Source organism: Chelonia mydas, chromosome 7 (assembly GCF_015237465.2).
Source record: "Chelonia mydas isolate rCheMyd1 chromosome 7, rCheMyd1.pri.v2, whole genome shotgun sequence".
Classification (NCBI taxonomy): Eukaryota; Metazoa; Chordata; order Testudines; family Cheloniidae; genus Chelonia; species Chelonia mydas.
The window spans coordinates 76,499,380-76,571,468 of record NC_057853.1 but is presented as its reverse complement, the minus strand read 5'-3'; the positions used below and the strand labels follow the sequence as shown (position 1 = coordinate 76,571,468).

Sequence of the window (72,089 nt, the reverse complement as noted above, 5' to 3'; positions counted from 1 at the left end):
ACTCCCGTCCCTGTTTTTCATTAGTTGTCCCCCATAATTATTTGGCTTGCCAGGTCCTGTGGATCTCCCCCTTAGGCTGGGGGGGGGGGGATCCTTTCGCAGTGGACGAGCTTTGCCCGCCCACTTCCTGGATCCCAATAAGACTAGACTCCTGTACCCCACTAGTCTGGAGGGAGGTGGGAGACTGCTGCTGTTGGGCCCTGGGCTCTCACTGCTGATACTCCAGCTTCTCCCCTGGCTAGGCCAGACACCACCTCCTCCTTCTCTGCTACCTGGTTGCTGGCTAGCTGCTGGACCACCCCCACCCCCTTGGTTGCTGCTGCTCCAGCTACAACCCCTTGGGGGGAGCCTGCTGGCCCACTCCCCAGAGGAGGGGAGTGAGGGGCCCTGGCCGTTGCTGCTGTGGATACCACCATCACCTGAGAGGGGTCCTTTCTGCCTGCCTGGACCACCAGACTGCCTGCTGGAGCTGCTGAGGAGCTGCTGGTCCTCTTTTTCTCCTTCTTGGGGTTCCATCTGCTGCTGGGGGAGTGCACAAAGTCTCTATAGGTCACTGTGGAGTGGGGCCCTCAAAGACTGAGTAACTTTTGAACTGTGCTCTTGTAGTGGGGGTTTTGACTGTGTTTGTGGGGACACTGGGTGTGGTGTGGAGCCTGCCCCCTGGTCCATCTGTATGCCCCCCCCCCACTGCCACCATCGCTGCCCCCGCCACCACCCCCAGTGGACACTTACCATCTGCCTCAAGCTCCTGCCTCCGGGACTGAGCTGCTCACCTGGCTTGCCACGCCCTTTCACCACCTTTTGGGCCTGAAGCAGCAGCCAGCCCAAACTGACTTTTGCAAGCGCACATTTCTCCCCTGCCCCTCCTTTGGACTAACTCCCCCCAGCTTTGCTCCTTGCTACCTGCCCCATTTGCCCCTTACAGCCTTTTGCCCTCCCCTTTGCTCCAGCCCCCCTCACTAGCTTCAGTTTGTTTGTCTGCCCCGCCCATTTCCCTCTGCTGTTCTGTTTTCCGCGCCCCAGCCTCTGAAGCTAGCCCCTGAGTCTCCTTGTACTACTTCCAACCTGGTTGTTCCCCTCCCTCTGTGGTCCCTCGCCCTGATTAGCCCCTCACTCTGTGTGCCCATACCCCCTCCCTTGCGCTTGTGCCCCTCCCCTGTTTGAATTTGCCCCTGTTCACCGCACCCCTCCCCCCATGCTGTTATATCCCCCACTCCCCTAGTGAAGCTAGAGGAGCGGGAATCCTATCCTGAGTTGGTGACAGACCCGCCCCCCCCCATGTCCTTGATAGCCCCCCTCCTCCCTATCCAACCCTCCCCTTCTGGTACCCTCCTCCCCTGCCTGCAGTCTAGCTGGGAGGAATGGTCCACCTGTTCCCCTTCTCTCCCCTTCCTCTGGTGTTTGTCCCCCCCACCCTTATTATGGCAGGGGAGGAGGTGGGTAGGACTCCTCGGGCAGCCCCCGCCACCCCTCCTCCACCTGCCCCCCTGTCACTCCCCCTAGCCTCTACCTCAACCCCTGCTGTTGAACCACCTGCTACCGCCCCTGCTGGGGCACTGGCAACGGGGTGACCTCCGCTTCTGCCACGTCCCTCACCCCCTCTGATTCTGGGGGAGCCCCCCCAGCCAGCGGGAAGGCCCAGGGCAAGAAGAAGGGAAAGGGCCCCGCCAAAAAAGACCAGGCCCTGCATGGTAGGGGCTGCCCCCACTGCCGCGGCCCCACCACCGGCCACGGCATCCCTCCCCACTGCTCCCTCCACCAGCTCTGTGGGTGACCCACCCCCAGGGCATATGCCCAGGTGGCAACAGCCCCCCCAGCTGCCGCTACATCACCTCCTCCGACTACCGCCTCTGCTACCATCTATAGTGGCCGGGGCCCCTTCCCCACCTGGACCAGGAAGCGCAGCATCTGTTGCGTCCTGGTGCCCGCCTCGCCCCACGTGGAGACCTACGTGTGGGCATTGGTGAGGGTGGTGGGCCCACGGCCATCGTGGTGGCCCCCAAAATGTATGGAAAGGTCGTGTTCTTCTAGCATTGGAGGCCACCACCCAGGAGACGGTGGAGAAGGGCCTGGTGGTGGGGGGGGGCGTGTTCATCCCCCTGGAGCCACTAGAGGACCTGGGCGTCTGCGTGGTTCTGACCTCTGTTCCTCCCTTCCTTTCCAATGCTGCCCTGTTACCCACCCTCTCTACCCTGTGGAAACCCATTTCTGTTGTCAGCCCTCTTCCATTGGGCTGCAAAGACCCCGCCCTCTGTCACGTCCTCTCGTTCCGCCGGCAGGTGCAGCTTCAACTGCCACCGGTAGCACATGACTGAGAGGCGCTCAAGGGGTCCTTCCTGGTCCCCTACCAGGGGGCCCACTACCGGGTGCATTATTCCACGGGGGAGGCCCGGTGCTACCTCTGCCGGGCGATGGGGCACGTCCAGAGGGGCTGCCCTTTGGCCCGGCAAGGAGGAGCGTCTGGGACCCCCAAGCCCGGGCAGGGCTCCGGCCCCGTCATCGCTGGTTCCCCTGGCTGCCTGGCGCCCACAGCCGTCCCTCCTCCTTCCCAGCCCACCACTGCTCCCGCTTGGGCCCGAGGGACACCTCCCCCAGTACGCCCAGATGAGCGGGAGAGCCCCACTTCTGCTGCCTGCAATCTGGCGGGGACTGTGGAGGAGGGTGCGGCAGGGATACTGCCGGGCATGGGAGAGGGTCTGCCCCGGGGGAATCTTCCCTCCCTCTTGCTGCCCCACCGTTACCTCCCTGAGCCATCGCCCCTGCCCCCCTGACCCAACCCCTGCTAGCCAGCCCCCAGATGATGCCATGGAGGGTTGGGCCCTAGTACAGGGGAAGCGGGGCAAGTGGAAGGCTCGAGCTCTGCTCCTTCCCACCGATGCAGAGGCCCCCCTGGAAGACCAGGAAGGGGGGCACTGATGCCGAGCCTTCCGCTTTGCCCATGGGTGTATTCCATCCACCGGTGCCGGCTGGGGAAGACGTGGCAGCACCGTAGAGAAGCACCCCCCTCCACTGGAGTCCCTTCCCATGGAGGGCACCGATGGAGCCCCTCCCACCCCGTTAACATCTGAAGCCCCTGTGAGCCCCGAGGCGAGCGTTGCTTCGGGCACTGGCAGAGAGAACCCAGGGGTGGTGGAAGGTGATCTCCCCTCCACTTATGAGGATATCGAGGCTCTGGATCTGAACCCGGTCACACAGGGGGAGGACGACCAGCGGGCCTCAATCTGGGCGACCTCACCCTGACCCCCTTTTCCCCATGCTCCCTCCCCCTAACCGCTGCTTCTGCTCCCACCTCTGAGGGTCCCCTGGATTCTTCCATCTGCCCGGCCACAGGTGGCACCCCGCTGACAGCCGCCGAGCCTACTGAGGCGATGGCCAGTGCCTTGCGGCCAGGATCCGGGTCACCAGGAGTAGCCCTCGTTGGTGCAGCGCAACCGGCCTCCTTCCCAGGTGGGGATCCCACCAAAGATCGTACACCTCCTGATGCCGTGGTTGTCACACCCACCATAGAGCCTGAGCTCGGCATCACAAAGGGCCCCCTTCTCACCCCCCAGACCCCTGAGCCCAACCGAGAGGGGCCACCTTTCAGTGGCCCAGCTACTGGGGCCCAGGATCCAGCCTCTCACCGACCCTGTTCTTGACCCCTGCCCTGCCCCTGATGCCAACCCTGTCCTTATCCCCTCCACCTCCCATGATGCCATTGCCGCCCCCGGGGCCATCACCTCCTCTTTCCCAGAGGATAGCCCCCAAGGAGTGGCCTTCGTATTTCCCTGTCCCGACCCACTAGGAGCTGCTATCTTCCCTCCACCGCCCCCTACTGAGCTGGGGGTTGTGGTGGGCTGCGTGGTGTCGGCCCATCAGGTGCCATGCCGGGGGTCTGCCCCTTGTCTGCCTGTCTTGGTGGGCCATGGGGCTGTGTCAGAGGCCCCTCTGGAGGATAGCCATGTGACCCCGGCCCCCCATACGCTACGAGAAGAGCTGCGGGAGTTCCTTGAAGATGTCCGCGGCTCCCGTAATAAGGTGCAGCTCGCTCTCCAGTGATGGGGGGGGGGCGGATTTTCATTAAATCCTCCAGGCCACGAGGGCCCTCATGGGGGAGGGTAAAAGGACTGGGAAGCAGGCCACCGTGGCCTACCAGTGGGTCCGCCTCTTCTGTGACTCCTTACTCACCTACAGGGTAGGTCACAGTTTGTTGCGCGGCCCGACAGGGGCCATGAGCGACCCTGCTGGCGAGGATCCCCCCCAGCCCTCCTCATGGCACCTATCATATTCACAACGTTGAACACCCGGAGCTGTAGGATGGGTCTCCACAGGAGCCAGGTGCTCTCCTTCCTCCGAGGGGGGGGTACTCTGTGGTTTTCCTGCAGGAGACCCATACTGATCTGGCTGCCAAAGACAGCTGGTGGCTGGAATGGGGGAAGAGGGTCTACTTTAGCCATCTCACAGTTCGTATGGCTGGAGTGACAACCCTGTTCTCCCCTGACCTATGGCCTGATGTGCTGGGGGTTGCCAAGGCTGTGCTGGGTCGCCTGCTGCACCTCCGGGTCTGCATGGAGGGGCTCATGGTCAATCTCGTCAACGTCTATGCCCTGAAATCAGGCCTGGAGCAGCTGCGTTTCTATCAGCCTTCCTCGGCACCTTGGATCCTCGCGAGTGCCTGGTCCTGGGCGGGGACTTTAACAACACCCTCGAGAAGCAGGACTGCTTGGGGACCGAGCTGCCATGGACGTCCTCCGGCAGAAAGTCGAACATCACTCCCTGGTGGACGTCTGGCGCGACCACCACCTGGACGACATCTCAACGTTCACCTTTGCCTGGGTGGAGGCACATCGGTCGCGCCACTCCCAGTTGGACCGCATCTATTTATCACATTGCCACCTTTCACACGCCCACTCCTCCAGCATCCGGCTGCCCCCGTTCTCTGATCATCATTTAGTCACTTTGACAGCCTCTCTCTGAGTGGAGAGGCCGGGGCTGGCCTATTGGCATTTCAACAACAGCTTGTTGGAGGATGTGGGCTTCGTGGTGTCCTTCTGGGAGTTCTGGCTGGCCTGACAAGGGCAGTGGCATGCCTTTCCCTCGGCGCGGCGGTGGTGGGACCTGGGGAGGGTGCGTGCCTGGCTCTTCTGCAGTGACTACACCCGGGGCACCAGCCGATGGAGGAATGCGGCGATAGAGCAGTTGGAACGGGAGGTCTTAGAGCTGGAGAGGCATCTGGCCGTCAGCCCCGAGGATCCATCCCTCTGCGGAGCATGCCGGGAGAAGCAGGAGTAGCTCTGGATACTCGAAGACCATCAGGTCCGGGGCGCCTTTGTTCAATCCCACATCCGTCTCCTTCGGGAGATGGATTGCGGCTCCCGCTTCTTCTACACCCTGGAGAAAAGGAGCGGGGCTAAGAAACACATCACCTGCCTTCTGGCAGAGGACAGCACCCCCCTCACGGATCCGGTGGAGATGTGCGGGAGGGCCAGGGCCTTCTACGCAGGCCTTTTCTCCCTGGATCCGACCGATCCTAATGCTTGCAGAGTGCTCTGGGACGAACTCTCTATGGTCTGCACAGGTGACCGAGACCGGCTTGAGCTGCCTCTCACTCTGGCCAAGTTCTTGGAAGCCCTTCGCCACATGCCCACCAATAAATCTCCGGGCATGGACAGGCTGAACATGGAGCTCTACCGCGTGTTCTGGGACGTCCTCGTCCCAGACCTAGTCACCGTCTGGGCTAAGTCCTTGCAGAGCGGGGTCCTCCTTTCTCATGCAGGTGAGCCGTTCTCGCCTTATTGCCGAAGAAGGGGGACCTCCACAATTTACAAAATTGGCGTCCCGTCTCGCTCCTCAGCATGGACTACAAAGTTGTAGTGAAAGCCATCTCGCTGCGGCTAGGGTCCATGTTGGCAGACGTGGTCCACCTAGACCAGACCTACATCGTCCCAGGCCACACCATCTTTGACAACCTGTATCTGGTCTGGGACCTCTTGGAGCTCAGGTGTAGGGAGGGTCTGTCGTTCACCTCCTGTCCCTGGATCAGGAGAAGGCGTTTGACAGGGTGGACCATGAGTATCTCCTGAGCACTCTGCGAGCGTTTGGCTTCGGACCCCAGTTTGTGGGTTTTCTCCAGGAGCTCTTAGCCTCCGCAGAGTGTCTGGTCAAGCTCAACAGGACCCTGACCGAGCCAGTCAGCTTCGGGCAAGGAATATGGCAGGGGTGCCCCCTCTCGGGCCAGCTGTATGGTCTGGCAATCAAGCCCTTCCTCTGTCTCCTCTGTAGGAAGTTGATGGGGTTGGTGCTGCAATAGCCGGAGCTGCGGCTGGTCCTGTCAGCGTACGCCGACAATGTGCTCTTCATGGTCCAGGACCCGGGTGACTTGGTGCAGGTGGAGGCTTGCCACGCCATCTGTTTGGCAGCCTCCTCCGCCCGGGTCAACTGGGTCAAGAGTTCTGTCCTGGTGGTCGGGGACGGGTGGCAGGTGAGCTTCAGGCCATCCGGTGGAGCACGGGTCCGCTGCTCTATCTCAGCGTTTACCTTTCTGCCACGCATCCGTCTCTGCCAGAGAACTGGCACGGTTTAGAGGGCAGGGTGACAGAGCAGCTCCGGAAATGGACAGGATTACTCCGGTGCCTCTCCCTTCGAGGGAGAGCACTGATGCTTAATCAACTAGTTCTGTCCATGCTCTGGTACTGGCTCAACACCTTGGTCCTGGCCCTGGGTTTCCTGGCCCACCTCCGGACATCGATTCTGGAGTTCTGCTGGTCAGGACTGCACTGGGTCTCTGTAGGAGTTCTCCATCTACCCCTGGAGGAGGGAGGGCAGGGCCTGAAGTGTCTACACACTCAGGTCCACGTCTTCCACCTCCAAGCCTTGCAGAGGCTCCTTTATGGTGCAGGTAGTCCGGCATGGAGCATACTGGCACACGCCTTCCTGCGCCGCTTCCGAGGGCTCCAATATGACTGGCAATTCCTTTATCTCCATCCAAGAGGTCTTCCACGAGACCTCTCCAGGCTGCCGGTCTTCTACCAGGACCTCCTCCGGACCTGGAAACTGTTCTCAGCGACCAGGTCTGTCGCAGCGACCGTGGGGGCAGATCTCCTCGCGGAACCCCTGCTACACAACCCCCAGCTCCGTGTGCAGGTGGCAGAGTCCCACTCGGTGTGCCAGAGGTTGGTCCTGGCAGAAGTCACAAGAGTCGGAGACCTCCTGGACTACAACCTGGGAGACTGGCTGGATCCCCTGACACTTGCTCAGCGCATGTGGCTCTCCAGGCCTCATACTCCCCCGCGCATACTTCAGGAGGTGAGGGCCGCTTTGCTGCCCGCTGCTCGGGTTTACCTCGACCAGATCCTGTGAGAGGGCACACCCCGCCCACCCTCCACCTGAGGCCCTCAGGACCTTTTCATTGGGCCTGTCAAAGTTCCTTCCCCACTCTGAACTCTAGGGTACAGATGTGGATACCTGCATGCAAGACCCCCCTAAGCTTATTCTTACCAGCTTAGGTTAAAAACTTCCCCAAGGTACAAACTTTGCCTTGTCCTTGAACCCTATGCTGCGACCACCAAGCGTGTTAAACAAAGAACAGGGAAAGAGCCAACTTGGAGACGTCTTCCCCCAGAATATCCCCCGAAGCCCTACACCCTCTTTCCTGGGAAGGCTTGATAAAAATCCTCACCAATTTGTACAGGTGAACACAGACCCAAACCTTTGGAACTTAAGAACAATGAAAAATCAATCCGGTTCTTAAAGAAGAATTTTCATTAAAGAAAAGGTAAAAGAATCACCTCTGTAAAATCAGGATGGTAAATACCTTACAGGGTAATCAGATTCAAAACATAGAGAATCCCTCTAGGCAAACCTTAAGTTACAAAAAGACACAAAACCAGGAATATACATTCCATCCAGCACAGCTTATTTTACCAGCCATTAAACAAAAGGAAATCTAACGCATTTCTAGCTAGATTACTTACTAACAGAAGTTCTGAGACTGCATTACTGATCTGTTCCCAGCAAAAACATCACACAGACAGACGTGCCCTTTGTTTCCCCCCCCGCTCCAGCTTTGAAAGTATCTTGTCTCCTCATTGGTCATTTTGGCCAGGTGCCAGTGAGGTTATCTTAGCTTCTTAACCCTTTACAGGTGAAAGGGTTTTGCCTCTGGTCAGGAGGGATTTTATAGCACTGTATACAGAAACGTGGTTACCCTTCCCTTTATTTTTACGACAAGGCCCCTGCCCCATGGACCCGACTGACACTCCTCTGCCCCCCGCCCCTTCACCATAAGCTGGCTGCACAATCTGCAGCTGGTCCGCTTCCACACTGTGCCAAGGAAACATTTATACACGCTCATGCTCTACACCCTTCACGTCCTCACCCTCGCGTCCCACCCTGACACAAAGTGGCGGGACCTCCTGCCACCTCTAGAGGGTTAGGAACCCCGGTGGCCCAGCCTATACTCCACCCTGGTCCTGAGGCCCACTGGGGATATAAGTTGGTGGCTCCTTCACGGGGCTGTGAGCACGGGTGTGTACTTGGCACGGTTTAGCCCTATCCCGGACACCTGCCCCTTTTGTGGCATGAGGGAAACCCTGGCGCACATTTACTTAGAGTGCGCCAGGCTGCAGCCCCTATTCTGGCTCCTATTAGACATTTTGTTAAGATTTTGGTTGCACTTTTCCCCTCACCTTTTTATTTATGCACTCCCTATCCGTGGCCCCACAAAGTCACAGGACCTCCTGGTCAACCTCCTCCTGGCCTGGCTAAAATGGCCATCTATAAATCCAGCTTGAGGAGGTTGGCCGATTGGAGTCTTCTGTGACTGTGGGGCCTATTTCCGATCCTCCGTCCATTCACGTATCCGAGCAGAGTTCCTCTGAGCCGCGTCCACTGACTCCCTTGACGCCTTTGAGGAGCAGTGGGCACTGTCTGAGGTTCTCTGCTTGGTGTCCCCATCTGGTTCCCTTCGTCTGACCCTTTGACTGCACTCCTGTCCCTGTTATTTCATTAGTTGTCCCCCGTAATCATTTGGTTTCCAGGTCCTGTGGATTCCCCTCTTAGGCAAAGCCCACCTGCCCACATCCTGGATCCCAATAGGACCAGACTCCTGCAGCCCACTGGTCTGGGTCTGTCACAGCATATATACACTGTGTTTGTGTGTGTGTGTGTGTGTGTGTAAAAACTCTATTGCCTCAGTGCACTGGCTGGATAATGGTTGAACCATCAATCATCAGAAATTATATACCATAGACTTCTGTCCTTTAAAAACCAGCAAAACCTAAAAGCCTTTTTTCCTATTACAGCATAAGAGGTTTTAGAGGATCTCTTGTTAGGGCATATTATTTTACAGATTGCAAACCACCCTTTGGATAACTATTAAAGAAATCTGAATGTGTCTTAATTACAATTATGCACAGCAGCTAAGATCGCAGAAATGTAATGTGACATTTCTAGTGAAAATCTTTACTGTCATTTAAAAGTTTTCACTAGTTCCGGAATACACACATCCCCGTAAAGATGCGCAAGTTAAACTATAGGGGCCCAATTCTCCTTCAACATACCTTCCTTTACACTGTTGTAACTTTAATGACCTCAGTGGCATTACTTCTGATTTATACCAGTGTCATTGAGAAGAGAATCAGGCACCATATCTCCATGTTTTAGCCTCTTTAGCAAAAGCAACAATCTACTTCAGTGGTGAATTACTGGAATTAATATGTTTTTAAAGTTGTAAATATTCACAAAGGTCAGTAAATGAATCTCATAGATGTCTATAGAGTTAGTGAGTGGCTTGCATTTAAAACAGAAGGCAGTTGTAAAGATGTCCCCCACACACCCAGGGTGGTTTATAATGGTTGGAGCAGGCAGTTAAGAATGAGTGCTATATTCTCTTTCCCCTTCTGCCACTGATTCATTATGTAATTTTGAATGAACTCTTCTGTGGATCAATGTATCCATCTGTAAGTTGGACATAATACTTACCTACAGTACTTTGCAGAAGTGGAGTGAGGCTTAACTAATTAATGTTTGTAAAGTGCTTTAACATCTTTAACTGATAAGTATTACATATGAATGAATCTTTGGCAATTATTATAGAATAACTTTCATACAGTATAAGGCTACAATCTGGCAAAAGGTTATGCTTCTGCATGACACAGTTGCTCAATTGCCATCCTCTCTCTCTCTCTCTCTCTCTCTCTCCTTATAAATCTAAATTTTCTCTCCTTTTAAACAAAATGCGAACATCTTTCTCTTCCACACAAATAAAACCTAGTACACACGCAGGTTAGCTTAAGCACCTCTAACAAAACATCTGTGTTTTTTTCTGAAGCTGCATACAAGGGGATGTAAAATGATTAATGCTTTGCATGAACACCTATTCAAAAATTTGGAAGCCAACCTAATCTTTGGAAAACTATAGATAATTCTTTCTTTGCCATAAAGCTGTGGTAGCTCACGCTGTTTTTCGTATTTCAGCTGCTGAGACTCCTACTAATAATGGCATTTATTTAAAAATACGTAGCTGGGCAAGCACCCCATAGCCATTGTTCATCCTGAGAAACAATTAACACCAGAATTATGATGTTAATACTCACAGTAATACTGAATATTATAACTCTATCTTACACTATAGTTCTTCTTTTGTTGTTACCTTGGAACTGTCCACTTAGATTCCTTCCCTTAAAATCATTACAAACTAGAGATTATACACTCACAAACACAGACATACCATTTTGCTAGCACAAAAGACGATTTTAGCTCTTGGTCCTCCTTTTGTATATCATTACAAATTCTTCTACCTACAGTATATATTTTACAGATGATCAAAGCCTCATATTAGCGTTTGGATTAATTCTTCATTGTGAGTGGGCTAAAAGAACGTTTTATGCCAGTTTGTAATCCCCACCCCCTACCCCAGACATATGGCTGAAGCTGGATTTTTTGCAAGGCATGGAGTTAGGGTGGGTGCTGGCTTGTCCACTCAGACAATTGCTTGTTGGTGCAACGCAAGTTTGCAGGCCCAATTTAGAGTTGAGATTGGAGTTGAGTTTGGGACCAGTTAATTGGTTCAGTGTAGGAGTAAGTGTAGCTCAACGTAGGGTTGGGACCAGTTTGTGGGCCCAAACTGTGAACGTAAGAATGACCATACTGGGTCATATCAAAGGTCCATCTAGCCCGGTATGCTGTCTTCCAACAGTGGCCAATGCCAGGTGCTTCAAAGGGAATGAACAGAACAGGTAATCATCAAGTGATTCATTCCCTGTTGCCCATTCCCAGCTTCTAGCAAACAGAGGCTAGGGACACCATACCTGCCCATCCTGGCTAATAGCCATTGAATTTAATAGCTATGAATTTATCTAGTTCTTTTTGAAACCTGTTACAATCTTGGCCTTTACAACATCCTCTGCCAAAGAATTCCATAGGTTGACTGTGGTTTGTGTGAAGAAATACTTCCTGTTGTTTAAACCTGGTTTAAATGTGGTTAGTTTTGCAGCTGGCTTGTGATTTCAGGGTAGGAGCAGATTTGGTGTCATTTCATGGATTGTGGTAGGAGAAGTTTAGGGCAAGTTTGAGGGCTTGGCCTTGGTATAGGTCTGGGACAGGTTTGTGAAATGGGCCCTAGCTAAGGTTGAGGTTGGAGTAAATTCATAGATAGAGTTAGTGTTAGGGATGATTTGAAAGTGCAAAGGTTTTGTTGGGTCCAGTTCATAGAACCAAGCTAGAATTAGGTTGGCACCAATTTATAGGCTCTGCTAAGAGTTGGTTGCACTTACACCCTAGGCTTGCGAACCTGGGCTACGTTTGGTATCAGTATCAATTTGTAGGCTTGGCTAGTGTTTGGGTTGGCATCTGTTTGTAGGCCCAGACTAGGCTTAATGTTGGGGCTGACTAGTGCTTTCATGCTTAGGTTAGAGTCAGTGCCAATTCACAGGATAGGGTTAGGGTTTGGACCAAGTCAAAGTCTTTGTCTGTCTGTAGTTGAAGGGTGGCGGAGTTTGGATTCTGGGCAAGGGTGAGGTTTGGGGTTGGGTCTTCTTTGCTGAGTTGGGTTAGAGTTGGCTTGGGACTAGTTCACATGCTTGTTTGAGTTGTGGCCATCTTGTGATGTGCATCTGGATTCTTCTTCCATTGGATTTGCAAGGTCCCGAGAATATAATGTGTAATTTTTCCATGAACAATCACATCTTCTGAAACACTGGGACAACCTACCTGTGCTTAACAGACATTCACAACATGGCATAGTTATGTGAGTCAGTTCTCAAAATAGAATTTGGCCCCTAGTTTCAGTGATTTAGTAGACTCCGGGCTAATCAAGATGTAATTCATATGTGGGATTCTTTGTTCTTTAGTCTTTGAAATGCTCACCTTTCTAGCATAAACTGTTTTTCTGTTTAATTCTGCACCATGCTGTCCATACGTAAGCAGTGCTGTTGTCATGGGGAACAAGGCCTTCAAGTAGCTCTTTGTGAAGCACTGAGTTGCTACTCTTTGCTATTTAAAGGTTTCCCAGCAAAGTGAGAAGTACTCTCCACACTCATAGTGCTGTGCTCAAAGGACAGGCTCAAGTTGTGAATGTCAACATACCTTACTTCAATGGGAAACCAAAGTACAAACAATCTACACAGGGTGTCTAAGAAAGATTTTAGTAATTTTTATTCTACCAGTTTAAGAATAAAAAACTAATTTATTTTTATTTTTTTTAGTTAAGTTTGAAAGAAGCTGTCAAGGTTCCTTCCCCACTCTGAACGCTAGAGTACAGATGTGGGGACCTGCATGAAAACCTCCTAAGCTTATCTTTACCAGCTTAGGTCAAAACTTCCCCAAGGTACAAAATATTCCACCCTTTGTCCTTGGATTGGCCGCTACCACCACCAGACAAATACTGGTTACTGGGGAAGAGCTGTTTGGAAACGTCTTTCCCCCCAAATACTTCCCAAAACCTTGCACCCCACTTCCTGGACAAGGTTTGGTAAAAAGCCTCACCAATTTGCATAGGTGACCACAGACCCAAACCCTTGGATCTGAGAACAATGAAAAAGCATTCAGTTTTCTTACAAGAAGACTTTTAATAGAAATAGGAGTAAATAGAAGTAAAGAAATCCCCTCTGTAAAATCAGGATGATAGATACCTTACAGGGTAATTAGATTCAAAACACAGAGAATCCCTCTAGGCAAAACCTTAAGTTATGAAAAAGATACACAGACAGAAATAGTTATTCTATTCAGCACAATTCTTTTCTCAGCCATTTAAAGAAATCATAATCTAACGCATACCTAGCTAGATTACTTACTAAAAGTTCTAAGACTCCATTCCTGTTCTATCCCTGACAAAAGCAGCATATAGACAGACAGAGACCCTTTGTTTCTCTCCCTCCTCCCAGCTTTTGAAAGTATCTTGTCTCCTCATTGGTCATTTTGGTCAGGTGCCAGCGAGGTTACCTTTAGCTTCTTAACCCTTTACAGGTGAGAGGAGTTTTCCTCTGGCCAGGAGGGATTTTAAAGGGGTTTACCCTTCCCTTTATATTTATGACAGAAGCCTTAAATATAAGGTCCATTTTGACATGACTTTCTCTTCTTTTCGCCCAAGCTTGACCAAACTGAGACCAATCTGCCTGAGATTTTATAGGTGAGATTTTATGCCAGGTTTATAACTGAACCAGCAATTCACAGCAAGAAATTTATTTGATTACTTTGATTTATACTAATTTGCTCTTTACTTCGTTAGTTAACTAATGTTTCATGCAAAAAAAGTCAACCTATGGATTGCACTCGGTGCATCAAACACTGCAGATGTATTTGCTGTTCATTATTATTTATTACCCTAAGTGATTGGTTATCTTAGTCAGACAGTGCTGCTCCCAGACTAGATGAATGTACCCTTAAAAATGAGAACAAGCATGGGTTTTGGTTTCCTATGGGAAAGAGCAGAAGCAACTCAAACCTAGGCCAACAGGAATTTTTAGGACATTTTAAACATTTTGTTTTCTAGGCCATTCCATGCTTTCTTTTTATTTCTCCCCTTCCCTGAAAACTGCAACATTCTAATAAGGGCAGCAACTGATATATATTTGCAACCTTATATCTTAGCAACATGTTTTACCTGGGGGTAAGCAGCTCTTTTTCAGGCTTGGTAGGTATTAAATGGATACAGTACATAGACATCAGTCACAAGCAGTCTTGTAACTAATACGCACATGGTTCTTCCTCCAATCTCTAATATTTATAACTTACCCAGATGGGCGTAATCATAACACTAGCCATTCTGCATTTTCTACAAAGGGAATTGGAGAGTTGCAAACTGGGGAATGGGGGATTACAGCTGGAGGAACACGGTTAGGGTGAGGGGAGTTGGGAGTAGCATAATCAAAGAGAACACAGTAGTATGAGGGGAGCAAACCAACAACATTTCCCCAGAGGGACAAGTCCCTGGGCTCTCAGCAAAGCTCATTTACTTCACTCATATTTGCGAGAAGTGTCTCCAGAAGCGCTTGCCCAAATTTGACAGCGATGATTAGGGCTGGATAGATATTTGGCTTCTAATACGGGTATTCAGTCAAATTGTGGTCAAAATTCTGATATTCCGTAGCTGCCAAATAACTAGGTGAAACTGAAGAGTTATGAGGTACTGCTCCCTTCCCACACACCGTGCAGAGCCATCTCTGATGATGACTCAGCATAGACGGTGGAGAGAAGGGAGGGGAGATTATACCCCCACTGCCTTCTGACCCTGCTTCAGGGCACTGAGTGGTGCTTCTTCCTTTCTCATAATTGCTGGTGCAAATCAGAGCCTACTATTGCTGTTTCTCTTCCATCCCCCTCCTCCATATACCCCAGCCTCCTCCCACCACCTCTCACTGTCATTCCAATCTCTCTCTGGTATCAGCCCCCTCCCACTTATGGGGAACCCTTGCAGGACTGCAGGCTTAAGGAGTCCCTGTAGGGAAGGCACTTCTCTTTTGCAATCTGTATTTTAAAATTATCTTTACAAACCATCCACAATCATTCTTTAAAAGAGGCAGATGTGACTATCATGATGGAGAGTTAAGATGTCGCTAGGTAAACAAGAAAAGCAAAATGCCATTTGCAGTTAGGTCTTTAAGCCTTCCACAGGGAATTAGACCTTTTTCATTTTTTTAAAAAATGAATAATTTTGTAAGAGAAAATTGCCATTCTTTTCCAGATAGATATAATTGCTATAATGTTAACAACAGCCTTTTATTAGGATTAGGGCGGACCCAAATCCCCATCAATTTATTTAATCAGAAGAGCAGTAGCTGTTGGGCCCCCAGGAGAGTGAGTGGAGGGTAGAGCTTTCCGGGGACTGGTTGGGCTGATCTGTGCTCTTCCTGGCACTGGCATGAGTTAGAGTAGCCGAGGTGCTGTTCTCATTTATGCCAGCTGAGTATGGGGATTGTGCACCAGTTGAGAAAGCACAAAGGAAATTGTCTGAGTGGAGGGAAGGAGGATCTGGCCCATTCCATCTGCAGTGCTTTTACCATGGGGTGTTATGGTGATAACAGCAAGTTACTAATGATGTATAGACCTCATCTTGCAACATCTCTTTGTTACTTATAGACTATGCCCATTAGTGTTTGCAAGATCCGGCACTATATCAAGAAAAGAAATATTGAACATTTCCATTCCATTTGTGAGTCTGAGGTTGACTAAACTACTGCTATTGGATTTTATTACTAACATCCTGCTGCCATGAATGATCAACAGTAATACTGCCATTATTACTCTCTCTCCTCTATTTAGCTTCTAATTCTCCTTCTGGTTGAATGCCATTTCTAGTTATTCAAGTAATCAGAGAAATCCTGGAATTAATTTTGATAACTTCAAATGTTTTTCAGCTGAAACAGAAGTTAGATGTTATGTAGGGCAGCTGACGACAATGGAACATATTTTTTACTCCCTTTTAAACAAAATAAAATAAAAGGCATAAAAAATACCAGAATAGAGCAAAAATTCAAAAGTACTCTTAAATGAAGATTGATAGAATGATTGTCTAAATTCTGTATCAGTTCATTATCAGCTATCACCACCTAGTGGCAAAAGGAGTCAAGCTACATAAATTTGCCAACCTCTATTTTTATATATAGATTTTTAATAACACAAATGTTCAGATCAGGTCAATAGTAGATAAAATCTTTTGGTTACCATTTCTCAGGCCTGATTCTGAACTCACACTGGCTTTTACAATAATGTAGCTTTATTTGTTTCAGTGGAGCAACTTCTATTTTACACTAGTTTAAATGAGATCAGAATCAGGCCTGTTATCTATTAGATATGAAGCATATGCATTGATTAAACTTAAGTTTACCAGGGCTGGTTTTATTCTTGTGCATATGCTGCATGTGATAAACAGATTGAGAGAAAGATGGTCTTGAATCAAAACCCAACTTCAGATGTAATCCACTCCTCTAGCCCATTACAGAAACACATCGAAATTTCTAACAAAAATTTAAATGTTATGGCTTGGGCTTTTCTCTGCTTATATAAAAAGGTCACAAGCCTGATCCTAAAACAAGTGGGGATCTAGTAAACCATTTTTTTATATGGCTTTTATGGGCTATAGCTCAAACACACTTTGAGGAATAACTCCCCTCTCTCCCTCGTCAGCAAAGCATGTGACAAATTAATTTCCATAGATACATCTCATTTTAGTCAGGCTGAGCGGTAACTCTTACTTAACTCCTAGGAAAGTAAATAGTTGGATAATATACACACATGTATAGAAACCTTTGGATTTTTTTTTCTTTTAAGGACCAATCCTGAATCAGAAAGGCATAGGGTCCATACACAGAAATATGATATTTTGGGAGTGGATTTCTATTCTCTTCCTTTCTGTACAATTCTTGTCTTTGCCCCTGAATGGTCACTGGGATCTTTAATAAAATTGACACATCATTATGTTCATAGACTACAATATACGGGATGCTGTGTTATTCCCTTCTATATGAATATATACTATGCTAATCTGGTATTTGCTGTTTTTGCCTTTTCTGTGTATTTCCATGAGATACAGTCCTGGAAGCTGAAAGTTCCACCTGCCTTTTGGCAGATTCCCTGCTAAACATTGTGCATTCCATTGAATTTCATTGAGTTCCTGTAATTTTTAAAATATTAACCTAAAAACAACTAACTCCATTCCTGCAGGACAGATGAAAAAATAGAAAGCTTCAGAACTGTATCAATAACAATATAGATGTTATATTCTCTTCCTCTTGTTAACATGCATGGAACAGACTAAAAATGCCAATTGGTTTCTTTTAGAACAGACCCCCCTGGAGACTAAAAATGAGATTAATTTGGACATAATTTGTATGGCTATAAGCATGGAGAATGTTAATATATGGATTCTGCTATTTTGCCATCTTCACCTACATCAACATTGTCAATTTCAAATGTTTTGAGGTCATTTGTGTATATCTACAACATACGGAGATCAAAAGAGGCGCATATTTATTATCCGTGTTCATGCTTCAATTAGAGATAAAGTGCCCAGAACTAGGTTAACATAACCTCAGTTTGGGAAGATTTACAATGATTAGTTCACTTTTCAAAACAAGATGATCTTATGGACTCAAGGATTATAAACTAGGGCATTTGTACTTGTCATGTGTTAGCAACAGGGATGTTTTGAAAATACCTGAAGAATCTAGAGCATTTAATTGCTAGAAAATACACCAGAAAACATGAGGAAAGAGACTGTTTGGTTGTGTGTCCTACATTAGGTTTTTTCCCCTCTTAAAATTTTCAACTGTGAGAGCACTAGCACAAACAGAGTCCCAAGCAACCACCAATAAGCATTGTACTCATGGTAGGTATGTACAAGAAGTACTGTAAATACCCTGGTATAATGGGGTCGACAAATCCCAAACTGAGCATAGACAGAACGGGAGGAGTGCTTCTCCTGTTTACAGGCAAGTGGCTTGACCACACCCCCATGCAGCTGCCAGAGCTGCCAATCATGGAGGCAGGAATCTACAGCTTTAGTCAGCAGAGGAAACAAAGTCTGCTATAACAGGGAGAGAACAGAAAGGAAAATGGGGGCAAAAAGGCCTGGGGCAGCAAAGGGGTGACATCCCCAAAGCCAGGCTGTCTCCATGAACACAGTCAAAGAGACTGAAGCAGACTGCTAGACTTAATTAGAGGTGAGAGTGCAAGAACTGCCTCAAGGGGGGGCAAACTAAAGAGGGCCAGTCAGGAGCAGCAGAGACCCCCTCGAAAGACCACACCAGGAGCTGGTAACACCTGATAAAGATGAACACCACAATTTTATAAACATCCAGATGTTAATGGTGTTCATTATAGGAACCGACTGTGAAAATGAGGTTGGATCCAAATTCAGGATAGTGTGGCACTGAGGTTTTGGTCTGAACTATCATAGGACTAAATGCTGGCCATAGAGTTGAGATCCATATCCAAAACTCATGAAAGTCTGATGATGTTTGGATCTAGATTTATTTTTTTTCAGTGTGACCATTTCTTCATGTTGCCCTTACTTGAGTGAAACCATTTGGTAGTTTCTGGGTGCCCTCTTAAAAAAATCTACAACAAAACTTTGTTTAACTCTCAGTGTGGTCTCCATGTCATAAATACTTATAGCTCTTTATTTTCCCCTCTGATTGTAATTTCATTACTTGTTAGCGGATACAATTTTTAAAAGCACCTAAGTGATTTAGGAGTCCCATTTTCAAAAGTGTCTTAGTCAATGTGATTTAGACTTCTCAGATCCAGATTTTTAAAGGTATTTAGGCATCTAAAGATAGGCACCTAATGAGATGCACAGGCACTTTTGAAAGACCACAGTAGGTGCTTATCTGCATCTTTAGATGCCTAAATACCTTTAAAAATATGTGCCTAAATTACTTAGATTGCAGCAGGAGCAGTTGTACAAGAGTTGTGTTTATGGAAATGAATTTGATTCCTTTAAAGTATAAACTGTACTTGTCACAATATGGAGGCTTTAGTTTGCACTCAGTACATTCTCCTGCACTTCACACAGATCTCTGTTCCCACTTTCCTGTGGGTGCATTTTGCAAGTAAGTGGACACCTGACAATGTAGCGTAAACATTCTAGGGTGTACAGAGTGCAAGAAAAGCCAGTAACTGATTCATGTTCCTTTTAAGCAAATAATTCCGCTAAAATGACATTGAGTAACATGGTAAAACCACATGATTTGTACCACATTCAATTATATGCTCAAGGATGCTTGATGGGGAGAGGAATCTGAGATGTGAAATTGATTGATTGGTTCCACCCTAAAATCCTAAATCTGGAATTTTGTGAATTGCAATACACATGCAGAATATTTTACTGTTCTGATAGGGTTTCAGCATATGAACTACAGACGTTGGGCAATGCTGGTCTATGATACAACATGCCAATTTTTCCTATTTGTTTTTGTGCAGTTTGGAAAAGTCTTTAAAGATGATTTCAGATGTATATTCTGCAGTTTTAATTGATTTTGGATGGAAATGTATATTTTGTACACATTACAATGACTAGCTTATTTAACTTTATTTTTAAAATCCATTTTTCCATTTGTATGCAGTATTCTGGGATCAAGTAGTTATCAAATCTTAATCCTGAAATGTAGAGTGTGATGAAAAACTGAATACTCCTCTCTCTAACTTCCCTGGGATATCTCCCCAGGTGAATATACATATTTAATGTTTGAATTACCTTAACTTCATCCTTTCCTCCCCCAAAATAATCACAACACTGATGCAGTCCAGGATTTTTGCATGTACCTTAAGAAGTGAAGGGCCATAACTCCTGACATAACTTAAAAGAAGAGAAATAACCACATTTATATTATTCCTGTGAAAATAATTCCAGAGAGTAAAAGTTCAGTCAAGATTACTTTCATTTTCTAGCACCTAACTGATGCATTGAAGATGTGTCAATGCCATCAAACAAATGCACATCATCTACCTTTTAGGTAGAGTATTATTCTATTTACAAATAGACATGAGCAAAATTAATTACAGAAGATGGACTTGACACACTGTGCAGATGATATAAAGTCAATACATTAGAGGCACTACAACTTAACCCCCCCCCCCCCCACACACACACATAAATAGCTGTCTCTCTCAGTGAGATGCACTGCAGCTGGAGAGAATCAAGCTGTAGCTCACGAAAGCTTATGCTCAAATAAATTTGTTAGTCTCTAAGGTGCCACAAGTACTCCTTTTCTTTTTGCAAATTCAGATAGGGAATTCATTTCCCAGGCTTTGGGCTAGCAGAGTGTGAACTGATAATTTGTTGAAAAGACTATTAGCTCTTAATTCCTTTTTAGATATGAAATAGACATCTGGTGTTAAAAGCATAATGTCTGTGTTATAACCTGTAAAGTCTGAAAAAAGGGAATGACAGTAGTTCTTTGAATGGGTGCATATGGTTGTTACACGGGGCGTGTGTGCGTCTTGTGCACTGGTGCCGGAGAGTTGCGGTTCTCGTAGAGGTGGCCACAGCTGTGCTCTGACATGCCTGGTGCTCAGAGCTGAGGATACAAATGGGCAAAGTCTCCCTGTCCATCTTTCAGTTCCTTCTTATGAAGGTGGTCATAGTGTGCTGTCAGCATGTTCCTTCTGTGAACAGGCCACTATAGTTAGTAGTTAATGGTACTATTGTTTTGGGGTCCCTTGGACTCCTCTCTTCTTTCTTTTCTGTCTTGCTTCTACTATTTGTTCTGCTGTTAATAACACAGTTGCCAACTTTCACATGGTAAATTTTGGCAACTTTTCCAATAAGCCAAAAATCAAGCTAATCCCATTTCAAAACAAGCCAATCCCTAAGTACCCTAACACTCTATGTGACTAGATCCCTCCGGCATGCAGTCTGGGACTGCGGTGGGCCCACTGTGCACCCCCAACTCTCTTCCCCCCCCTTTGCCCCCTGCCCTTGCCAGGAGCTGATTTTTTAAAGAAAAAGAAAAACAAGCTACAACAAGCAACAAACCAAAAACTAGCCAACAAGCAACTCACAAGCCAATTAAGCCAAAAACAAGGCCAATTTCTGCCTTTTTTTCACGGGTTTAGCATGTCTGGTTAGTAGTCAGTGGGCTCTGCCTTGTACCAGAGGAGTTTATGCCAACGTCACCCGGCTTCAAACCCTGCTCCAGTATCACAAGCTGTTGCCGAGAGCAGCCGTCAATCTCACTGTCTCAAGGGCTTGGGTGAGGGTCACATCAGGGACAGGTAGTCCGATTTTCTGGGGCTTCAAGATGAGAACTAAGATGCAAATTGAGGAGCATTTTAGGTACATCTTCATGCAGGCCACCCATTGCTGTTTTCCTTTGTAAGTGGAAGTGTTTCTCTGTCTGGATGGCTAGCCACAATGTGTCTCCTACACAATCCATAATTCAAAAGATTTTGGACTACTGAGTCAGGTTTTTTGGCAGTCAGCTCCATTAAAATGCACCTGGCTGCAATCTGAGCATTTTATCCCCATATTACAGGTGAGGCTGTATTCTCTAATCCTGTGACTACTAGGTTTAAAAGGCTTAGGTGGGAACAATCTTTCTATCAGATCCTCTACTCCACAGTAGGATTTAAATTTAGGGCTTGTCTACACTTAAAATGCTGCAGCGGTGCCACTGAAGTGATTCAGTGTAGATGCTACCTATGACAATGGGAGGGCTTCTCCTGTCAGTATAGGGACTCTACCTCCCTCAGAGGAGATGCTATGTCAATGGGAGAAGCCCTGCCATTGACCATGGGTCTGTCTACACTAGGAGTCAGGCATGCATAACTGTGTTGCTCGGGAGTGTGGATTTTCTATATCCTTCAATAACATAGTTATACCGACATAAGTTGTTAGTGTAGAACAAGCCTCAGTGTTATCAGTCCTTATGTGTCCCCCTTTCAAAATGAAAGCCACCTGTTCATTATTACACCTCTCAGCAAAGGTACCCTTTCTAACAGCCATCACCTCAGCGAGGAAAGTAGGAGAGTTATGTGCCCTGTAAACAGACCCTCCATACATTGTGTTTTTTACAAGGCAAGGTACAGGAAAGCCCACAGCCAAGTTTCTCTCCAAAGTAGTGTCTGATTTTTCACCTCAACAAATCAATATATTTATCAGCATTTTGTCCAAAGCCACATGCTCCTGAAGATGAACAAAAGCTCCACATTTTGGATATTCACCAAGAACTGGCCTTTTATCTGGATAAAACAGAGACCTTTCAGGTCTCTTCACAGCTATTCATCTGCACAGAATGAATGAGAGGGCATCCTGTAACAGGGCAACAAACTGTCCAAGTGAATCACCAGCTGTATTATCACATGCTACAAGATCAAAGGCATCATGCCTCCTGAAGAACTGTCTGCGCATTCAGTCAGAGGACGCTCAGCCTCCAGGGCATTTAGGGAAAATGTCCCTATTGTGCACATCTGCAGAGCAGCAACATGGTCTTCATTATGCAATTTCTACCGCAGCAAGGGAATGATATGAGTATGGGGAAGGCAGTCCTGGAGCCCCTTTTCCAATGAGACTCCCCACCTCTATTGGAAACTGCTTGGGAATCACCGAGTGTAATGGACATATGCAAGCACGTGAAGAAGAAACACTTACCTCTTGTAACTGTTGTACTTCAAGATATGTTGCATATATCCAGTACGTGACCCACACTCCTTCCCTAATCCCTCGGGGTAATGCTGCCCTATAGGTACCACTAGGGAAAACTCTCCATCACTGGTGGATGAGGCACACGCACACCTAGTGTAATGAACATATACAATATATCTTGAAGGACAACAGTGGCAAGAGTGACCATTTCTTTTTCTCCTAATGATATAAAATAATGAGGTAGCAATTTATTTCTTACAGGAAGGCCCCGATTCTGTACCTTCACTTATACATACACTTAGCTTTAATCATGTGAGCAGTCTCATGGGAGCTCATGTCTGTAGAATCATGGCCTTAATGTTGTAATCTGATTTCTAAGAATATGAATCCACTAGTATATGTGGATCATGTACAAACTAAATCTGAATTGAAATAGCCTCACATATCTTCTTGACATGAAACTCTAGAGACTGTCTTAAGGACCCACACATAATAACTATATGTATAGAAGAGGGAAAAATCAATCTTTTTGACTGCTAAAGAAGCTTTTTAGCTGCTTAGTTGGATAAGTTACACTTGTGGGTTATTCACAGTCCCTACTGACTAGACATGTATTCATTCATTCCTGGCCTGATCCAAGGCTCATTGAAGTCAAAGGCAAGCCTCTCAAAAGCTTCACTGGGTTTTGGTCCTAGTCTACAAAGTGTTTACCATGATTCTGAACGGTTTGTCTTCACTTTTCTTTTTTAAATTACTGCACTCACCTGTAATGTTATATAATATACTGTTGTACCTCAGACTTGCTTTTTTTAATTTTCAGAATTTCCAAGTTATTTACTAATGGTAACTTCTCAGAGAAAGCATTTCATATGAGTTCAATCTGATTGTATTTCTCCTCTTTAAATACTGTCAAGGCTCTTATTTTGATAAGCTGTATGTTACGATTGTTAGAAGCCCATAAAAGATAGTGAAATGCCAATATTTTATATTTCCAATGTAATATGTAGAATTCTATTTACTTTGTGTATCTTAAATCAGAAGGTGATGGGGAAGTTTTCAGAGTAGCTGTGTTTAGACAAAAGTCTCTAAAATTGTTGGAGGTCAGTTAAGGAAGACTATTTGTAACTTTATCTGAATAATGTAGTATACGGCATTAGCAGGCTGAGGAAGAAGAAATTTGTTTGCAGTAAGAGGGAAAGGTTTTGTACGTATTGAGAGGAGGAGAACTTTTGGGAGTTGGGGCATTTTAAGTAAATGAATCCATTGGTTTATCTGTATATGTTTTATTAAATACGTAGCATTGCCTGCAGGTTTGCATAAATTCTTGATAAATTTACATAAATAAATTGTCATCTGGGAGATATCTCTCCTGAAAGTGCAGACCCAAAGGGCTAAATTCTGGTTTCATGTACCCATGTCAGGGCCGGCTCTAGGCCCCAGCAAAACAAGTAGGTGCTTGGGGCGGCACACTTCTAGGGGCGGCATTCCGGCACCGGCCATGCCGCCCCTAGAAATGTGCCCCCGCCCAGCTCGCCTCCGCTCCGCCTCCACCTGCTCCCCTGAGCACGCCGCTGCTGCTCCACTTCTCTCCGCTCCCTCCCAGGCTTGCCGCGCGTGAAACAGCTGTTTGGCGCGGCAAGCCGGGGAGGAGGGAGGAAAAGCCGAGCGGTGGCGCAATCGGGGGAGGCGCAGTGGTGGAGCGGAGGTGAGCTGGGGCGGGGAGCGGTTCCTCTATGCCCCCCCCCGTTACTTCCTGCGCTCCCCCCCCACTCACCTCTGCTCCGCCTGCTCTGCCTGAACGCGCTGCCTCTCCCTCGCCTGAGAGGGAGGGGGGAGAAGTGGAGTGGTGGTGTGTTCAGGGGAGCAGGCGGAGCGGAGGTGAGTTAGGGCGGAGGGTTGCAGGGGGGGGCCGCAGGAAGCAATGGGGGGGAGGGGAAATGCGGCACGCCCAGGGGAGGAGGAGGGGCCAGGGATTTGGGGAAGGGGTTGGGAAGGGGCGGAGTTGGGGCGGGGTGGCATGAAAAAAAAGTGGGGGCGGCCCAAAATTTTTTTGCTTGGGGCAGCAAAAATCCTAGAGCCAGCCCTGACCCATGTGCAGTGCCCACTGAAGTCAATATGAATTGCACTTGTATATCTGAGGGAAGGATTTGGCCCTAAAACAGTATGTAGACATTTATTTATTTAGCTGTTGTTGGAAGCATTAGAGAGGCAAGGTGCGTGAGGTAACATCTTTTATTGGACCAATTTCTGTTGATGAGAGACAAGCTTTCAAGCTATACAGAGCTCTTTATCAGGTCTGGGAAAGGTACTCTGAGCATCACATTGCTCCTTCTCTCCCCCCTTTTTTTCCTATGTCTGCAGAGGTGTTAACAGGCCAATCCACCTTGAATGGCCCCTTAGAATATGTGGTATCTATTCAAAACAATGTGTTCCATCTTGTATGTAACTGTGACACTCTGAATACCTTTCACAGATCTGAAGAAGAGCTCAGTCTAGCTTGAAAGCTTGTCTCTCTCACCAACAGAAGTTGGACTAATAAAAGCTATTACCTCCCCCACCATGTCTCTCTAATATCCTGGGACCAAGAGGCTCCAATAAGACTGCATACAACACTGGAAGCATTGACAGTCTCCTCCAAAACAGACATCACGTCTCTCTCTTTGCCTTGACTAGCCAGGATGGACATAGCTCCAGTTTACAGCTTGTAGCCTGAAGCAGAGAAGACCTTGCATTTATTCCTTCAGGATCATACTCTGAAACTATGAAGCACAAAGTACTGTCTGCAAAGCAACATGAAAAGTCCTCACAGTGAGAAAAAACTTGATCATAAATGAGTGGAGGTACCACAGATTAGCCAGGCTACATGCCACTCAGAACAGTTCTGCTATGTGTGAGAAGCTATAACAGAGCAAATCCAGAACATATGATTTTAAAAGCTATTTATTGGCCTGAGCCAAAGCCCATTGAAGACTATGGCAACATCTAAAAACAAAATTGCCCATTTGACTCCTGTAAATGGTTGTGTGGAACTCAGAGGACTTCCTTAAAAATTTGGACCTAAAATCTACTTTTGTGAAATTAATTCTTAGCCTCCCTGCTGTCTTTTCAAACAGTGATTTAGGGTATTAGCATGACAGGTTGGCTACCACTTAGAGTTACATTTTGGGAACTAGGCAACATGTAGCATCAGAGATTGCTAAAAACACGTAGCATGCAGTGAAATTGTAATGCACTGCTTTGGGGAATATGCATCATAAATAAACACCTGAAGTTTCTGCTGCCATTGCTGCTTAAAATGAGAACTTAATTCATCAACAAAAGTGCCAGAATAGTCTGGAATTTGTTTGTGGGCCTGTTATATTTGCTTTTTTGAAAGTTACTTCTCACACAAGTTGAGTATTGATTTCCATTTGTCAATTCTATACAGCCCTTTCTACCTTTACATTCTAGTTTCATTGAAACAATATAAAGTATGTGTTTTTACTAATTATTTTATACAGCATTTATGCCAATGTTGAAACTATGCCTGCTTCAAGAAAGATAAAATGAGTTTGCCAAACCACCAAATGAATTTCAAGGTCATTATTTGTTTATATCTCACATCCCAGAGGGAAGAACCAAATTGCAAAACATTGAAGCTAAATAGAATGTGGCATTAGCAATGAAACGAGAATGGACATTTTGTTCACAACACCAGGTTCTATTTATAAGAGTCTATTGAATGTTTTATCCAGTAAAATCACTTCTGGAATAAAGAGAACTACTGCTTGTACACAAAACACTAAAATAGTCTACTCCAAACACTTCAGTCAAGATCTCTGGAAATAATCAACAGTAGGATGATGCAAGAAGAAACCGCAGTAACCATTTGGTGATGCAGAATAAAGGGACAGGATTTTGCTCAAGGAGTTGACTGCCATTGTAGTGCATTATTAGGAACAGCAGAAGTGGTAATTTGGTAGACATAGTTGATGTTGTTATTGGTGCCCATTCCCTTGAATATGAATATTTGAATATTTCCAGTAAATCTTCTGGAAACAAAAGACCTTATTTAGAGTGCCTCAAATAGCCTGAAATTCCCTGTATTGTTGAGATAATGAGGGATCAAATGCCTTCAAGTGCTTTAAAAACAGGCTATTTCTTCAACTGGCAGGAGCACATCAGAATGGCAGTGGTACTTCTCTGCACTACTGTAATTAAGGGTCTGTCAGGATTTCCATTAGAGTCTCCTATTTTCCAGCACTGAAATGTTACAAGGCTGTTAGAACATTTTGTTTTAAGATAAAAGCTGACTCATAAGGGCTAAATGAGTGGACGCTGTTTTGAGATTTCAACATCCATTGAATCATTGTAAAGGGATAGAAGATGTAGGACTTGAAGCTGCAATTTTCAAAGCAATCGAAAAGGAACTAGGCACCCAACTCTTATTCACTTTCCATTGGATTCAGCTTCCTAACTTGCTTAGGCCCCTTTGAAGATACCAGCCTAATAGTTCTTGGCTTCAGATATTTGTATTTCTATTTTAATTTTAAAAAGAAAAAGCTTTGTAATTTTAAATGAACATTTTTACATTCCAAAATGTAGAATAGGCAAAAAACCGCACCTAAACAAAAAATGTTACATTAAATATACTGCATAGTGTTAGGATATAGATATTCAGGCCTGTCTGTAAAGGCCTATACTCTAAGAATTTAGGTGTATTATCACTTGGCTAGTTATAGAGGTATAAAAGAAAGAATCAAAATCACTGTCTGCCAGTGTAAGGTCCTTCTCTTACTGTGACAGTCTGAGGCCCTGTGCTTAGGCTAAGGCCTTTGCCTAAGCAACAGAGGCAGCCATAAGCTGGGAAGCAACCGGTCACATCCTCACATTCCAACCTAGTCACATTGAAATAAGGTGCTTTTGGGCTGTTAGGAATACAGTCCTGTCCTGATAATGCCTGTCTCCTCCAGAGAAAGGGACGTGCCTAGAAAATGTAAAAGGAAACTTAGTTTGATAGTATCCTGTCTGGCAAGAACTCACTTATCAATAGCTGGGATGTGAAATCCTCACTTCTGTATTATTTTGTCATTATAGTTCCCACTTTGCTATTGTTTGTCTGTATAATCTCTGTCTGGTTCTGTGATTGTTTGTGTCTGCTGTATAATTAATTTTTGCTGGGTGTAAACTAATTAAGGTGGTGGGATATAATTGGATACATAATCATGTTACAGTATGTTAGGATTGGTTAGTTAAATCTCAGTAAAATGATTGGTTAAGATATAGCTAAGCAGAACTCAAGTTTTACTATATAGTCTGCAGTCAATCAGGAAGTGGAGGGGTGGATGTGTGGGAGGGAAATGGGAACAGGGAATGGGGGTGGGGAAATTGGAATCATGTTTTGCTAAAGGGGGAAATGGGAACAGGGACACAGGTAAGCCTCTGTGGTGTCAGAGCTGGGAAGGGGGACACTAAGGAAGGAAACTGGAATCATGCTTGCTGGAAGTTCACCCCAATAAACATCGAATTGTTTGTACCTTTGGACTTCGGGTATTGTTGCTCTCTGTTCATGCGAGAAGGACCAGGGAAGTAAGTGGGTGAAGGAATAAGCCCCCTAACACATATATAGATTTTTCCCCGCTATTTTAAATATTAATATTATCTGTGCCATAAAATAATGGACATGATTGATACTTTGTAGTGTTGGTAGAGCAATTATGTTCAGCTGAAGATCAGATATTCACTTAAAAACATGTCTACAGAATTGCAAGATATTTCCATGCAGGAGCCATTTTGGCCTACGGAGTAACTAATTAATAATATTCAGACTCAAAGATATCCTTTCAAGGTTTTTCATCTTCTTTTACAATGGCTTAATACCACTTCTTCCCACAGCTTTTGTTTCTACAGAAGTTTTCTTCCTCAAAAAGCAATTAAATCTTTTCAGAAAAAGGCATTTTATTTTCATGACGTTTGTTTCAAATTCATTTGTACATCTTTGCAGGATTGGGGCCCAATAAACTTACAGTTATGTAAACTGCCACTTAATATAATGTGGTGGTGTACCTGTGCTGGTCCCAGGATATGAGGGAGACAAGGCAAATGAGGGAATAGCTTTTATTGGACCAACTTCTGTTGGTGAAAGAGACAAGCTTTTGAGCTCCACAGAGCTCTTCTTCAGAGTTGTTCTCAAAAGCTTCTCTCTCTCACCCACAGAGCTGGTCCAATAAAAGATACTACCTTATCCACCTTGTCTCACGTTATGTAACAAGCAACTAACTAATGAAGAGTGTCATGGGGGGGAGGGGGCGGATATTTTTCTTTTGTATTCGTGCCCCTATCTGCCATCATTGCACAAACATGCACTGTACTATTACATAGTTCATAAACACAATAACTGAGAAATACATCTTTGTTATTAGAATTTTTATATTCTAAAAATTTTTTCTGGGGGTTACAGAATATTTCAATTTCTTTGCAACTGACTGGTTTGGCATTGAGTCAGCAAATGGTATCTTTACCAGTTTAGGATTTAGAAAGTTAAAGAACATGCAACTTTCTTTTTTTAAAAGGGCAACTTATAGTAAAGATTTCAAGTGATGACAAATAATAAAATAAGCCTCTCATGTATGACATACGAATAGTTGTGCTTAACTTTGGTGACTTATCATCCAAAAAAAGTAGACAAGGTATTGAAAAATAAAAAAAATGACTTTTACTCTTGACTAAATAAAGAAACGGGCTAATGGGTTTTACTTAAGTCCTTTCTAAACATCCCCCTTTATTAGCTTCATAAAGAGATCTGCAGTTTTTTTCAAAGAAAGCTGATAACGTGGGAAGCAGTAGAAAAGTTTAAAAGAATTTTTGGCAGCATGGATTGCACAAGATGGTTCTCATCAGATACTACCGGACAAAAAACAGCATGCAATACAATTAACAATTTTTTTTTTACCAGCACATGACATATAACATGACATAATGATAAATTTGACAATGAGATATCTAAACAAATATTAAAATGTCAACAATTTAAATACCTGAATTTTTTTACACTGTGACTTTCAGTTGAAACAGTGTTGTGAAAGTTTAAACACGCGCGTGATAGTTCCATTTACATTATCTTAAATAAAAGTGAGAACTCAATCGTTTCATTCTTCACTATGGTACACTCTGGGAATTATATACAATGAAAAATGTGTGACATTTGTTGTTTCCTGCATTTTAGCATATTAGTTATCTTCTATATCAAATATATTGCAAATCTAGAGTTTATTGCAGCAATAGTCATGGTGATATGTTTTCTTCTGCTTCTTCTCACTGTTAGGCTTACAGTCATAATTATAAAAAACAAGTAACATTTTCTGCACATCTTTATATATGTACTTTAAAAAACAGCTTCCACAAAGACAATTTGCATCTGTTAAGAGTGTTTAAAAAATAAATTAAACAGAGACTTGACTCAGCTATTTATTTTCTTCTCGAGAAAACAATTCTTGCCAGTAATCTCAACAGGATGCTAATATTTATAAACTTGTCATAAGGATTAATGCTACCAAAAATATACACACACAATTAATTCTGAAGAACACGATGATCAAGTAGAATCCTTTTAATTGGCACAAACCAGTGGAAGTAGAGACATTCCAGTTAAGGTTCCAATCCTTGCTAACATCCTTACTCATATGTGTTTATTTGAAATCAATGGAAGTATTAGTGTGTGAAAGGAGTATTCATACAGATGAAAATTTGCAGGATTGGGACCTAAATTATCATCCCAATTAAGAGAGGATCATGTAACACACTGTGCTGGTAAATATTCATTAATTGCCTAAAAACACATAATACAGTGGAACAAGCTGGCACATAGTGTACCTTATCTTTCCCTCTAGCTGCTGATCCATGGAGGGAAAGAAACTACTACTGCTAGTTGGTAATGGAGTTAATCAAAGGGTATGTCTACTCTGCAGTTAGACACCCGAGGCTGGTCTGTGCCAGCTGACCCTAAGGAGTTGGGCTAAGGAGCTGTTTAACTGAGGTGTAGACGTTTAGGCTTGGGCTGAAGTCTGAGCTCTAAGACCCTATGAAGTGGGAGAGTCCCCGAGCTCGGGCTGTAGCCTGAGTCCAAACATTTACATTGCAATTAAACAGCCCCTCAGCCTGAGCCCTGGCGTGAGCCCGAGTCAGCTGCCATGGACCAGCTGCAGGTGTCTAACTGCAGTGTAGACATGGACAAAGTAGCTTCTGATTGTAGGCCTGAGCTCCCCAGTTCAATTCCTGCTGATCAACAATGGCAGGAGTTGTAACAGTACTGAAAATACAAAGCATATAGCATTTTCAAAGCAAACACTGAAGTTAATTGAGCTGTGTCAATTTACACCAGCTTGGAATCTGGCCCTAGGTAAAATCAATTTGTTTAGCAGCTATAGTAAAGCAGGGAAGGAGTATGAAATGAACATGCAAGGCTGCACAGAGAAAATTCAGGATTGCAAATACCAATCTGCTGCTATGAACAGCTTTGAAGACAGCACTGTAGGATTACACTAAAATGCACTTCTCACAACTAAGTGTGCTGGTATATGTAAAAAGAAAAGGAGTACAGTAACTGTAGCTCATGAAAGCTTATGCTCAAATAAATTTGTTAGTCTCTAAGGTGCCACAAGTACTCCTTTTCTTTTTGCGAATACAGACTAACACGGCGGCTACTCTGAAACCTGGTATATGTAGTGTTTAGTCATTGAACATGTTTCCTGGCAATCACACAAATTAAGCGCAAAGACTGAGTATCAGGATGCCAATTAAATGGATTCTTCTGAACTGACGCAATGACATAGATGGAAATTAGATTAGTAAACCACATGGTGCCACTAAAATCTCTGGTTATAAAACATATGGCCACAATAGTATACAGCAAGATACTGGGATCGTTTTCAATAGGCTCTAGCATTAAATAAATAGAAAAATCAAATGTAAACTGACATAACTAAATGTTACTTTGCTTATAGACCCCAAAAGAGAAACAAAATTCCTAAATAATAAAAATATTCTTTCATACTGTATATATTATATATTTATATTTAATATTTTATGGCGTAACAAATGAATAGGAAATGTACAATGCTTAGCTAATAGACATGATTCAATATCTGTTTTGTTGAAGCCTTGTGCCAGTACTCCTGTGTGTTGTTATATGATATAATCTGTTACTGTAGCTATTTGCCTTTTTTACCCTGCTTGGATTTTGAATTCACCTTTCGGGCAGCACTCACTGGTTCACCTCTTTTCTGTGGCCTCCATAGCTCTCTTGAGGAGTCGACAGGCTCATAGAAGAATGTAACTGGCTGGATGCTGTTCTTGTCATCCTTGTTTTTCTTTAGGAACATTCTATCTTTTTGAAGGGAATGAGGTTTTGCATCAGGTATATTATATGAACCATGCTGATTTCCTCGGCTTCTGAAATTTAAAAAAAAGTCAGATTTTGCAAAGGTGGCAAATGGTCTGATTTTTAAAGGTGCTGGGCACTTGCGGCTACCGGGGATATTGCATGGTAAAAATAGCATTTTTAGAATAACTGTAAATTGTTCTTTTGCTTTGGAGAGCGTTATGTAAGAGTTGAGACGAGCATGTAGTAGTTTCCCTTTACTCCAAGGAAATATAGACATTCGCATTTATTTCTTACTGGAACACTCTATGTGTATCATGGGATGCACTTTTAGTACATGTTCATTTAGAGTGAAATTTGTCCATGTGCTGCTGGCTAGCACAAGGCATACATGCCCTACTTTGACATCTTAAAGGGATTTAAGGGACTTAAGTGGTGCACAGGACTCATGCTAGCCCTCTGCAATGGATGAATTTCACCCTGATTTTTAAATAATAATATTGACATATACCATAGTGGCAGTGGAGAGAGGGGAGTGGGACTCTCGTGACTTGTCAGTGGTGGGAACTCAGCTGGATCTTTGGTTGCTGTGGTGCTGGCAGATCCCCATGGGCAGATATCTGCCTTTTATTTGTAAACAAGCTGCCAGTCAGTATTGCAAATTCAAGTCTGAAGTCTCTGGTTGGCTGACCAGTTGAGGAAGTTTTAGTTTTTAAATCATGCTTGTTGAGTTAACCTTAATTCTGAATTTTTGGGGTGTGTGGATCAATAGTAATAATAAGTAATTGGCGTGGGGAAGAGAATAAGAATTTAAGCCTAAAAACAAGCCAACCTCCCCTTCTTTTGTTTGTCCTAGTTCATGCCTAATGTGACTTTATTGAAGTAAATTGACTTGACCAGAGCTACTTCAGAATGTTAAACTGTACTGCACATTTGATAGACCTTTCTAGAAAAAGGTGCAATTGGTCAAATGCATGCAATTCAAACCCCATATTCGTAGAATTCCAAGTTGCATTGCCAACTTAATCAGAGTTCCATGTTGCAGGCTATATTCTTTATTTTTGAACTTCAATTTTAGAACTCTAGTCATAAACATTTTGACACTGTAGCATGGCCTAATACTTTGTTCAATGTGAGAGTTCTGCTCAGCGAATGACTGGAGGATTGGGTCCAACTTAAACGATTCAGTAATAGCAGGAAGAGTACAGAAAACTACTGGCAAAATAAATTTTCTATAAATAATCTTTTCCTTCAAATGTAGCCCAGTGTGAAATCTTGTCCATAGGAACAGAAAATTGTTACAGATGTCACTGTGGCTTTTGCTTTAAGACATTGCATTCATGGAACTGTATGTTGGACCAATTAATTGGTTGATGTTGAAAGACACGGCGGTTTGTATTTGTCAAATATAACATCATGAAGCTGATTCATTTGTTCTCAAGGAGGAGGCAGATTATAGACCTATCCCAATGTATAATTTCAGTCACATTATTACTGTACTCAGTAATGTTCTTCAAAATAAAATATATCAAGGGTGATATTTTTAAAGGGAGGTAGGTGTCCAAACCTCATAGAAATTAAATAGCAATGTGACACAGACCGGACCTATGTCTCTAATTCACAGTTTATAACAACAGAAAAGAGGGGCTTGGAATTGAGGAAAATGCCAATCTGCCTGTTAGAAAGCTATTCTGGGTTGCTGTTAAGCATCAGCAAATGCCTTTGTACCTTTAATAGACCATTTACTGGAGAAAGCAGTGACCCAATCCCCACTGTGAGTGTAGGTAGCTGAAGAAACCTGGTTTAGAAAGCAGGGAACTAGGCTTGGATCTAAGGTGATATGTCTGGGATACAAACAGATCCAGATGGAGGGCTTGATAAGAGAGAAATTTCTGTTCACAGTGGAGAGTATCTAATCAGCAAGGAAAGATGACAAAAATAGTCAAAGGGAGGAGATAGTTTACATCTTGAAAACAATTTATTTTTCTGCTTCCTCTGTAACTATACTGAAAATGCCTTAGCTAGTTTAAAGAGACCAGGTGGGTAAGGTAATGTCTTTTATTGGACCAACTTCTGTTGGTGAGAGAGGCAAGATTTTGAGCCACACGGAGCTTTGCTTCGGGTCTGGGAAAGGTACTCCCAGCTTCACAGCAAAATACAAAGTGGAAGAGGGCATTAGTAGTTAGTACATATCGTAAGGGATCATGGAGGACCACAGTATGTGCTAACTACTTATGCTAAACAATCTGTTCCACCTTGCATTTTGCTGTGACACTAGGAATACATTTTTCCAGTCCTGAAGAAGAGCTCTGTATGGCTCAAAAGCTTGACTCTTTCACCAGCAGAAGTTGGTTCAATAAAATATATTACTTCATTCATCTTGTCTCTCTAATATTCTGGGACTGACATGGCTACAACAACACTGCATTAGCTAGTTTAAGTTATAAGAAGTGCAAATTTAGATAAATTAGCAAACAGTTTTTCTTTTAATTCTGTTTTCTCTCCTTTAACTTAACTCTTGGTTTTGTTAAGATTACTACTGTAGAGGTAATTTCATGAAGATAACCACACAGAGAAAAGAACCCCATAACCTCAAAGGAGAGGTGCTGAAAGGTAAAGAGTTTTTGGAATGTAGATCCCCCCCAACCCTAATCTCAAGCAGCACGGACATGAGGGGTGGCTGCCCCCAGTAAGTTAAGTTGCTATCAGATGTTGGCAGGCAAACGGGAGACATTGAGGAGAAGCTGAAGAACCAATGAGGAGAGCAGGGACCAGATCCTCAGCTGGTGTAAATTAGCATAGTTCCCTTAATGTCAACCGACACCAGCTTGGGCTTTGCTGCTGGAGTTAGTGGTGTTGCTGGTCACAGGGCATTTGGGTGCTTAATTCTCTTAGGCTACTTTGAAAATTGCAACCAAAATTAATATGACACTGTGATGGGGTGGATTAGGCCCAGAGGCCCCCTGCTGGAGGTCTCAGGGTCCTGCCACACTCCTCCCAGGAAAGGAGCAGTTGAATGAAGTCCTCCAAACTGCCTGGAGAGACTGCGCAGAAAGCAGCCAATCAGGGGGGAGGCTGCAGAGAGCAGCCTATCAGGGCCCACGGGGGCCATATAAAAAGGAGCTGCAGTGCACACCACAGTCAGTTCCTTGCAGGAACCAGAGGAGTGTACATGGTGCTGCTGGCTGTCCAAAAGAAACTGTAGTACCATGGACAGCTCAGTGTGGGCAGGGATTGTGGGAGGGAGTGAGAAAGCACACTTGGCTGACTGCTGGGCCTCAATGCAGAAAAATCCTGAGCTAAGGGTGAAACACTGGGGAAAGCTGAGACCACGGGGAAGTGGCCTAGGGAACTGAAGGCAGTTTCATTAAAAGGACATGTGGCTGGGATCAGATATAGTGGGTGGGCCTGGGTCCCCCTGCCCCAGACCACTGGGGAAGTGGCCTACAATTGGATAGTGATAAATCCCCAGAAGGGTATCTGAACTGTTAAGAGGCCCATCTGGAAAGCTGGGGACAGAAGAGATGAGAGACGGTAAAACCAGTGCCTCCAGCGAAGAAGTCTTGGGGGCACGCCTCAAAACCAGGGCCAGGACTGGCTAATGACTGCAGACACATTGGACCAGAAGGGAGTCTCGTGAGAGGTGGGTGCTACACCGTTACAGACACAAATGATTTACAGTCCTCATAGTTATAAACATCAGTGCATGTGGAAGGCAAATTAACTTTAAAAAACCTCAATGTATTTAAAAATACTTATTATATCATTAAAACAGATCATAATGGTAAAAGATCACACCAACCAGTTATGAACTAGTCTATGTTGCTAGATGATGAGATATGTACAGTGAGAGTTACTGAGTTATTACAGAATAGATGCATTTGACACCTTTTGACAGTTGGCTCTGACAATTGTCCTATCCTCTGTTTCACCTCTAATTATTAATACATTCTGACATAAGGCGGTAGGACACTGATGTGAAGTATTGTGGGTCTATAACTGCTTATACCAACTGAGGATTCTCCTCCCAGAGTGTTGGTGGGACTCAAACCTGGTTCTCTTGCTTGAACAACCAGTGACCCACAATGCTACTTTTTTAAAATAAAAATATTGTAGGAAAATTCTCTTTTAGTTGAAGCTTCATCAAATTGCCAATATATTTGTGTTACGGAAAGTAAACTATAGAGGTACAATATGTGAAATCAGCTGATGCATATAATGCTTGCTTAACTCTTTAACCTTTAATTTAATTTGTAATGTGATCTCAAAACCAGCTGGCTTGACAGTTATGGAAACTGACGTTATCTCTTCATCCACAGAACAGGCATAGCAGCAACAGAAGCTTCCCCATACTGCCTCAGCTCTGTTTGTGGTAACCATCTCTATAAAGCAGCAGGTAATTTCAGTCCATCTGCTGATTCAGTCCTTGGTGTATCTGCTGAGATTGCTGGGGTGCTAATTAGTGCCCGTTCTAATGGTGTTTTTCATAAGGACAACTGTTTATCAGTGGCTGGATGGAGACCTGCAAGTTATTTCATATAGGCCACTGAAATCCCAGCAGATGGTGGCAACTACTGGATTCTACTAAACTGTGCTGCTTTAAACCATATAAACTTGTATATGCTGTTACCAACCTCCTCAATTATCCATGTCCATGTCACTTACCCACATCTGATTTCAATACATAAGTTTGATTGAACTTGGCCTGATATGTCTTATTTCTACAATGTCGACATAAGTGGGTGCAACTCCATTCTCTCTAGTGGAGTTATACCCACTTAGGTGAATTTGTCACATCATGTTTCATTTCACACACTTTCCCACTCCTTCCAATCATATAAACAGCGATAGGGCTCTGAAATTTAGAGACACTGTCAGCTCAAGTATAGGCCAAAGTTTAGGTTTTTGGAAAAAAGCTTGTTTCTACTGGTTTTAGGTTAGTAAAGAAATGTTTCATGATTTTTAAAAAAAATTTCTAATGGAATAAATTGTAAAAAAACAAACACAAAAATCACCAACTCCTGCACTGTTAATTCATAATTCCTACCCTATCAGCAAAAGTGAAACTGATTCCAATAATTTCCATTGTCCAAGCTAAGAAATTAAAAAATAAAACAAAGTGAAAAGTTGCATTTTTAAATTTGATTTTAAAAATTGAAACTGTGTTAGTCATACTGTAGGTCAGGACATTTGTTTGTTTATAACATGGTATTTTTAAGTTGTGTCCCCTTTAAAAAATCTGACAGTGGCAAGTATAAATCTCCCACATATGCTATTCAAGAATGGCCATGACAGAATGTTAAAGACATTTTCATCTGAAACTTAGTATGTGTTCATTTAGTAGATTCAAACTTTGCAAAAACCTCATACGGTCAAACAGGAAGCAGTAATGTATTGGCACAAAAGGATTCTATTTTTTCTTGAATAAAATTATATTTTATTTTTAATTTAGCAAAACACCTGTTTTTCCTTTATTATGCAAAATGCATATATATCATCAAATATAGGACCTGCTCCAAAGCCCATGGAAGTCCAATGTAATGGACTTAGGATCAGGATTATACAGCATACGCAAAAATGTAAGCATGTTTAAATGATAGAAAAATGAAATGACATACATACAGGCATCTGGGTTTCTTATTTGATGAGAGGTCTGTAAACTGGAAAAAAAAACAGAAAAATGTTCATATTATGAGCAAATATCACAGTGGCATGACTGGCACATATAAGAGGCTTGGGGAGGCTAAGTCTCCCTAAAATAAAAAAGACTGGCCATGTAGGGGGCAAATGATGGAGGTGGATCACCTCCCTTTGGAGGCATGCCTGCCCGCCACCTTTTTGCCCTGGGAGCTCACTAGAAGTGGCAGCAGTGTGTGGAGGGGTGCTGCTCCGTGCTGCTCCACCTCTTCCGTCCCCGGCTCCTCCTCTTCTCCTGAGGCCCTGCCTGCTGCTCGCTCCTTTCTGCCCCCTCCAGTCTGTCACTCGGCCGGAAGGCAGGAAAAAAATGGGAGGTCATATAGATAAATGAAGATAATAGCAAAATGAAATGACATACAAAAGCCTTCCCACCTTTTTCCTGCCTTAAGGGCAATTGACAGGTGGTGGTGGGGGGGAGAGAGGAGTGAGCGGCAGGGGTGGGCCCTCAGGGAGAGGGGCAGAGCGGGGAAGCAGGGGACACTGTCTGGGCACCCGTGGGCCCCCCCCCCACACTTCTAGGGAGCTTCTGGCGCTCCTGGGTGTAGCCTCCCCAAACGAAAAACTCATATGCCGCCTACACACAGTGGTCTTCTGTCATTTAAATAATTTTATATCTACAAAAACCAATGTGTATCTAAGGCCCTGATCCTGCAAAGATCTACACATGTGTTTTAACTTTAATCTCAGTTAGGGGCACCCCGAGATCTACACAGATTTCAGGACATCAGTATGTTTAAGAGGTAGAACTCACTGCCTGTTCTAGGGGTTGAGGGGATAGAAGAAAGCTTCGTTCTGTCTTCCGCAAAGTTATGAAATTCAACAGGTGCAAACTTGCAGTGCTTCCTAACCCCAGGCACTAAATTCTAAATATTGTTAGCACGTAGCCCAGTATTTGTAGTGGAAGAAAATAAGTAGTAATTCAGATCCCAGAGACTTTGAAGAGGTTTGTCATAGCTTAGCAACAGTTTGTTTGGAAACAGATAAAGGGATTTCTTTTTAAATGCAAAGCCCGTATTTTGGGTCATCTGGTCACTTTAGTTATGTGTACACTGCAACTATAGGTGTAATTTGCAATCCTGAAGCAGAGCTCCGTGTGGCTTGAAAGCTTCTCTCTCACCAACAGAAGTTGGTTCAATAAAAGATATTACCTCACCCATCTTATCTCTCCAGTTAAGCCACTGTTGTTTTCTCATTGTGAGGCCATGCAATCAAAGGCTATGAAATTATCTTCCAGCTGTATATTTTTAGTCCAGTTGCTCATATTTTTAACTCATTTAAAATTTAAAGCCAAATTTTAAATGATTGAAGTGCAATAATGGAATATTTTTAAACTATTCTAGTTACAAAAACAATTCTGTATATTCAGTATGCAGAATCATATTTCCATCTTTCCCTTCTTTCACTACTAGGAACATTTTAAACAAAGAATTTTTTCTTTAAGTTTCTTTTCCTACTAACAACTCTTCCAACTTAATAAATAATCTTAAATCTTGTAATTATGTATGCATTGTTAGTTCATTTACCAGCAGGTATTTACAATTTTTTTTTGTAACTATAATCAAAGTAAATTGCTAAAGAAGAATAGCAAGGGCTGACTGTAGGTACTTCACATTTGATTATACAGTGTAGATACAATGAGAAGTAATTATTGTGTTCAAGATAATTAATAAGACATTGTTCCCCATTAAACTGGATTAAATACATTTTCCCTCGCAACCTTTAATTTTGCCAAATCATATTTATTCTACAAAAACAACTAAAAATCTCTAAGCTTGATTCTCAGCTAGCATTCACTTGAGGGGGCAGTGGCATAACGGTAGCTTTATACCCCTTTTTCTCTCCCCACCCCCAATCCCAGGACCAACTGAGGCCTGTCAACCTCTGGCACAGTAAGAGCTGCCTCAGGTGTGCTCCAAACAGCCAGGCTGGAACTCCCCAAGGAGTCTATTCTGTAGTAGGGTCTAATTTTCCCTCTGTTGATATTCACCCCTTCTTGTCAACTGTTGAGAATGGGCCACATCCATCCTAACTGAATTGGCCTCATTAGCACTGACCGCCAACTTGGTAAGACAACTCCCATCTTTTCATGTGCTCTATATTTATACCTGCTTACTGTATTTTTCACTCCATGCATCTGATGCAGTGGGTTACATCCCACAAAAGCTTATGCCCAAATAAAATTGTTAGCCTCTAAGGTGTCACAAGGACTCCTCGTTGTTTTTACTGATACAGACTAACACGGCTACCCCTCTGAAACCTGTCACTAATCACTGTTCTTCACTGAGAAGTGGACTAAGACACCAAATAATCATTTCACATAGGACACCAGCTATGGCCAAAAGCCATCAGATAGTAACAACTTTTGGACAACACAGGTTTCAAAAAGAAAATAATGCTCTTAGAATCAAGAGGACAAATGACTTTGAAGGCATTTACTGTTGACACAACTTGTAAACTTACACAATAAATTTTGTGTCTCCTGCACAACTATTAGCACATTTGTAGTGGGTGTTTAGATTTCTAATTGTCTAATATAGTCACAAAAAACTAGTGCCCACAGCTGAAAGTTTGATCCTGAAATAAATTTGTCTCCCAAATTCAGCATTTAAAAATAATTATTGGTCCAGTAAATCCTTCCCCTACCCCTGTATTTTTTGTAAATTTTTCTGTTGGAGTTCTGATCTGATTTCCATTGTCTTTTCAGCCTATTAGGCTGAGCATGCCTGTAGTCACACCATGTTGGTTTCTATGTAACTTGTGAGCTCAGGAAGGTCAGGATGGTCAGCGTTTGGTAGTGCAGCTGATTCAGAAGGCAGTGCGCCCCCCATGAGACAATGGCTCAGTATGCTGTTAAAAGGCACTCTGCTATTGGGAATACTCTTTCAGATGCAATTTAAAACAAAGGTTCTTACCCATAGTCCTCTTGAAAGATCTTACAGCACTTTTTGAGATATCAGCCTTGATTTCCATACCAAATTTCTACTCTATTATGTTATTTCAGTACTTACTATGTCAAGTTAAGGTGACCTTTGCTTTCTACCCTTAAACTGCTGTTAAGCACTGTGTGCAGTCAACCAGTAGTTGCTTTTTTCACCTAACGTGGCTGCATTTCCATGATGGATGAAGTCTATTCTAGGTACAGTTTGTACTCTATATCCATTTAAGTGTCAAAAGGCCTTTGGAATTCTTGTGGATGAAGTTTGCCCCACAAATGTAATATATTAGAGGGAAATTACTGACTCAAAGTAATAGTAGTGGTTATTAATGGAAAAAATTATATTGGCTATTTGTCCCAAAGGCAAGACCTTTTAGCAAAAGGGCAGATGGACACTTCATTATTCCTCACTTTCTCCTTCCCATCTTTGGCTACTGCAGTCCTTTTCCACTCTTCTCTAAGATTGCCATCGTTTACTGAAAAGAAAATGCAGTCTGGCTGAGTGGTAGGGAAGAAATGGGGTTCGGATCAACTGAGCTTCTGTATGTGTTGCTCCCCCAGCCACACCACTGCATGGCATTGAAATCTTTAAAAAAAAAAAAAAAGTGAAATTCTTAATTCTCTCCATAAATATATGTACAGTACAGCTACATTTATGGATACATCAGCCCAAGTCATAGGTGAGTTTTTCACTGCTAGGTAGAATTAAGTGACTTTTTTCCGCAAATAGTAAATCGGCGGCGGTGGAGGGTGGGGGGGAGGTTATGCTGTAACCTGAGCCCCACCGCTGCCCAGGGGTGAAGCCTTTGGTTTGGCTTCGGCCCCAAGCGGTGACGTTTGAGCTTTGGCTCCAGGTCCCACAAGTCTAACACCAGCCCCGGTGACCCCATTAAAACAGGGTTGTGACCTACTTTGGGGTCCCAACCCACAGTTTGAGAACATCTGCATTAGACGACAGTCTTGTGTGCTTACCATATGTTCATTGACATCATTGTAATTGCACATTATCTGCTGATTTTGATAATATTCTAGTTGTCTTTCTGCCAGATCAACCCGCTGCAATAGATTCTCAATGAAGTGTTGGAGCCTGGCTTTCCCACGGACCTCTTTCTCAGCTGCCTCTTCCAGGAAGTGATTAAAAGTAACAACCTCTCTGTAAGACAAAAGTGTTTGAAATACAGTAACATAGAAGTACTGGAAAGAGTCCTGGCTTTTTTGTTGTTGTAATTGTTGCTAAGAAACAGCAGTGGAAAGGGGATTCTCACCTGTATTGTAGAAATCTCCTACCAATGCCTTTGTGTTTACTGCCATATTTATCTTTTTTCTGGTTGTGATTGGAAATAAGGAAAATAGACTTGGAATATCTATACGATTAGGAAAGACTCTCCAAGAAATTCCTTGTTTTCCTGCTAGCAGTCCTGAAGGTGCAGGCCACCCCACAATGGGTAGGAAGGCTGTCCTGCTATGCCACATACCCCCGTGCACTCCTTAAGGGGTGGCACAGCTGCTGGGCTTCCCAGGAACTTACTAAAGCACAGTGGCCTCCTGGAGCTCCTTCTGGGCCAGGACGGCGCACAGAATGTCCCCTGCTCAGAGCTGTGTCTTAAAATAAAAACATGCAAATATGGGATAGATTTAGCAAAATGTGATTCAGGCAATTTCCTTCCTTAAATGGAAATTCCACCTCAGAAGCTCTTGACAAGTTCATCTCGTAAACTCCTTGCCAACAGCACTAAAAACACTCATATGTTTATTGCATCCAGGGAAGAGACTTGCACTCATAATGAGCAATATGAAAGGCCAACAAATGGTAGATGAGGATCTCCCATATAATCTCAGAAATAACCTTCATCATCAACGGTGGTGGCTGGAGATATTTTGTAAAAGCAACATTTAGTACATTCCAAGATTGACACTTCCTTAATGTTCAGTTGCAAATGTGGTGCCCTTTTCCCTGTTTACATACACACCAGTTCAACACTTAACCCTGAAATATGACATGAAATGAAAAGAAATCTAAAATTTCTCACCTATCCTGTTAATTAAATGAAATAAAACAATTTTATGATTCCCAAATAGCTTTATTTTAAAACATCAGCCCTTCATTATTCAACAGAGCCACTGTTGGCATGCCCATTAAATTGCATTTTGGCCTTGATCCTTACAAAGGGCACATTAGGGCAGAAAAAGACCGTTGTGCTCCAGACAAAGTGTGAGCAAGGCTAAGTAAGATAGCCTGAGGCATAATCCCTCTACGCTGCCATGGTAAGGAAAGGGGCAGGGTGAAGAGTGAGCTGGTTAAATGCAATTCTGAGCATGTCAGATTTGCCCCTAATCACAAAGTGCTAGATAAACTGAGGTTACTGGTATGCAAATGTTTTAGCTTACTTCAAAACACAGAATATGGGAGTGGGGAAATCAGTATTTGGTAAATAAAAAAGGACAAAACTGGCCAGAGAAAAATGTAGTCTGAGATGAGAACACTATAAACAGTGGCTAAAAAGAAAAACATTATACTGGTGATGACTTTCTAAAGCCCTGTTTCTTCATCAGCACGCAGAAGTTTCTCTTCGTATTTAAGTTTATCTAAAAAACTGTTTTAATTCCACATAGTTGTAGATAATAGCTTCCTTACAGTTTTTCTGCCCAGCAAACCATGAACTGAATCTGTCTCATGAGCAGTGTCAGGCACTAGCAAATGACTATGGAATCTTTACATGCAGAATTTGATTTACCTCTAGATTTTGCTGTAAACAATACCAGAATGCATAGGCGCCGACTCCGTGGGTGCTCCAAGGCTGGTGCACCCATGGGGAAAAATTAGAGGTGCTCTGCACCCACAGGCAGCCAAACTCCCCCTGCCCCCGCCTCGCCGCCTCCTCCCCCCACTCCCAAGCGCGCTAAGTTCCCGCTCCTCCCAGCGCTTCCTCCTCCCATCCCCCACCGCCTAACAGCTATTTGGCTGCACTTAGGACTTTCCTGGAGGGAGGGGGAGGAACAGGAACAGGGCGTGCTCAGAGGAGGAGGCGGAAAAGGGGCGGGGTCTTTAGGGAAGGGGTGGGTGAGGTGGGGTGAGGGCGGTGCAGGGGTGGGAAGAGGTGGGACTGGGAGGCCTGGGTGGGGGGGGGTCGAGCATCCACCGGACAGAGGGGAAGTCGGTGCCTATGCTAGAATGCACTAAAAAGCTCTCTGAACTAGCAGGAGTGGAAGTGGAAGGTGCTCCAGGAATGGTTGTTTCAAGGCATACACAAAGGCTTTGTCTTTCATCCCAGCTCCTTTTAGGATATATACTTACACATACTCCAGATTTTGCTAGTGCCAAGCAAGAATGAGATAATGGGAACTTATTTTTCAAACTGTCTACTGGGTAATGCCAGCTTTATGGCTATGTATGGTTTCTGTCACTACAGCTTGCTCCAGAATAAAATGAGGTTTTCTATAATCAGGTAAAAGGCACAGAGCAGAGTTTAGGATAATGCTAACACTAAAACCAAGATGAATTTTAGCACTTGACTCTCCTCTCGCTAACTCACTTACATCATTGTAACTCCTTTGACTTCCATGAAGTTATTCTGGATTTATACTGGTGCGAGAGCAAATAGCGGCCTTTGGAATCTTACACTTACCTGGACAGCAAATCAAAAGGCCCTGTATGTGTCAGACTGAGGAAATTTTTTACTTTGTTTACAAAAAAAAAATCTGTCTTAGTGTTACTCCTCCAGAAACGATCAGATGAATATGTCTGCCCACGTTATTGCATAGATTACACAACACAAGGTTTTGCAACAAACTTTACAGAAAATAATAATGAATTTGCATTAACAAACAAATTGCCGTTTCCTTTCCTACATGCCCTACTGTTTAGTAGGAGACAGGAAACTCAAAGACATGGAAACATGCAGTTTGTTATACCGTAGGCCTGCGATTTAACTCACCCCGTACTAAACCAGCCTTGGGTGAAACTCTGGGATTTCACCACTAAAAGTAAGGGGGAAAAATGCTCCACTGCTGCTAAGGTGCCCCCAACTCAGGCATGCCCCTAACAAGAGTTATAACACCAACGGTTGTAAAGTAGAGACACCCAGGTGCTGGGAAGTTTAGGGAGGAAACAGAAAGACCCCAAGAGTTGGTAAAATAGATAAGATAAGCTCTGACCAGTGAATTTATGCTGCCCATCTGCACAAACAAAGAAGGTCATAAGTTACAATTTGGGCATGAGAGATAAAATATAAAAAGAGTTGAGGAGGGAGGAGAAAATGTAGGTGCCAGTGTGTGATTGGTTAAATTTTGTTACCTAGGGGTACTGAATAATGTGATAGGTTTAGTAAAGTTAAAGGAGGTAGCTAGTTTTACCTGTATGATGTAATAAAAAAAAAATGCTCTTTGGGAACCATCTGCGGATTGGAATTTAACATCAAGCTGCTAGAACTCTCTGACCCCTCTGCACAACTGTAATGTGCAGAGGCATTGTCGGAACCCCAGAGGAGAGGATCCTGACTGGCCATCAGGTGAATTTTGTCTGTATATTGGGAGTGGTGAGCATCAGAGATTTGGTTGGTATATGTATTCTGTGTGTTGTTAATAAATAGATGTTTAGAGCACAGCTGTGTAAGGCTCTCTCACTAGGAAAAGGTCCCCGCAGACCCGTAAAGCCCTGAGCCCCGAGGGAAAGGGCAGGTTCTTAAATTGACCCGGTTTCTTCCAGAGCCCCATAAGTAAGGATAGGTGCCTTACACCCTGAGTCCTCAGAAGGGAAAGGCTGAGGGGGCCTAAACTGATTGGGTAATGCCTTGAGCCCTCAGTAGGGTATAGGTGGACTGCCCTGGATTTTTTTGTGGGTAACAATCCATTACTCTGGGCAGGGGAGAGGGTCAGATAGTTGGTTTCCCTTCCCCCCAGAAGCAGCGGGAGGATCAGCTACTGAACCAGCCAATGTAGAGCAATGAGAAGCTACTACCTGCTGAAGTACATAGTCATCCTGATGAGATTCACTGTGACAGCTCATCAAGTGTTGAATAATTGGCAGTTGCTGTAAAATGGGCTGGATAATTTCATGAATACTAATGATATCAGGAAAGATCATTAAAAGGAGACCTAATCTCCTTTTCTAGGGTGTGACTGGATCGCCTGCAGAGGGCAGGAAGTAATTTCCCCTTCCTCCACATCCACAGTTGGCCAGATATATTATGTAAGGGATTGATTTTCTTTGGAAGATTGAGATCACTGTCAAAGGCAGGACACCAAGCTAGATGGGCAAATGGTCTGATTGAGGATGGTAAATCCTGTGCTTTTTAGTGTAGATTCATCCATGCAGTTTATTAATGTGCCTTTAATGATTTTACTATCAACTAATTTTCTCCCTACAGAAGTGAGCCTCCCCACTCTGTAACTTCCAGGGCGAGTTTTACTCTCTTTTTAAAGATAGGCACCACAGTAGCAACCCTCTGATCCTCAGGCACAGCTCCTGTTCTGTTAAGGTGCATGACATACTTGTTAGTAGCTCTCCTATCTTATAATTATTATATTTTTTACTTCCTTTAAGAACAACATCAAGCCCTGAGGATTTACTGCTATTAAGTTTCTTCAGTTGTTCCAACCCTCTTCCCTGGAGACATCTTTTTCTCTGCCATTGCTATGCCTTGATTACCTAGAAGTTGTTCACTGGGGAATTTTTTCCCTCATCATCCATACTAGAGAAGAATAATTCAACAAACTCATTTAACTTCACCACAGCTACATTGTCTTTTTAATTGCCTCTTTCGCTCCAGGCAGTTTGCATGGTCTTACTCACAGGCTTATATATGACTTTCTTGCTTCAGATCTATTTTTAATATATATATTACTAATAGCTATGTGCTCTTTATTTTTTCTCTTTATTTCCCTTTCACACCTTGCCTACGCTAGCTAATTTGGATTTTGTTAATATTACCTATGCTGAATTTCCCCATTTTGCTATTTTTCACTCCTTTGCTTCACAGAAAAACTGACACTCACTATGGTATGGTCAGATGCTGCTCCTAATGAAGTCAGTGTCATCCTCCCCATTTTGGGGCCCTCTGTTTAGAGGGACGGAATGGAGAATACACACAATATACCAAGGCAAGACAGTTGGGACCAGTGTTATCACAAAATCACCCTTAGTCTGCTGAAGAGGCTAAGTGGAAAACATTTGATAAGGGCTGCCTCAAAGCTGGGGCACTGTACCTTCAAAAGAACTACTTTAGGTCATGCTAGCTATGCTGCACCCTGTGTACTCCTCTAATATTTCTAAACAGGCTCTCTAGGGTTATTAAACCCGCCTGAACCCCTCCATTTTCAACATTATCTTCTTCCTCACCTTCCCCAAATGTAATCTGTTGGCTCTCCTTTCCATAGTCATTTAGCCTGAAGATTCCTACCCTTTGTTTCTTGAAAAATACCTCATTTATCTGCTATCACTTAAAATAATGCCTTAAAATATGTAGGCCATAAAATCCTGAGCCCTGCTTGGACACTTTCCAAGGAGTGATGGCTTTATTCAGTGGAGCTCAGAATCTCTGTGGATTTATTCACAGAGGCTGGTCCCTCCAAACCACCATAAGGCCTGATAAGCAAGGAGTCACAAAACATAGACGGGAATAGGTGAGATTCACTCTTCTGACTTTATTTAGCCTCTGGATTTCACACTGGTCCTGCAAGATCATTTGAACCAACACTTTGGTTTCTTGTTTCCTTGAGCCTTCTTGGTGTTAAGATTATGGACATTTGTAGATACCTTGAGTGTCTAAAATATTTTCAATTTGTAAGTAATTATATACTTTTGTAGACACAGAGGTGGGGTTTGGGTGTAACTCTAAGGGTGAAGATATTTCTCATTACTTAAAAACTATGCACAGGAAGGGATAATAGATTCTGTCAGTCATCTGGATTGAACAGATTCTGAGAATATGATTATATGAACAGATTCTGAGAATTCTGAGATTACAGTCAATTGCAACAGTATCCTCTCCTCCAGCAAACTTTTTCAATGGACAAAAATACTAAGATAGTTACTAAGATTTGGGGTCAAATCCCTAAATAATAACCCTTAAATAATTACAGTTTTGAACAATTTTGTCCAAACCTCCCCCCCTTAAAGTTGCTTTAAGACATGGAATGTTGCTAATTTATCATACAGCAAGCTTTATTTTTTAGTTCTTTGGTTGGTAATGTACCACATAAATATTGAGGTCTGGTTAGAAATTAAGGTTGCTGTGTTGATAGAATTTAATCAGCCCAGTAAGTATTATCACCTTAAGGCTGGCTGGCTCTACCAATTACTGTACTTACAGGCAATGCAAAGACTGTCTTTGTCTTTGTCTTTGCTGAAAATAATCAGAAGCACATTCCACTGTGTACTTTAAAAAAAGCATGAGTTGCGCTGGTCTCTGTCCGATTGTGAACCTCATATTCCCATTGATGAGTAGTTATTTCCATGAGTAGTTCCATTGACTCACTAGGATGAGTCAGATGGTTCTCAATTTGGCCTTAAGGTGTGTCACCCCTTCACAAAAAAACCTCTTCTGTGACCCTAAATGATCAACTGGCGATCCCTTGATTCGAGGATGATTTCTACCACGGATTTCCATATGGGTCCTGAGATGACTCAGGAGTCCGACCCTGGAACTGCAAATCTGCCCGCGGAGATACAGACATTTTGTGGCAGGCCAGCAGCCTGCTGGGAGAAAGTTATTTCTTTTGCTTTCCTCCTCTCTCTCTTTTCAGCTTCAAGGGCAAGGCGCTTCTCCTGGAAGTGGGCCACTGCCTGCTGGAGGATATGGCACCATTGGGGTTGGTTGGTAGCTCGCTCTTCCCAGCTTGTGATGTCCACGTCAGTTTTCTTAAGATACATTTTCAGTGTGTTTTTGTAGCATTTCCTCTGACCACCACAGGATCTCTGACAATGGGTGAGCTGAGAGTAGAGGGAGCTAAAAATCTGGCATCTGCACATAATGTCCAGCCCAGCGTAGCTGGTGCACGAGGATCATTGCTTCAATGCTGGTGACATTGGCTTCAGCAAGGATGCTGGCGTTAGTGCAGGGATCTTGCCACTTGACGTGAAGGATCTTCCAGAGGCATCGTTTGTGGTACCTCTCCAGACTCTTGAGGTGCTGTTGATAGGTCACCCAGGTTTCACATCCATAGAGGAGTGTAGGAACGACGATTGTCTTATAGACCTGGACCTTCGTATCCTGCCATAGGTCATGGTCCATGAAAACGTGTCAGAACAATTTCTCAAAGGAAACGCTTGTGCACTGGATCCTGTGTTGGATCTCACTGTCGAGTTTTACATTTTGAGAAAGTTTGCTACCAAGGTAGCAAAAGTGCTCAACTGTCTCCAAAGTCTGACTGTCGATGGTGATTTGTGGTGGGTCATGTGCAAGGCATGAAGCATAGATTCATAGATTCATAGATACTAAGGTCAGAAGGGACCATTATGATCATCTAGTCCGACTTCCTGCACAACGCAGGCCACAGAATCTCAACCACCCACTCCTGCGAAAAACCTCTCACCTATGTCTGAGCTATTGAAGTCCTCAAATCGTGGTTTAAAGACTTCAAGGAGCAGAGAATCCTCCAGCAAGTAACCCGTGCCCCATGCTACAGGGGAAGGTGAAAAACCTCCAGGGCCTCTTCCAATCTGCCTTGGAAGAAAATTCCTTCCCGACCCCAAATATGGTGATCAGCTAAACCCTGAGCATATGGCAAGATTCACCAGCCAGATACCCAGGAAATAATTTGCTGTAGTAACTCAGATTCCACCCCATCTAACTTCCCATCACAGGCCATTACGCCTATTTACCATGAATATTTAAAGATCAATTAATTACCAAAATCATGTTATCCCATCATACCATCTCCTCCATAAACTTATCAAGTTTAATCTTGAAGCAGGTTGATAGAGCACTTTAGTCTTCTCAATATTGAGTGAGAGTCCTAGGCTTTGGTAAGCTTGTGCAAGAAAATCCAGTATGGTTATTCTCAGTGTGCCCGAGGATGACATAATCATCAGCATACTAAATATCAGTAATGGACACCCTGAAGACTTTAGACCTTGAGAAGAGATGTCAAAGATTAAAGAGCCGCCCATCCATTCTATATTGAATGTCACCTCCACTGGGGAGGTGATGAACTTTAACAAGGACCAAAATGACTGTTAAGTAGATGGAAAACAGGGTTGGGGCCACAACGCGTCCTCGCTTAACCCCATTTTTCTGATGAAAGGTTCCATCTCAAGGCCATTGCAGAAAACTGTGGCAGTCATCTGATCATGGAGAAGCCTTAGGACCTTAATAAATTTTGGAGGGAAGACAGATCTGGCCAGCACCTTCCACAGGGCTTTGTGATTGACAGAGTCAAAGGCCTTTGTCAAATCAAGGAAAGCCATGTACAGGTCCTGATTTTGCTCCCAAAATTTTTCCTAGATTTTGCATGCAACAAAGATCATGTCAGCTGTCCCGTGGGATGGTCTAAAACTGCACTGAGATTCGGCCAATATTTCCTCAACAAGGGGAAGTAATCGGTTTAAGAGGATATGGGCAAAAATTTTCTTTGCTGTAGATAGCAAGGCAATGCCTCAATAGTTTCCACATCCTAAGTGACCCTAAATGTACACCAATGATAAGCATTAACTAACTGAAGGAGATTTTTCAAAGGTTCCAAGGAAAGGTAGGCACCCAATTCCCACTGACTTTCAAAGGGGAGCCCAACTCCTCTTTCAAGTTTCTGTGAAATTTGACACAAATGGCTTGAGTTGACGACCTCCAGTATTCTGAATCCCCTTTCTGTTCTCTGTGCAAGTGGATGTAGCCATGGCTCTGCTCCTTCCCTTTCCCCTACGGGCATCCCAAGAGATGCACAGAAGGAATAGGATATGTGCTCCAGAGAGCCACTGACCACAGCTGTGTCAGTTTGCTACTTAGGGGCATAAGGGAACAGCTCTGTGAACTGCCATGGAAAAACAAGTCACAATTTGGCTCCAAGGCCTACTCTTCATGTGGAAGTTGATTAGCATAGCTATTGTGGAATAAACTGTTCCACAACAGCTCCCTATGTGGACACAGTCTTCTAGAATTAAGGTGACTTTTATTCCAGCATAATGACTCCACTTTGAGAGTAAGAAACTAACAATATGGAAGATGGGTGACAGAGGGAAACCAATGGAAGTTTTGTCTAAGTACTGAAAGTTTGGTCCTTAATAAGTGCCCTTATGTCTTGTTCTTATATTAAAGCCAGAGAACACAGAAAGACCAAATAGACAAAACAAAAAGAAAATGCCAGTAGAAATTCTGGATTTTGGATTAAAATCAGCACTGTGTTTTTCTGTAAAGGGAGAGTTCCTGCTGTCTACTTATTGTCCTTAGTCATAACAATGATCAAGGCAGAGAGAACTACTTAGGCCCAGGTCTCTAATCTTTTAAATGTTTCTCACATACTAAAATTTAGGGATGCACAAACGTCCCCTTGCCTTGCATGCTTACTCTGTTTAGGTTTATTAAAATCAAACCCCTTTTGCTTGTTTGTTTTCCCCACCATACCAATAAATCCCCTTATTTTCCAGAAACAAGCCTCTAGAGGCCCTCTTGAACTCATAATTGCTCTTAGCTTCAGTGATCTAATTGGAAGCTTAAAATGTATTCCCTTTGTGCAGGTTTCCGTGGTATTCTGAAGCTCACGGTATTCACGCTGACTCTTGCTCTCCTTCATCAAACATTGAGTTTTTCCTTTCTGTCCACATTTTCCAATTAACTCTGAAATTTGCTCAAGGGCTCCACTCAATCCACAACCTTTACTCATCTGTGTGGTCTTAGTCATGGGTCAGATTGAGGTGGCTCAGTGACCTGAGTTATCTTTGGTGACTGTATCTAGTGTTCTAGAATATTAAACACTCTTTTACAAATTAGAAACAGAAATCTCTGGCCCTTCTTCTTTGAGCGATGTCCCAGTGGGTGCTCCACTTCAGGTGTCTGCCTGAGGGCTCATATACACACACCAGTTGTGCCACTTTAACTATATCAGTATAGTTAAAGCAGTCCAGCCCCCCTAGTCTAGACACAGTTATAGCAGTACAAGGATGCTTTATACTGGTATGGTTATTCCAGTAAGGTAGTGGCACCAATTTAAATATTTCTGGGGGTGGGGTGGGGAAGAGTAAATTCCAGTCCCTGCCCCTTAGGCTTGCTAACCCTTATTAAACCTCACTTTTTAAAAATGATATGCAGCATGCATGCCAATTTGTTTATTAAGTCAAAGTTTAGTCTCAGTGACATCTGTGCCACTCCATTGAAGTCAAAGGAATTACACTTGCATGACGGAGGGTAACATTTGGATTCTCCTGGAGTTTCCAGGAATTAAAGATTAATCTTTAATTAAAGATTGTCATGTGATGAAACCTCCAGGAATACATCCAACCAAAATTGGCAACCCTACTGCCTCTTCCCACAAGGACCATATTCTGGTTCCTGCTTTCCCCTCACCTGCTGCAGGGCCCCTAGGTTTCCTAGGGTGAGGAGCCTCCCCTCACTCTTACTCACACAATGCATGAGCAGGTGCTTTCAGGAGTCAAATTCTTGGTGGGTTTCAGAGTAGCAGCCGTGTTAGTCTGTATCCGTAAAAAGAAAAGGAGTACTTGTGGCACCTTAGAGACTAACCAATTTATTAGAGCATAAGCTTTCGTGAGCTACAGCTCACTTCATCGGATGCATACAGTGGAATGTATGCATCCGATGAAGTGAGCTGTAGCTCACGAAAGCTTATGCTGTAATAAATTGGTTAGTCTCTAAGGTGCCACAAGTACTCCTTTTCTTTTTAAATTCTTGGTGGACTCCCATGCGCTGTGCCATACAGGAACAGACTCCCAGTGTGACAGGTCACAACACCATTTGTCTGGCTGCTCCTCTCTCTGGACAGGGGGCTGCCAGGCTAAAGTTCAGTGCTGTTGCAACCCTGTGTGCCAGGTTGCAATCCCACTCCCTGAGACTTGTCTGAGTCAAATTTCAGTGGCACTGCGACCACACAGTTGAGTGATGCTCCGGCAGCAGCCACTACTGAGTTCATACTGAGTTAATACAGGACCACTGTTAAGAATTGGTCAGGCCATGCCCTCTGCAGCTCTGCGGCCTATGGCACTTCAAGCAAGTGCAAAACTTTGGGAGGGGTGTGGGGGGGGACATTAACTACCAAACCTCTAACCTAAATAGTTATACCAGCACAACATCTATGTGTAGATCAGGCTTGAATCTGCCAGCAGTCTAAAAGAATATTTCTAAGAGATGTAAACTGCTGCCATGGAGCACAGTGGGATGATAACTCCGAGGCCTAACCATGTCGTCATTTAAAGTGTGTCTGTTGATCGAAGCACTCACACAAAAGGGAGAAGTGTGATCTTATTACAAAGATTTGCACAATCTATTTAATGCATCTCACTTTGACCTCACATCTGGGCACAGCTTTGGAGAGTACCAGCACTTTTTTTTCCCCCTGTCTGACTACTGCTCTGACTGGCATTAATAAGACTTCTCATGTAATTGAAAGAATGCAAAATGTTGGCCCCTCTGAAATCCCTGGCAATACCCCCTTTGACTTCAGTGGGAGCTGGATCCGGCCCGCATGAAAAAACGCTGTAGTAGAAGATCTATTATTTTGGAAACTTAGATCTGTTTTAAATCACTGTCATATCTACTAGTGTTCCTCATAGTTCTTTTTGGTAACTAATGAACCAGTTTAGGAGCATCATATTTTAAAGAACATGCATTTAACTAAAGTAAGTTGTTGTTGCAAACTGTCTGAAAGGGTTTCTGAGAATGCTAAATACTGTAAGTAGTTCATCCATAAATAATGTTACAAACATTGCTACATTTTTAATGGGTGCATCATGAACATATTTTTAGATGGACGGCTTGCCAAAATGAGTCTGGAATCTGCTTGTGGTTCCAGTGATACACAAAATTCTGTTTTTATAGGTCTACTTCCCATCCCCCAAACCCCATCCCAGGTTTTTCTAGAAATGCTCTCTTGAGCACTTGCTTGCAGCCATGCCTTGCTGCTCCATAGGGGAGAAGAAACTTCTTTTACTGCTGCCTCATGCTGCACCCATACAACACAGGACAGGCGTTGGCCCTCTGCTACAGCCAGATCGTGATACCCTTACTCACGCTGAGAACAACTTCCTCTAGGATAGGACTGCTCAGAGTAAGCTACTAGTCAGAGTGATAAGGGCACCACAGTCTGGCCCTTATTAAACCTCACTTTTTAAAAATGGTATGCAGCATGCATGTCAATTTGTTTATTAAGTCAAAGTTTAGTCTCAGTGACATCTGTGCCACTCCACTGAAGTCAAAGGAATTACACTTGCATAACAGAGGGTAACATTTGGTGTAGTGCTGCCTAAGCTGCAATTGCACTGTTTAGTGGTGACCAAGGTATCTTGGGCACTATTGTTAACTGAACATGAGGGCATAAAGGCGGCGTATCTGGTATTCTTTTGCTTCTACAGTTTGTTTCCAGAGTAGTAACCTCCACCACACTGGCATTATCTATTGTATTGCAGTTACTACCAAAATCTTACCATGGGTTTCATGTTACAAGAACGTGTGTGTGTGTGTGTGTGTGTGTGTGTGTGTATAAATCTACTTTAATACTGCACATGTTCTCCAAGCACATACAAAGCCATCAACACTGTGCTTCTATTGCCCTTCCACTTACTCTTCTTTCCTGTGAAGTTCTTCCTCAGACTCTGTAAGACGTTGCTTCAGTAGAGCAATCATCTCAACTGCAACGTCCACCTGTCTGTTCAGGTCCCTCTCTCGCCTCTGAACTTCCTGTTTCTTCTGAGACAGCTGCGCAAAAGCGGCCCGAACTTCCAACAGCTCAGCCGTTTTTTGGGCCAGCTCTTTGGTAAGCTTGTCAATTCTCTTCTCTATTGTTTTATCTACAGCTTCTACCATCCTATTAAACTTTTCTCGTACATGTGCCTCAAAAGAGGCTTTGGAGTCTGTTATTGGAACCTGCGGTTTAGAAATCTGCTCATCTGTGAAGTCTGCTGACCCGTAATTTGCCACAAAAGAGACAGGCCTTTCAGCTTCCATCTCCAGTGATTTTCTGTTCTTTGGGTTCTCATGTGAGGTGTCACAAAAACTTATGTAGGATGGTTTTTGTTTTATTGCATTGCTGGGGTTCCCCAGTTTTCCTTGAGTCATGGTCTCTGAGGAAGAGAGCAAGTCTGTATCTTTGAGGGAAGAAAAGAGGTTGCATTTTGTCAGAAGGCTTCTTTCTTCATACCTATGATTATACTCCAGATGTGCCCTCAGAGAAGAAAGGCTTCTGAATCTAGTGTGGTCACCACATCGTGGGCAACGAAATGGCATGCAGATGCTGACATTTTCAAATGACTCCTGCCAGGGGTGTCTGCTTTCTTCAAAAGTGTGCTGTTGCATTACTCTCTCAATCCTGGAAGGAAAGAAATGACCAACTAATTTTCAGGTTTGTTCAAAAAGATGCTCATATTTTGCTAATACAAACCAAGAAGTAAGAACAAACTTTCAGACTGATTTTTCAAACTGATTCCTGGGAAAGCAATTCAACCATCTCATTCGAATGGTAGCACATCACACAGCAGAATAAAGTCAACAAATTAATTTGTAACATTTTTAGTGGCCTCAAAGCCCTGATTAGGCTCTCATTTAAACGGAAACATCATGATAGTGAGAGCAACTGACCCTGTAGCACTTAACAGTCAGACTACATATATATGAAAAGCTAGCCTGTTGTACAATGTTAGTCTGTAGTGTAGCAAGCTCAGAAACTAAATAGTTTACTATGCTTTTTCATACATTCATTATTATTCCTCACTCACAGATAAAGGCCAATAACAAGATTTTTATATTCATTATGTTGACTAATAAGCAATAAGACCTGATAACTGTTTCCGTTAATATGACAAATCTAAAATTGTACCTGTGCATATATATACATGCAGATAGGTGAAAGTACTGGTGGTGACATGAACTCAGCAAATGGGGACAAATGGGGGCTGGGTAGCTTACACACAGAAAAGCTGAAGGGGGGTGGCAGAGGGATGCAAGAAGAGGACTTCAAGCAGAAGGGGGCAAAGAGAGGCTACTTACATGCAGAGGAGTGCAAAAGAGGGGGGCTGTGCAGTGTGCATGTGGAGGGCACAAAGATGTTTAAGGTACAGTGGATTAAATAAGACAAGGTCACTATTTCTGCATGGGCTGGGGAAGATTAGGCAGAGCTCCAACCTCTCTCTACTGCCTGTGTGTGTTTGTTAGGCGACCCATCTCCTCCAGTGTGTACGGTGCCTGATGCTGCCTCCCTGGATTCCCTAGACCCAGTTCTCCGAGGGCTCTGAGCTCAGTCCAGTTCCCTCAGGCACACCCCTAAACCCCATTCCTCCCTGCACTGACAAACACATGCACTGATTGCAGCAAGCACATCTTTTCTCTTTCTCCCCCCGCCTCCAGGCTCTGTGGTGCAGAGAGCAGGCACTTACCTGACTTGTTGCTGCTGCTGGTGGTGCTGAAGCTGCAGGGAAAGCAGTTTTCAGCAGAGCCGTAAATCACGCTGAGCCCAGCACAGTCACACTTATTCACACCCCCCTCTCTCATTCATTCACACCAACACATAGAGCTGAGCAGTGAGCAGGGAGGAGCATCTGGAGGAAGGAGGGGGCTGGGCTAAAGCGGAGAGCTCAGGCAGAGCACAAAGCAAAATCCACTTCAGGCCAGCATAGAAGGAGCAGAAAAACAGCCTGCATAAAGCAACTGGAAACAGAGATGAGAGAGGGAAAGGAGAGAGAGCAAGAGAAATCAGCGTCTAAGTCTAAACACGTCATCTGATCATTTAACATAGAAGCAAACAAGTGCAAACCAGACACAAACAATTTAATGACAAGTAATGATACGGAGGAGGGAACTAAGCATTTTGCAAGGCAAGAGCAATACTGAGCCAGTAGGACATATTGGGTAAAATCCTGGTTCTGCTGCGGTTGACGGGACTTTTGCCATTGTAGACACATCTTACTGTCACTGACGTGTTGATTATATGGCAGCGTAAGCTGATGTAAGTGTAGTAGGGTTTGCAAGTTTGTATTTTGAATTATAGTAAGGGTATGTCTGTGCTGCAAGCGCTCCAGCAGCACAGCTGCAGTAAGTGTAATGTAGCCACTTGCTACAGAAGGGGTTTTTCTACTGCTACAGTAAATCCACCTTCTCAAGAAGTGGTAGCTAGCTTGAGGGAAGAATTCTTCCATTGGCCTAGCTACGTCTACAGTGGGAGAATGGGTAGGCTCACCTCACTATATTGCACAGGACGTGACAGTTTTCACAGTCCTGAGCAATGTAGCTAGGTTGGTCTAACTTTTAGCTGTAGATCAGGGCTAAGTTGCAAGTAACAGAGATAACTGAGGCCCCAATCCATGCAGGTAGACACCTGTTTGTTTGGCTGCCATTTGCAGGCATGGGGCCTGGCTACACTAGAGAGTTTAGTGTGCCACTGTGAGCTCTCTAATGTAGCTGCTCTAAGCTGAAGGGAGAAAGCTCTCCCATCAGCTTTATTCCAGCCCCCGTGAGTGGCAGTAACTACTTCACTCCCGAGCAACATAATTTATGCCGACATAAGATATAGTGCAGACATAGCCTAACAGATTCCACCGAAGGACGTGATTGTATTGTTTGTACCTTTATAGATCTCCTTTAGCTCCTCCATCCTGTTCTTTCTTTTCTTTTTCTGATTTGTGGACCATGATCTTTAAGTCCTTTATTTGCTGAGTCAAACTCATATGCCCAATATTAAGCCTTGTAACAACATTGCCTTTTGCTTGTCCTTTTTGCATTTCTTACCCAGCATTATCTGTTGGAGTTCATTTTCCAGTCTGTCCTAGTATCCCCCAAATACATCTGTGGGGAGTCCACAGGGGCCTCCTTTGGATTCAATTCACCCCTCCGGTGCCCTGTAAACGTCTTCAAATTTGAACACTTCTAATGACATTGCTAAGCTTCTGGGTTGTGAACCTTGACCGAAAAGCTACACGTATAATAAATTACACATTACCTGTTCCAGATGCATGGATCCTGGTTGAGTCACAGCACCACTAATGGCGGGATGACTTCTGAGACCTCTTTCCCCTCGGCTTCCCAAGAACTCAGTTCCAGCTTTCGTCACTCAGGTATCTTTATTCGGCACACAGCAGCGCTCTGCTGATTAGATTCAAACACGGGGGAGATGGGGGAGATGAATGCAGGGTACATCACATCTCCAAAGTTACACAGAAACCCTCTTCCTTTATATACATTACATATCTCATTGCATTCACTATACATTGTATAATTTATTGATTGGATTGGCTACTTCACAGGAACCAATCCCTGTGCAGCATGTGCTGTCCGTGCACTGCCCATACTTCGACTTCCTCTTTACCTGATCTCTATATTCCTAACTTATTATGTCCCTTGTTATCTAGCTCATAATAAATAGTTCTCTGGGTGTTCTCCCTCTTCTCTTAGTTGGCTCAGACATTCTGTCTTTTTAGCCTACTGATGTATTTACTTATCTTATTTAGCACAAACATTGTGTTTTCAACCTGATGATTCATTTATATCCCTAATTCTATCTTCCAAAAAATGAGCCATCCCTCCATGTGTTAATTACTCATGTTGGGCCAGGCCTCAGCTACAATAATAGATTAGACACTGATCCCTTGACTAGAAAATGAGATTTTTAATCATTTATAATCTTGACCATTGAACATACTTTTGCAAATTTTGGGAGACTATATTAAGGCTGGCTAGGAAGTATAAGTGAATTATACTTGGAATTATAGTGAAGTATCACTGTTCTAAAATGTAGTGTTTGAGACCATTATTGTCAAATGTTATGGGTTGGTGAGATATCTTTTATTGGACCAACTTCTGTTGGTGAAAGAGACAAGATTTGAGCTTACACAGAGCTCGTTGTCACAGCTAAATACAAGATGGAACAGATTGTTTAGCATAAGAAGTTAACACGTATTCTAAGAGACTGGTCAAGGTGAAGTGGCCTGTTAGCAGCTCTGCAGTCAGAGGACACAAAATGGAGGTTAGTGGATTACAGATTGTTGTAGTAAATCATAAATCTACATGTTGTGATAGGCATGTGTAGGATCCATGGATCTTGAAAGGTGTGTAGTGGGGGTACTGATCCTGGTAGTAGTGGAGCTATGTCTACTGGTTTTACATCTGTTGTTGTTGCAGGGTCCGGTGCTGCTTTGAGTTGGTGGGTCCTGGTCTGTGGGGAGCTTGCTTCTGATGATGAGCTTGGTGAGACTGGGGGGTTGTTTGAAGGCCAGAAGAGGGGATTCGGGAAAGATTTCTTTCAGGATGAGTATGGGTTTTAATAGTTTAATGATACCCCATGTCACGTGTTTATGGGTTGTTTTTTAATGTGGGAGAGATAAATGTTTAGCATTGATATAGTACATTTCTTTAATAAGTGAAGTATATTGACAGAGCTCTAGACATTGGAAAATAGGGGCACACTGATAAATGCCTTTGAGGTGATTAAGGCTAAATGATTCACCAGAACAGTACCACAGAGGAAGTTATTCCTGTTGTAACTCAGAGCATCATCTTCTAATCCCTAAAGTGTGTGTACTAGCCAGACTGAAACTTTTTGTAGGAGTTATTTGTCCTCCATTATGTTGTCAAAAAAGTGGCAATCTGACCTTCTGCTCTGACCAAGTGTTACCGACAAAAGGAAGGCGCCAAGAGAATGTTGAACCAGGAAAAGCTCCAAAGCCATGAATTACAACCTTAATCTTTTTGTTTTTTTGTGGGAGGTTAACTTTGGAAGTATTAGTGACCTGATACTGTCCCTACTCTCTCTTGTGTTCCCCTTTACTGTTCTGTTATTTGTCCTCCCTCCCTTCCCCACACATGCTGCTCCACAATGGGAGACAGGAGCATTCAATTATGCCACTCAGAGGCTGGACTGAGTGTCACAGGTGTACCAGGCTTTAACTTGGGCTGTCAGGGTGCTACACGAGCCTCCATCTGTGTACAAGGGAGCTGCTCTTAAAGTTGGCTACAACAGGGACCACCATGGAATTAGGAAGGGAAAATGAGTGGCTTACAAGGAGCCACTTGTCAGTTTACCTGCAACAGCAAGGTTGGATCTAGGGTCCTGTAGCTCTCCAACTCCTCCTACTCCTTTCCTCTTCCCTGACTTCACAGAGGCTACTGACATGCTTAGAGTGAAGTATATGCAAAAGTGTTTTGATGGATCATGTCCTTAGTATGCATCTGTTTAGTTTTCTATTCCTAAAGTTAACAGTACTGGCGAGTAGCCTCCCCTTCATATGCAAGTAGGAATTGTGTGCATTTTTGCAGAGAAAATATACTTCATTCTCTTCATCTGAGTTTAATCTACTGTAATTTAAATCTGAAATTGGCAGAATTTAGCACTAACACCTAAATTACGCAAAGCCCAAATTCACACGGCTACAGTATATGAGTCATGTTTGAAATCTTGCCAAGAGATGGGAGGGTATTTTTCAGGTTATTTGTATGCACAGGTTTTAGTCAGGATCTTTCCAAGCACTTTAAGATTTCCAAAAAGGTGAAAGTCACACAATGGTTTAGAGTGCCAACACATAGGGAGATGTATGTGAGGGGGAGAAGTAGAAGTTAAGGGTGCTCAGCATTTACTGCAGATTACTGAAACAAATAATTTTACAAATATAATGTACCTATCTCTGTTTATGTTTTTTGTTTCCTTTTTAAATTTATTTCAGTCTGGACATGTCAGTTTCACTTTTGTTTATAGTCACTTCCGCTGTCAGGTTCACAGTGCCACAGTCTTTGAGCTGCAAGGTGAAATTTTGTTGTTGTTGTTGCTTTTCTTTTATTTTCCTAGTGGTAGATTCAGATTCATTATGATCTCTTTAGCTTGCATTCACGGACATTGCCCTTCCTGTTTTTTTTTTTTTTTTAAAGGGGCCAGAAGATGGGGCTGAATGACAGAATTTTCAGATTTTTACCAAGGCCTTCACTGTGCTACTCAGGGCCCCAGTTATTTTCTAGGTACAGTCAGGTAGACTTGAGTTTGCTGTTGATTTTTAAAATACTATGCTACAGTATTGTTTTTTTTTTAAACTGAGCAATAGATTTTCACTGTACGCTCAAATCCTGGTCAAGGGACCCAGCATTGATCTCACATCAGTTTTATACTAGTGTAGCTACACTGAATTCAGTAGCTATTCCTGATTAATACCAGGGTAAGTGAACTAAGAATCTGGCCAAGTATTTACTGCATATCATTTACATATAGGTGTATGCTTGTATTTGTCAGCAATGGTGTATTTTTTTCACCTGTACTATGAACAGGAAAGTGCAGTATTTTTCTTTTTAGTGTTAATGAGAAGTAATGACTGTCACAAATACACATGCTAATTTGTAGTACTGATCCCTATCTGTTACTGATACTGGGCCAAATCCTGAGTTCATTACTGAGTCCATCCTTAGTGTGTGGAATGGGCATCTGCCTGAGTACTGACGAACTAAAATCCCAGTGAAGACTTAAGGGTTTTACCCATGGAATTTTTAGCAATTATTAATTACTTGTATTACAGTAGCACCTAGGATCAGTTCCCCATGCTAGCTTTGTGTGCATAGACACTGTATTACAGATAAATAAAATGAACTGTTGTGCATTTTGTTACATGAAATATACCGACTTGAAAGTATAAATAATTTTCCCAGTATCTTTCTGCCACAATAGTTGAAGAAAAGGTTGCCTTGTACCTGAAGAATTGAAGATGAGACACTATTATTGTACGTACTGGCTCCATGTTGCTGTTTAGCCAAGTGCAGGCTGTTTTTAGGGGAGGTATAAGTTGTGCATTTAAGTTAATTATTAAAAACCTGAGTTTTGGTCATTTAAAGCCAATTTACTAAAAATAAAAGAAATCTCTTTCTATTTCAAATGAGTTTTGTTGTCAAGGCAACAAAGGGGCTGCAGATAGCAAGAATACTACGAATCCTGTAGCACAGGGGTCGGCAACCTTTCAGAAGTGGTGTGTCGAGTCTTCCTTTATTCACTCTAATTTAAGGTTTCGCTTGCCAGTAATACATTTTAACGTTTTTTAGGTCTCTTTCTATAAGTCTATAATATATAACTAAACTATTGTTGTATGTAAAGTAAATACGGTTTTTAAAATGTTTAAGAAGCTTCATTTAAAATTAAATTAAAATGCAGAGCCCCCCGGACCGGTGGCCAGGACCTGGGCAGTGTGAGTGCCACTGAAAATCAGCTCGTGTGCCGTCTTTGGCACGCGTGCCAGAGGTTGCCTACCCCTGCTGTAGCATTTTGTCAGGTCAAGTACATCAGCAGTGTCCAGCCCATCTGTGGATTCTGAGAAATGATTACTACTCTCATAGGTAGTCCCTTTATGGAGCTGACTGGGACTAGTTTTCCTCCTCCGAGCAATTATTGTTTCATGCTTTTCTGAATAAGAAAAGGGATGAGCCATTTTCTTACTAGATGTTATGAGCAGTGTGTCCCATAGTGGATGATTTTCAAGAAGCCACAATGTTAATGGCTCGAATGTTGAAAGAAGGCTGTAGAATTACTAACAAGAGATAAAATAGGGACAAAAAGGAGAAAAGAGGTGTCAATAATGACTGGGCTTTGCATTTTGAGGTTCTTGATTTTTCTCAAATGAACTAGTGCTGAGGCAAAATAGTCAAATATGTCAAGTGGAAAAAATCCCTCCCACTGAACACCTTTCATCCCAGGACACAGAAAATCCCTGGGAGAGAACTTTCTCAAGAAAAGCCGAAGAGATACTTCCCCCTATCTTGCTCAGGAATTAAAAGTAAAAGTAGGGAGGGTGCAATTTTGTTGTTTTACACTGTGCTCAATCTAAGGGAAAAAGTGAGTGCAAGTACCTTAAGCATGCAAGCATGGTGCAAACACCTGTAGCCTAGTGGACCTAGTACAGTACTAGGAGAGCAGGATTCCATTCCAGACTGTGTGACTGACTCTCTGCCTGACCTCGAGCAAGTTACTTAAATTATTTGTGCCTCAGTTTCCCCTGTAAAATAGAGATGATAATACCTAGCTCTTTTCATAATTAGAGCTTAAAGTGCTTTACAAAGGTGATTAGTAGCATTCTTCCCATTTTACAGATGGGGAAACTGAGGCACGGGGAAGAAAATGACTTGCCCAAGCTCACTTAGGAGGAAGAACCAGGGCTTGAACCCAGGTTGTCTAACAGCTTGTCTAGTGACTTATCTACTAAGCTATATTAGCTTTACATAAACTACTTTATGAAGTGCTTTAGGGCAGAGGTTCTCAACTTTTTTTCTCACTGAGCCAAGCGCCCCGCCCCCCATGCTATAAAAACTCCACAGCCCAGCTGTGCCACAACAACTGATTTTCTGCATATAAAGGCCAGGGCCAGCATTCGGGGATACAAGCAGGGCAATTGCCTAGGGCCCTGTGCCACAAGGGGAACTATGAAGCTAAGTTGCTCAGGCTTTGGCTTCAGCCCTGGGTGGTGGGGCTCAGGGCTCCAGGCTTCAGCTCCATGTGGTGGGGCTTTGGCTTTCTGCCCTGGGTCCCAGTGAGTCTAACACTAGCCCTGCTAGGAGGACCCCCTGAAACCTGCTCGTGGCCCCCAAGATGGCCCCAGACCCCTCGTTGAGAACCACTGCTTTAGGGTACTCTCTGAAGTGCTTCTCATCCACATACAAAAGTGTGTAGAACTAAACCAGTTAGAGAACTGTTTAGAATAGACAGTGCATTTAACAGGCCTGGGACTGGTTCAATCTAAACCATTTCAGTGCCAGTGTGGACATGAAAAAGCCAAAACAGTTCACCTTGTCCTCCCACTGCTGTCTTCCAGTGCACTGATGGCCTATTGAAATCTCCCAGAACACACTGCTTTTGGGAACTGTAGGACATTGTGACAGAATGCACTCCTGTATTCACACCCTACACACTATTTTAATAAACTTTGCACAAGGAATGCCTTGTAAGGTATCATTTTAAAATGCATAATTTGCTGGTCAGTATTGTCCTGATAAAATATATGTGGCAACATTGCTTGTGAAGTTATATGATTTTCCTGTATGATATTAACACGTTTGAAACCCCAAAGCTCTGCCCAGGCAGAAGTCAGGTCTGTCCTAAATAAAGGAAGATATGTGTGCTTGCCTTAATTTGCATTTAAGCAGTAAACAGAGTTATCAAGCAGGAAGGGAAAACAAAGAATGCTCAAAACAGGTGAAAAAAGCCAGCAGGGAACTTCCTTCCACATAGACTCTTCATCTCCTAGTTCCCAGCTGGAAATCCTTTTCAAAGAGGAAGAGGAGACTATAAAAAGGAGCAAACACCCCAAGACACCCCCCCTCTCTCCCTGCCCATTGCATTCTCTGCACCTGAGAAAACAAAAGGAAACAGTCATTGGAATTTGACCCTGAAGAGTTAGGTCAGTAACCGTGCTGGAAGCATATGGTGAGGAATTTTACTTGAATCTAATATAGTTTGTTAAGTTAGGCACTAGTAAGCATTGTGTCTTTATTTTTCTTGTAACCATTTCTGACTTTTATGCCTCATTACTTGTACTCACTTAAAATTTCTCTTTGTAGTTAATAAGCTCTTTTCACTGTTTTATCTAATCCAATGTGTTCAAGTTGAAGTGTCTGGGTAACTCTATTTAAGATAATAAAATGGTATATTATTCCCTTAAACGAGTAATGGATTTAAAATATATCTACTATCCAGGAGAGGGCAGTACAGGACATACATTTCTGGGGTTAAATCTGGGAGTGGAGGTGTGTTGGGGTCACCCTTAAGTATAACCAAGGCTGGTGAGGGCCAGGGTGTAACTGGCAGGCTGCAGTTACACACAAACGCTCACTGCATGCTGGAAGGCAGTGAGTGGCCCAGGTGGGAGCTACTTCAGCAAGGCATTGTAAGGCACCCAAGGTTGCAGGCAGAGGTGACGCAGCCCCCCACTGGTCTGAATTGTACCCTGGTATGTAACAGACACATACCTAGAGGGCATTGTAACTTGAAAAGGTTTAGAATAGCTGTAGTATGGATGCAGGACAAACCTGTAACTGTTCTTAAACTAAAATAGTATGGCTAGAGTGTATGCAATGAACAGTTTTTGCTTAAATCAGTCCAGCAAGTTGAATTACAAACAGTTCAGTTACCTATTGTACAACTAGCTAAAAGTACGTGCCCCAAAAGATGAAAGAGCAAAGCAGAGGAGTATAATTCACATAAAGAATGGCCATTGCTGCCAGAGATCTTTCAAAATGAGATGGAGATCTGCTTAACAGAACAGGATCTTGTTTTTGAAAAAAAAAAGCTGCCCCACACAGAAAAGGAAAAAAGAGAATGAAAGAAAGCAATAAGGCATATCACAATATCTTAAAGAAAGATTTCTCCCTACAGCAAAGCATTTTTCTCATTGGGACTTATTAAAATATAGACATTTTCTGCAAAAGAGAAAGAAATGAACAAAGCACACCATCAAAGCAGAATCTTGAGCAGTTTCATTCTGATAGTGCGCCTCTCTAATTGAGATTGGATGGTGAGGAACACATCCCTTTAAAGGTTTCATACCAAATGTCTTCTGCATATGCAGGAACTAAATGTTAAATAAATCACACTGATTTCCCTAGTGAAAGAAATCTGGCTTTCTTATTTTGAAGAAGGCTGTGTAAAAAGGAACTGAGAGTTATCATCTGCAACTAATTAGTTTGTGTTAGTATCTAAATCACAGAAGCTAAGTTTCTAAAATTAGAAATGCAATGGAATAATGTAAAAAGAGCAAGTCTGCCGTCCCCCCCAGCTCAAAAAAACCCCCAAACCTGTGGTGACTGTCCACCTCCATATCAGGGAATGTGGTGCGCAGCCTCCACTAAGCATGATGTAAACCGTCTGAGTCTGTTTCCCCTGTTCCCCCCAATCCCACCTCCCTGAGATCTGATTTGTATGCAGAGGAGACCCTCCTCTTTGTGTTAATCTCTTCTTAGAGGGAAGTGGGAACCAGATGCCTCCACAGCATCATTGCTCTCTTCTGTGGATGCTGTACATGGCTGTCTGTAGGTCCAGAGAGGAAGGAAGAGGGGGTAAGCAAGGGCAGGATCTGTGGTGAACACACTTTGTGCCCCGCACCAAGCCCACAGAAATTTGTGGCTTTTGAAGAAGTCATTGCAGAAGATGGAAGTATTTGACAGGCTATAAGGGAACATGGGAAGGCCTCTTCTTGACAACATAAAGGGCCAGAGTCTCAACCAGGTTTATATGGCACTCAGCAGCCACTGTTGGAAGGGAATTCCCTACTGGCACATCTGCACCAAAGCAAGTCCCTGCTTCTCTTCCTTATCTTCCTGGTTTCAGGGCATGTTGAGGAAGAGAGAGGGCATGTCAGGGATAGAGTATAAGAGAGCACTGCTGTACTGACATAAGGTCCATTAAGGACCCTGCATGAGTGATGTACATCACTGCCTGGAAATAGCTCTGAGTAGGAATGGCCCTTGGACTCAGGGAGCTATAAGGCACTTCCCCCTGCCCACTACCTGTGCCAACCAGCAGTCTGGCACTGGAGACAATCAAGCCCTGTGTCTTCAAACCCATCTAAAATAATAGTGGTTTTACTGGCTGCCTGGGGGAAATAAGGAGTAAGATGTTTCCAAACCTCCCCTCCTTCAGACCCTCTCACCCCACCTTTCCTTCTTTGTTTCCTTCTCTTCTGTGTTGTTGGTATTTGTAGTTTCTATTTTGTATTTGGTGTGAAGGACTGGTGTGAAGGACATTGCTCCACTAGAAGAAAGGCTTGCAGATCAAAGTTGCTGCACCTGAAAAGTGCACTAAATGAATGGCATTAATGAACCTTTTAAACTACAAGTTAACTAGAGAAAGGCCATTTCTTTACAATAACATCTTCAAAAAGGCTCAGTCAAACCAATGGACTTCCTATAGGATGAAGAAAAGGAAGGCAATAAACGGGTGGATTTAAAAGGAAAGTATAGAATGCTTATTAGCTCCTAAACATCCATGAGATGAAAGTGCTTGGTGCTCTCAGGTATTAGAGCCTGGACTGACATTAGTGTTCAATATTCATGCTGTAACCAAGTGACAAGTCAAGCCAAGACAGAATAAAGCACAGCAGTATAGCCAATTAGAAGTTCTTTTCCTCTTCCATAAAAGATTGCTTACATTAATGATGGAGACATAATGATGTGAAGAATAAGAACAATTTGATAGGCACTTAGGGTGAAATTCACCTTAGTGCAGAGGGACAGCATGAGGACTATACATCATTTAAGGCAAGCCCTATTTTGATCTTAGTGCTGCATAGAGCTTGCGTTGACCTTCTGTACTGGAGTAAATTTCAGCCAGTTATCTATTTAAAACATTGCTATTTCTAGGACTTGTCCCTGTAACCTTTTCCCATGTGAGCAATCCTTAGGGAAACAGTCCCACTAAATTCAGTGGAACTTCTTGCATGAGTAAGGTCTGCTGGATTGGCCCCAATCCTGCAGTAAGACCTATCTGAGTGACAGGGTATGCCCGCACAGAACTTATTGCAGGACTGCGCCTTTTAGTTATCTTTGCCTTTTGCCTCAAAATAATGCCCAAATAGTACAACATTACACACAAGGGTGATGAAGTTAACACTGCAATTTAAATGCATTTTAATGTATTGGTTTTGATTAATTTTACCCATTAGAATTCTTAGATATGTTTTGGTAAAAACAAGCTGGTGGTATTATCTTATTTCATACTGTCATAAATATAAAGGGAAGGGTAATCACCTTTAAAATCCCTCCTGTCCAGAGGAAAAATCCTTTCACCTGTAAAGGGTTAAGAAGCTAAAGGTAACCTCGCTGGCACCTGACCAAAATGACCAATGAGAAGACAAGATACTTTCAAAAGCTGGGAGGAGGGAGAAAAACAAAGGGTCTGTGTCTGTCTGTGTGATGCTTTTGTCGGGGACAGAACAGGAATGGAGTCTTAGAACTTAGTAAGTAATCTAGCTAGGTATGTGTTAGATTATGATTTCTTTAAATGGCTGAGAAAATAGCTGTGCTGAATAGAATGAATATTCCTGTCTGTGTGTCTTTTTTGTAACTTAAGGTTTTGCCTAGAGGGATTCTCTATGTTTTGAATCTAATTACCCTGTAAGGTATTTACCATCCTGATTTTATAGAGGTGATTCTTTTTTACTTCTATTAAAAGTCTTCTTGTAAGAAAACTGAATGCTTTTTCTTTGTTCTTAAGATCCAAGGGTTTGGGTCTGTGGTCACCTATGCAAATTGGTGAGGATTTTTACCAAACCTTCCCCAGGAAGTGGGGTGCAAGTGTTGGGAGGATTTTGGGGGGAAAGATGTTTCCAAACGACGCTTTCCTAATAAAAATAAACCCAGATAAATGTTTGGTGGTGGCAGTGGAAGTCCAAGGGCAAAGGGTAAAATAGTTTGTACCTTGGGGAAGTTTTAACCTAAGCTGGTAGAAGTGAGCTTAGGAGGTTTTCATGCAGGTCCCCACATCTGTACCCTAGAGTTCAGAGTGGGGAAGGAACCTTGACACATACTTACTATTTATAAGACTCGTACCAAAAAAATGTCAGCAATTTAAGTCACTGGCATGGGCAAGTGATTCTGTGCACAAAGAAGTTTCAGGAATTGGAGATGTTCTCATTTAGGTGGACTAAAATGAAATACTGAAGACTTCAAATAACATCCAAGACGTTTTCAAAAAACTGTGTGCTAAGCACTATTGCAGACAGTTACAAAAGACATCAATCACCGGACATTACTAAACAAACATGTGGTCTGATGGTGCAACGAAAGCCAAGGGTGTTCATCATCTTGAAGAATCAAGCCCATGTGCAGCAAGATTCTTCACATGCAAAATAAACATTCTCAGGTTCCTTCTTCCATGCAATATGCTGGATACAGTCTTGAAGGCATGTATGATTACCCTCATCTGGCTAAATTTGAGACTGAAAATTGAAAGAATGTGGCTTACCCAAAGGAAAACGCTGATGTCTTTCTTTCATATTTTGTTGCAGGCAGATGCCTGTTAGCTCAATATAATTTGGACCTACAGAACAAGAACAAATTGCCCACATCAAAATATACTTTGCTCCCATATCCATCCCCAAATTAAGTGACTAATTGTTTTGTTGAACACACATTACCTGTTTTGGAAAAATATTTAGGAGTGTGAAATATTCCCCCATTTTTTAAACTTAAAAAATATTATATAGTTATTCAAGGGTGGGCGGGGGAGAACCTAAAACATTTCTTAATTTGTTAAATGGCTTTTTTTCTCCCAGGTTGAAATAGTGGCTGGGAAGAGTAGAGACAGTGCTCTAGAATTCTAGTTTGTTTTTAAAATAACTTTATTTACATAATTATGATGACTATACTCAAAGTCTAGAAAATCTATGCAACCAAATATGGATAGACTTGTGTGTGTGTGTGTGTCTCTCTCTCTCTCACTCACACACACGCGTGCGACACTGGTTCTTTTTTATTCTTCAGGATGAAATGGGCTATAAAAATGTAAGATACTATTTATTATTGCTATTATTTATAACTGAAAACAATAAAAATGAAATAGGATGTTGTCTCTGCTCATATAGCAGATCATGAAACAGTTAGAAGGACTATAGAAATAGCTGACAACCCAACCACAGGTAAAATGTGCTCACTATTAAACCTCAGCTTTATAATAACTGTGAATAAAATAGTTCTTCCTCAGAGGCAAAAATAGTATAATTAGCACCTTGCACTAAGCAGAGCATAAACACATCTTGGCTAGAGTGGAAACTTATCCTCTTCCTGGGGTTTGACCTTAATGTTAAATTAAACAACAGCAAAAGATAGCTTGGTAGTGCCTAGCATGAAATCCTGGCTCTATTGACTTATTATTCTGATTATTATTTGTATTACAGTAGTACTTAGGAGCCCTGGTCATGGATCAGGACCCCACTGTGCTAGGTGCTGCACAAACATAGAATAAAAAAAGATGGGTCCTGCCCCAAGGAGTTTACAATCTCCGTGGAAAACAAGGTGGATACAGACATACGGGGGAGTACAAGGAAACAATATTGGTCAGCATGATAGGCAGAGGTCTCAGCACAGCAGCAGTCTAACTGTTGTAGAGCCAGGATTTCATCATAGAATTTTCTTGTCTGGATCTCTCTGCCCCTAGATCCATCTGCCGGAGAGACACACATTCTAACCCCTCTTCTATCAGAGCAGACAAAATCGATTTAACCTCAGAGTGACTCAGCAAAAATACTACTTCAGCTCTATAGCACGCGCAAGCATTTGATACCGTATGACTAGGCTTGGCAGAATGCAATTTTTGGTTTTTTTTTATATTTTCAACAGATAATACCTGTTTATTTTTAAGCATTTATTTTTATCTATTTAAATTTTTGAAGTTCAGAGAAATGGGGGGTGGGGCAGACAATTATTTAATGACAGTAGATGTTGAGATTCAAAAAATTAAGTTTGTTGCTGTTAGCCACAAGTTAACAACATCACATGTCAAAATATACCAAGTCAATATCCTTAAATCAAACTCTAAGTTCTCAAGCATTGCTTGTCTGACTTCGCATATCTGCAAATTTTGATTATTATCAAAAGGAAATATTTTTTTTGTGTTAGTGTGTGTGCAGTAAAATCAACAGTTACTGACATTTGCCCATAAAAATCTAATCCTTCCAAGCCTAAGGATGACTCACCAGATTGTTCTTATTTCAGTGTGGATTCCTTGTGGGAATATTTCATAGGGGCAAAGTCTTCACGTGTATCTTTCACTCTAAATAAATAAGTAAATCTCTCTAAACTCTCATACAGAAGACAAAGCAAAAACCTCAAACAATCCACATTCCATCCTCACATTTCATATGGCTTCTTAACACTGCAATGAACACTACTGTTCAAAGAGTACAGCTTTACCTCTAATAATGTAGGATAGAGAGAAGGACAGTCGAGTTCTGACTTAGCAGGAACAAATGGTAGAAAAGTGGAAGCTGGAAACCTTCCAAATGGAAAACTAACAGTCAGCCCCAAATTTTAAAAAGTATTTTTGCTGACTGGTGTTATGTCTTTAGAAATAAAAACTCTGATTGACCTACTCTGTAATTTCTTGATATATACACCCTTGGGAAAGCACAGAACTGATAGCTTTGGAAGTTTTACCTGAGTAAGGCGTGCAAGAGTAAGACCCATAAATAAATCTCCAACCACAAATGGTTACCGTGCTGATTTAAAAAAAAAACATTATTTAGTAATGATTTATTACTTCTCATTGGGAATTTACTTTCATACTCCAATGTAACATTTTACCTTAATCCTTTCTATATCTCCTCTCTTTCCTTTCATCCCACCAAAATAGGGTGACCCAGATAGCAAGTGTGAAAAATCGGGACGGGGTGGTGGGGTAATAGAAGCTCATATTAAAAAAACAACCAAAAACTCAAATATCAGGACTGTCCCTATAAAATCGGGACATCTGTCACCCTACACCAAAATGACAGAAGCTCATCTCTGCAGTTCACAGCCAATTTGTAACTTAGAAGAAGCTAACAAAAATTATAGCCTTGTGACTAGACAGCATATTTATAAAATTTGTATATGAAGATCAAACAAATTCACTAGAAATATAGATATCTTAGACCCCTAAGTATAACTAAGATAGCTAATGAGGCAAACTAATTGCTTACAGAGTAGAAACATTTCTGCAGTCAGAGTGATGCTTTTGCACATGATTAAATAATCCTACGCCAGTGCCCCTCTAATTCACAAACTGTATGACAACAATGTAGAAGACTCTAAATGATGAGGTGAACAAATAGTATTTGCTCCTGTTCATTTTTTCACTACACATACCAAACAGGTGCTGTTTCTTCCATCTGTTATCTGTGTTAATAATTGAACTGTCAACTCAGAAAGTGCTTTCTCAGGGGCACTTTTTTTTTTTTCAACCAATAGAGCTATTACCATATATATTCTTCTTCAAGTGATTGCCCACATGGATTCCACTTCTGGTGTGCATTCGCCCCATGCACATGACATTGGTTCTTTTGACCAGCAATGTTTCTTGGGACCATGTCTGCACCCTGGATGCTCTCTCACACACACACCTCTATCCAAGGGCACAAAGGGTGGAGCAGGCCCAGCCATCCCTTGGTTCCTTCTTACTGACGTGTTTGTAAGAGAGAATCCATGTCCGCTTCTCGTGCAGATTGTGCAACTCAAATCCTTTTTGTATATATAGTTAATTAGTATATTAGCATAGATAATATAGTTGTTAGTTTGTTCTGATTATATTTTTTCTCTCTGTTGGCTGTAAAAAAACAGAACAACTTTGTTAGTGTTAGGAACTACTCAAACACTGGGATTTAGCCTCCATGACTGAAGCAAAGTCCTCATGCTTCAAAACATTTCCCTCTTGTGAATGCGACTATTCCACTGAAAAATGGGCAG

The 72,089-nt window shown here is 43.1% G+C and overlaps 1 protein-coding gene across 1 annotated transcript; it reads right to left on the bottom strand.

Annotated features, from left to right (window-relative positions):
- Window positions 1-28,936: 28,936 nt before the first annotated feature.
- ZNF365 (zinc finger protein 365) lies at window positions 28,937-56,215 on the bottom strand. The gene is made up of 5 exons (XM_007054847.4): window positions 56,081-56,215; window positions 54,274-55,017; window positions 41,524-41,704; window positions 37,542-37,579; window positions 28,937-31,990 (listed from the first exon to the last, which is right to left on the bottom strand). Exons 2-5 carry the CDS (start codon window positions 55,002-55,004, stop codon window positions 31,750-31,752), a joined length of 1,191 nt encoding a protein of 396 aa, XP_007054909.1. The 5' UTR covers window positions 55,005-55,017; window positions 56,081-56,215; the 3' UTR covers window positions 28,937-31,749.
- Window positions 56,216-72,089: the final 15,874 nt, after the last annotated feature.

Excerpts from the sequence above, each read along its gene's own strand:
- ZNF365 (XM_007054847.4), bottom strand. The coding sequence starts at position 55,004 with ATGCAACAGCACACTTTTGAAGAAAGCAGACACCCCTGGCAGGAGTCA. Across the intron at positions 41,705-54,273 it reads GAACTTCACAGGAAAGAAGA|AGAGGTTGTTACTTTTAATC; the intron begins GTAAGTGGAAGG and ends TTTGTCTTACAG. Across the intron at positions 31,991-37,541 it reads AATAAGAAACCCAGATGCCT|AAGCCGAGGAAATCAGCATG; the intron begins GTATGTATGTCA and ends TTTAAATTTCAG.